This window comes from Amblyraja radiata, chromosome 16, assembly GCF_010909765.2.
Source record: "Amblyraja radiata isolate CabotCenter1 chromosome 16, sAmbRad1.1.pri, whole genome shotgun sequence".
Classification (NCBI taxonomy): domain Eukaryota; kingdom Metazoa; phylum Chordata; class Chondrichthyes; order Rajiformes; family Rajidae; genus Amblyraja; species Amblyraja radiata.
In genome coordinates, this window is record NC_045971.1 from 35,478,052 (window position 1) to 35,550,140 (window position 72,089).

The 72,089-nt window shown below is 46.1% G+C and overlaps 1 long non-coding RNA gene and 1 pseudogene across 1 annotated transcript; both read right to left on the minus strand.

Annotated features, from left to right (window-relative positions):
• Positions 1–14,704: 14,704 nt before the first annotated feature.
• On the minus strand, positions 14,705–17,484 carry LOC116982340 (annotated as a pseudogene).
• Positions 17,485–33,538: 16,054 nt separating this feature from the next.
• Positions 33,539–38,546, minus strand: LOC116982341. Its single transcript, XR_004414432.1, has 3 exons — positions 38,501–38,546; positions 35,006–35,061; positions 33,539–33,622 (listed from the first exon to the last, which is right to left on the minus strand). It is a non-coding gene; the product is annotated as an uncharacterized LOC116982341 (long non-coding RNA).
• Positions 38,547–72,089: the final 33,543 nt, after the last annotated feature.

Genomic DNA, 72,089 nt, shown 5'->3' on the forward strand with positions numbered 1-72,089 from the left:
TTAGTATCAGCCGCTAGTCATTAAGACTAATTGGCAACATATAGCTGTGATTCAGCTGTGCAAGTGGGAGAATTGACATAATGCTAAATGGCAAACTCTAAAGTGCCATGTAAGTCATTGTTAATATACTGACGCTATTACTACAGCTGCTGCTGATAAATTAATTTCACTTGCACTTATGTGCAATGTGAGGAATAAAACTGTATTATATTATATTTTATTGTATTGTACTAGCTGAAGCTACCAAAGTCACTATGATGTACAAACAGTATAACCATATAACAATTACAGCACGGAAACAGGCCATCTCGACCCCTCTAGTCCGTGCCGAACACATAATCTCCCCTAGTCCCATATACCTGCGCTCAGACCATAACCCTCCATTCCTTTCCCATCCATATAACTATCCAATTTATTTTTAAATGATAAAAACGAACCTGCCTCCACCACCTTCCCTGGAAGCTCATTCCACACAGCTACCACTCTCTGAGTAAAGAAGTTCCCCCTCATGTTACCCCTAAACTTCAGTCCCTTTGTATGCAGCATTGTGCCAGCAGTTGGTCAGAAAATATTACAGTAATGTTGCAAAAATAAGGCTAATGGCCTAACGTAGGATATTGCGAATGTCATCTCCAGTTTGGATGTGGAGGTGATTTTCATGATTCTGTTATTGGTATAACTATTTATAGACCCTACATGCATTCGATGCATTAAAGAGTGACTGAGCGAATATGCTTATTCTGCATGCTCAATTTCAGGTTGAAACACTATGATGGTGGCATATGTTGGTCACATGGGTGCAATCAAGTAAAAGTAAAATATCCTGTAGTGGTTTACCTAATTTCGTTTCCCACAGGTGTATCATCAAGTACAGATCATGGCAACACAGAATGGGTGTTGGACCACACAGTATTTATGATTTGGGTTCAATGGAACACCGTATACTGATATGTTGCTGTCATGCTTATTTTCCAGGTTGCAAAAATATGTGGAACAACAGTGGCGAAAGATACATTCTTGCTACAAGGAGAAGGAATGGTTAATATTTTCCTCCATTTTGCCTCGTCAGTCGGGTCTTCAAATAAAGTCATCAAGATGCCGCTTTAGGTTTCCTACTGTCTGATTGGTCTATGCAGCTTAAATTCCCGATTTGGCGGGAATAATAAGACAACCTTATAAGAGGGTATGACTCGGGAAATCAGCCGTTACATGGTAAAATCAATTTATGCTCTGCAGTATCTGAATAGACTGCCCTACGGCTGGAGTTGGCAGACTTACCCTTGTATGGGTTCACTCCAGAGTGCTGATATAGCACCAAAAAAGGGAAATCAGTATATTTCTTTGCAGGAAATGGGAAGTGTTGTTTAATGCTAATGTTCCATTTAAAATGGTACAGACTACTGACGTCTTGGAGTTCATTTTTAATTGGTCTTTTGATAATAATTTAAGTGATGGGGCCATTAACTGTGTCCACGTGTTTTACCATCATATTTATTGCAGCAAACGGGACTCACTCTGTCGGTTCACCCCGGATATCAAGTTTGTAAGGATATCTTTAACACAATTTCTCCCACGACAACTACAAGACAGTAAGGGATACTGACACTGTGTTAACACTGTTTCACAAGGGGGCTCCAGTTACATCCTTGAGTCTGGCCGGCTCTCATAAGGTAGTCATCCTACTAGCGCAGGGTTAACGCAATAGGTTCAGTCACTACATATTGCGAATGGACAGAATGATTACATCTGTAAATAAAATGTAATATTTTAAGTTTATAAATACTTAAGCACAGCAGAAGGGGTGTCAGGTCTGAAAATAGTCCAAGGCATACCCAGGGACCTTTGGCTATGTGAGGGCACACATATACAACTATATGTTAAGGTCATCAAGATGGTGTCATAGTTAAGGGCCACAAGGTAGTGATCCCCTCATCATTACGCGATGAATACTTCAAAGAGGCACACAGCGGACAGCCAGGAGCTGATGCCACGCTGGCACGCACTCAGTGTCTGTTCTACTGGCCTGGGATGGCCAAGTCCATACGGGACTGTACAGCCTCCTGCCCCACCTGCAACAGCCGCACCCCTCATCAGCAGAGACAGCCCCTTCTGCAACACCCTCCACCAGCCCTGGCCGGGACGTCGGTGGCGGCAGACATTTTCGAATGGTGCGGAAAGCACTACCTCGTTCTACTTCACTCCTTTTCAAACTGGTTTGAACTCGACCAGCTGACCTCACTCACATCTGAGATGGTCATCCGGAAACTAAAGAGACACTTCTCTACTTTCGGCTCACCCGTTCGACTGCAAACCGACAACGGTAGACAGTTCACCAGCCACGTGTTCAAGCTTTTCGCAGACCGATGGAACATCCAACACATCACGAGCAGCCCCGAGTATCCACAGAGTAATGGACTCGCTGAGCGCGCCGTCAGAAGCGCCAAACAAATGGTAGAACTAGCGCGCCTTTCAAACTCAGACGTGTATCTCGATCTCTTGAATCTCAGAAACGGAACACTGGGGTCGCCAACCCAGCGACTTATGTCCAGATCGACAAGACCCCCAGTCCCGATCGCACAACAACAGCTGGTCCCTCGGGTGCTGAAGCCTGCAATTGTCCAGAAACGTATCCAGGAGGCCCTCCAGGAGACGGAGGAGAGTGTTTGGTCCGCATGCGTTCGGGCCATGTTAGTAGACCACCAGATAGATATGTCGAGTATGCTTAACTTCATGGCATGGGTGCCCTTTTACACTTAGTCTTTAGGGGGAAGGATGTAGATTGGTTATGCATGTCAACCAATCATATATAAGTTAGTATCAGTAACCCCACCCCACTGTAACGTTTATACTAACACTTGTTTCCGGCACTGCTCAGTTCGAGCAGCAGTTAGGACCTGACAAATAACCATCCTCTATGCGGTTAAAGTCTCTATGCTGATTAAAGATGACTTTGGATCACATAGTGTGTATGACTCCTGTTTGCACTCCTGTTTACAAGACGAAAATTCAGCACGCGAAAAGTGACGAAAATTCAAGACGCGAAAAGCGACGATAATTCTGGACGCAAAAATCAATGAAATTGAAGGACGCGAAAGCCGACAAAAATTCTTGATGCGAAAAGCGTCGAAGATTCAAAACGCGAAATGCGACAAAAATTCAGACGCAAATAGGAACATAAAATTCAGGAGGCGATAAGTGATGAAAATTCAGGACGCGAAAAGTGACGACAATTCATGACGGGAAAAGCAACAAAAATTCAAGGCACAAAAAGACGAAAATTCAGGACGCGAAAAGGTACGAAAAGTCAGGATGCAAAAAATGACGAAAATTCAGGACGCGAAAAGTGACGCAAATTCAGGACGCGAAAAGGGACTAAAATTCAGGACGCGAAAAGTGATGAAAATTCAGGATGAGAAAAGCGACAAAATTTCAGGACGCGAAAAGCAACGAAAATTCAAGACGCGAAAAGACGAAAATACAGACGCAAAAACGGACAGAAAATTCAGGACGCGAAAAACAACAACAATTCAAGACGCGAAAAGCGACAACATTTCATGACATGAAAAGTGGCAAAAATTCAGGACGCGAAAAGCGAGGAAAATTCAAGACGCAATTAGCGATGAGAATTCAAGATGCGAAAAGTGACAAAAATTCAGCGCTTGAAGAGTGACAAAAATTTAGAATGCGAACAGCGACAAAATTTCAGGACGCGAAATGCAACGAAAATTCAAGACGCAAAAAGACGAAAATTCAGGACGCGAAAAGGGACAAAAAATTCTGGACGCGATAAGTGACGAAAATTCGGGATACGATAAAGCGACGACAATTCAAGATGCAAAAAGCAACTAAATTTCAGCACGCGAAAAGCAACGAAAATCCAGGACGTGAAAAGCGACGGAAATTCAGGATGCGAAAAGCAACAACAATTCAGGACACAAAAGCCGACGAATATTCAGGATGCGAAATGCTACGAAAATTCAAGACAAGAAAAGCGATTAAATTTCAGGATGCCAAAAGTGACGAAAGTTCAGGACAAGAAATGTGACGAATATTCAAGAAGCGAAAAGCAATGAAAATTTAGGATGCGAAAAGTGACGAAAATTCAGGACGTGAAAAGTGCGCAAATTCAGGTCATGAAAATGGACGGAAATTCAAGACGCAAAAATCAACGAAAATTCAGCATGCGAAAAGCGACGAAAATTCAGGAGGGGAAAAGTGGTAAATTCAGGACGTGATAAGTGACGAAAATTCAGGACGCAAAAAGCGATGGAAATTCATGACATGAAAACTGACGAAAGTTCTGCACGCGTAAACGATGACAATGCAAGACGTGAAAAGCCATAAAATTTCAGGACGCAAAAAGCAACGAAAATTCAAGATGCGAACAGACGAAACATCAGGACGCAAAAATGGACAGAAAATTCAGGATGCAAAAAGGTACAGAAAATTCATGATGCATGAAGGACGGAAATTGAGGACATGAAAAGCGACAACAATTCATGATGCAAAAAGCAACAAAACTTCAGGATGCTTCAGAAAGCGACGAAAATGCAGGATGTGAAAAGCGACGGAAATTCAGGATGCAAAAAGCGACGAAAATTCAGGACGGGAAATGCCACGCAAAATCAGGACACGTTAAGGAACAAATTTTAAGGGTGTGAAACGCGACGGAAATTCAAGAAATGAAAAGCGACGAAAATTCTGGATGCAGAAATTGACGAAATTTCAGGACGCAGAAACCGACAAAAATTCTGGATGCGAAAAGCGACAACATTTCAGTTCGGGAAAAGCAAAGAAAATTCAAGGCTCGATAAGACGAACATTTAGGACGCGAAAAGGGACATAAAATTCAGGACGCGATAAGTGACGAAAATTCAGGACACTAAAATAGACGACAATTCAAGACGCAAAAGGCAACAAAATTTCAGGATGTGAAAAGAGACCAAAATACAGCACATGAAAAGCGAATGAAATTCAGGACGCGAAAAGCAACAAAAATTCAGGATGCGAAAGGCAACGAAAATTCAGGACGAGAAAAGCGACGACAAATCAAGACGTGTAAAGCGACGATAATTCCGGACTCGAAAAGACGAAAATTCAGGACGTGAAAAGCAATGAAATTTTAGGACGCGAAAAATGACGAACATTCAGGATGCGAAAAGCGACTAAAATTCACGATGCGAAAAGCAATGAAAATTCAGGACGCGAAAAGGGTCAAAATTGAGGACGCGAAAAGTGACGCAAATTCAGGACGCGAAAATGGACTAAAATTCAGGATGCGAAAAGCGATGAAAATTCAGGACGCGAAAGGCGATGAAGATTCAAGACGTGAAACACAACGAATATTCAGACTTAAAAAGGGACATAAAATTCAGGAAACGATAAGTGATAAAAAATTCGGGACACGAAAAGCGACGACAATTCAAGACGCGAAAAGCAACGAAATTTCAGGACACGAAAAGACAAATATTCAGGACGCGAAAAGCGACGAAAATTCAGGATGCGAAAAGCCACGAAAAGTCAGGACGCATAAAGTGACGCAAATTCCGGACGTGAAAATGGACTAAAATTCAGGATGCGAAAAGACACGAAAATTCAAGACTCAAAAAGTGACGCAAATTCAGGACGTGAAAAGCGACAACCATTCTGGACGCAAAAATTGACGAAATTTCAGGACACGAAAACTGGCGAATATTCAGGACATGAAAATCGATGAAATTTCAGGACGCAAAAACGACGAACATTCGGGACATGAAAAGCGACGACAATTCCTGACGCAAAAATCAACGAAATTTCAGGACTCGGAAACACGAAAATTCAGGACGTGAAAAGCAATTAAATTTCAGGACGCAAAAATGACGAACATTCAAGACGCGAAAAGCGACGAAATTTCAGGACACAAAAATGGACGAAAATTGAGGATGTGAAAAGCGACAACAATTCAGGATGCAAAAAGCCACGAAAATTCTGGATGCGAATAGTGACGCAAATTCAAGATGTGAAAATGGACTAAAATTCAGGACGCGAAAAGCGATGAAAATTCAGATGCAAAAAGGGATGGAAAATTCAGGAAGCGATGTGACGAAAATTCAGGACGCGAAAAACGATGACAATTCAAGATGCGAAAAGCGACAACATTTCAGAACACGAAAAGGGACGAAAATTGAGGACGCGAAAAGCAACGAAAATGCAGGACACGAAAAGCGACGAAATTTCAGGACACGAAAACGACAAACATTCAGGACGCGAAAAGCGATGAAAATTCAGGACGCGAAAGGCGATGAAGATTCAAGACGTGAAACACAACGAAAATTCAGACTTAAAAAGGGACATAAAATTCAGGAAGCGATAAGTGATAAAAAATTCTGGATACTAAAAGCGACGACAATTCAAGATGCGAAAAGTGATGAAATTTCAGGACACGAAAAGCGACACAATTTTATGACGCGAAAAGCGACGAATATTCAGGACATGAAAAGCGACGAAAATTCAAGACACAAAACGCGATTAAAATTCAGACGCAAATAAGGACAGAAAATTCAGGAAGCGATAAGGGACAAAAATAGAGGACGCGAAAAGCAACGAAAATTCAGTACGCGAAAAGTGCCGAATTTTCAGGACGTGAAAAGTGACGTAAATTCAAGACGTGAAAAGGGACGAAAGTTCAGGACGCAAAAATCGACGAAATTTCAGATGCGAAAATCGATGAAAATTCTGGACTCAAAAGGCGATGTAGATTCAAGCGGCAAAAAAGCGGCAAAAAATCAAATGCAGAAAGGGAGATAATTCAGCAAGCGATGTGATGAAAATTCAGGACTTGAAAAGCGACGACAATTCCGGACACAAAAAATGACGGTATCAGGACGTAAAAACCGACGAAAATTCTGCAATCGAAAAGCGATGAAAATTCAAGACGCAGAAAGCGACGAAAATTCAGGATGCGAAAAGCGACAACCTATCAGGACGCGTAAACAACGTAACATTCAAGACTCGAAAAGATGAAATTCAGTACGCGAAAAGGGATCAGAAAATTCAGGACGCGATAAGTAATGAAAATTCAGGACATGAAAAGCGATGACAATTCAAGACGCAAAAAGCAACAAATTTTCAGGACGCAAAAAGCAACAAAATTTCAGGACGCAAAAAGCAACGAAAATCCAGGACATGAAAAGCGACAGAAATTCAGGACGCGAAAAGCGATGGAAATTCAGGATGCAAAAAGCGACGAAAATTCAGAATGTAAAAGGCGACAAAAATTCAGGATGTGAAAAGTGATGATATTTCAGGACGCAAAAAGCAAATAAATTTCAGGACGCGAAAACGATGAACATTCAGAACGCGAAAAGCGACGAAAATGCAAGACACGTAAGGCGACGATAATTCCGTAAGCAAAAATCGACGAAATTTCAGGACGCGAAACCCTACAAAACTTTTGGATGCGAAAAGTGACGAAGTTTCATGAAGTGAAACGCGATGAAAATTCAGACGCAAAAAGGGACAAAAAATTGAGGAAGCGATAAATGACGAAAATTCAGGACACGTAAAGCAAAGAAAATTCAAGAATCGAAAAGACGAAAATTCAGTACGCGAAAAGGGACAGAAAATTCAGGACACGATAATTGTCGAAAATTCAGGACACGAAAAGCGACGCTAATTCAAGACGAGAAAAGCGACGTAATTTCAGGATGCAAAAAGCATCGAAAATCCAGGACATGAAAAGCGACGGAAATTCAGGACGCGAAAAGTGATGGAAATTCAGGATGCAAAAAGCGACGAAAATTCAGAACACGAAAGGCGACAAAAATTCAGGATGTGAAAAGTGATCATATTTCAGGACGCAAAAAGCAAAGAAATTTCAGGACGCCGAACATTCAGAATGCGAAAAGTGACGACAATTCAAGACGCGTAAGGCCGGACGCAAAAATCGACGAAATTTTAGGACGCGAAAGCCGACAAAAATTCTGGACGCGAAAAGTGACGGAGAATCAGGACATGAAAAGCGACGACAATTCCGGATGAAAAATCGACAACATTTCAGGATGGGTAAAGTGACTCAAATTTAGGACATGAAAATCGACGAAAATTGAGACGCGAAAAGTGACGCAAATTCAGGACGCGAAAAGCGACAACATTTCATTACGTGAAAAGCAACGGAAATTCAAGATGCGAAAAGACGAAAATTTAGAACGCGAAAAGCAACGACTATTCAAGGCGCGAAAAGTGACGTAATTTAAGAATGCGAAAAGGGACGAAAATAGAGGATGCGAAAAGCGACAAATATTCAAGACGCGAAAAGCGACAAATATTCAAGACGCGAAAAGCGACGACAATGCAGGACGCGAAAAGCAACGAAAATTTAGGGCATGAAAAGCGACGAAAATTAAGACGCGGAAAGTGACGAAAATTCAGCACGCGGAAAGCGACGAAAATTCTGGATGCTAAAGGCAACAAAAAATCTGGATGTGAAAAGCAACGAAGATTCAAGATGCGAAACGCGATCAAGGTACAGAAAATTCGATAAGTGACGAAATTTCAGGACGCGAAAAGGGACGAACATTCAAGGCGAAAAGCGACAAAAATTCAAGACGGGAAAAGTGACAAAATTTCAGGACGCTAAAGGCGGCGAAAATTCTGGACGCGAAAAGCGACAAAAGTTCAGTGCGTGAAAGTCAACTAAATTTCAGGATTCAAAATTGACGAACATTCAGGACGTGAAAAGCGACAAAAAAAACAGATGCGAAAAGTGATTAAAATTTAGGACGCGAAAAGCGACGATATTTGCAGATGCAAAAATTGACATAATTTCAGGACACGAAAAGTGAAGAAAATTCGGGTTAGCTATAAGTGACGAAAATTCAGGACAGGTAATGCGACTCAAATTTAGGACATGAAAAGCGACGAAAATTAAGACGCGAAAAGTGATGAAAATTTAGGACGTGAAAAGCGACGCCAATCCAAGACGCAAAACGTGATAAAAATTCAGACACAAAAAGGGACAGAAAATTCAGGAAGCGATAAGTGACGAAAATTCAGGACATGAAAAGCGACGACAATCAGCACGCAAAAATCGACGAAATTTCAGGACGCGAAAATGATGAACATTCAGGACGCGAAAACCGACGAAAATTCAAGACGGGTGATGCGACTCAAATTTAGGACATGAAAAGCGACGAAAATTAAGACACGAAAAGTGATGAAAATTCAGGACGCAAAAAGCAATGGAAATTCAAGACGCGAAAAGACGAAAATTTGCGACGTGAAAAGCAACGAAAATTCAGGACGCGATAAGTGACAACAACAAAAGTGACACCATTTTTGGACGCGAAAAAGGGCGAAAATTCAGGATGCTAAACACAACGAAAATTCTGGATGCGAAATGCGACGAAGTTTCAAGATGCGAATCGCGAAAAAGATTCAGACGCAAAAAGGGACAGAAACTTCAGGAAGCGATAAGTGATGAAAATTCTGATCTCCAAAAGCGACGAAAACATAGGATGTGAAAAGCGACGATAATTGCGGATGCAAAAATCGACGAAATTTCAGGATGCGAAAACTGACGAAAATTCAGGAAGCGATATGTCACGAAAATTCTGGATGTCAAAAGCGACGACAATTCAAGACGCAAAAAGTGAAGAAATTTCAGGACGCGAAAAGGGACGAAAATAGAGGACGCCAAAAGGGACGAAAATAGAGGACGCAAAAAGCGATGAACATTCAGGACGCGAAAAACGACAACAATCCAGGACGCGAAAAGCAACGAAAAATCCAGGATACAAAAAACGACAAAATTTCAGGACGGGTAATGCGACTCAAATTTAGGATATGAAACGCGACGGAAATTAAGACGTGAAAAGTAGGATGTGAAATGCGACGATAATTGCGGACACAAAATTGACAATTCAAAATGTGAAAAGCAACAAAAATTCAGGACGCGAAAAGTGAAGAAAATTCAGGACGCCATTAACGATGAAAATTCAGGACATGAAAGGCGATGATATTCCAAGACACAAAAAGTGACGAAAATCCAGGACGCGTATAGCGGCGAAATTTCAGGATGCGTGAATGACCAAAATTCAAGACGCGAAAAGATGAAAATCCGGACACAAAAAGGGACAGAAAATTTAGGACGCGATATGTGACGAAAATTCAGGATGCGAAAAGCGATGACTGGATAGATGGGTAGCTATCTGGATGGCTATTTACTGGATAGCTAGACTGAGCTGCATGCAGGACAGCTGGGTATCTAGCCAGAGCTACATACTGGATAGCTAGATAGCTAGCTAGATGGCTATATATTACCGTATAACCATATAACAATCACAGCAGGGTTGCATCGCTCGATTGTCAGTTAGACTGATCTACTTACTGGATAGCTAGATAGCTAGCTAGATGGCTACATACTGGATAGCTACACGGCTAGCTAGACTGAGCTACATACCTGGATGGCTAGCTCTTTGGCTGCATACTGGAGAGGTACGTAGCTAACTCGACTGAGCTACGTAGCTAGTTAGATGGCGACATACTGGATAGCTAGGAAGATAGCGAGATGGGTACACCAGATAGCTAGCTAGCTAGCTAGATTGAGCTACATATCTGGATAGCTAGGTAGCTAGCTAGACTGAGCTAAATGCTGGACAGATCGGTAGCTAGCTAGACTGAGCGACCTACTGGATAGCTAGATTGGCTGCTAGATGGCGACATACTGAATAACTACGTAGCTATCTTGACTGACTTTCATACTGGATATCTAGATAGCTAGCTAGACTGAACTATGTACTTGATAGCTATGTAGCTAGTTCGACTGAGCTACATACTGCAAAGCTAAAATCTAGGTAGATAGCTACATACTGGGTAGCTAGCTCGTATGAACTACATACTGGATAGCTAGGTACATAGCTAGATGGCTACATACTGGATAGCTGGATAGCTAGCTAGACTGAGGTACATACTGGATAGTGATAGTTAGCTAGATGGCTATATACTGGCTAGCTGGATCACTAGATAGACTGAGCTACATACTGGATAGCTAGATGGCTACATAAATGGCTAGATAGCTAGATAGCTAGCTGGATGCCCATATACTGGACAGCTAGGTAGCTAGCTGGACAGCTACATATTGGATGGCTCGATAGCTAGCTAGACTGAGCTACATACTGGATAGCTAGATAGATGGCTACTGGATAGCTGGGTCGCTATCTATGAGCTAGATGCCAGATAGCTACATAGTCAGCTAGATGGCTACATACTTGATAGCTATGTAGCTAGCTAGATCGTTACATCCTGGATAGCTAGGTAGCTAGCAAGATGTCTACATACTGGATAGCTTGATAGCTAGCTAGATTGTGCTACATACCGAGATAGAAACATAGAAAATAGATGCAGGAGGGGCCATTCGGCCCTTCGAGCAAGCACCGCCATTCATTGTGATCATGGCTGATCGTCCCCAATCAATAACCCGTGCCTGCCTTCTCCCTATATCTCTTGGCGTCTTCACTACTTCATACGCCCTAGTCCTTTCAGGTGAGGCAGAGGTTCACTTGCACCTCCTCCAACCCCAGCGGTATGAGTTTTGATCTATCTAACCACGTAACCCTTGCTTTCCCTCTCTTTCCATCTCTCTCCCACCCCAGTTTTCCGACTAGTGTCACTGTGCTGATTAATTTTACTGATTGTATGCTTCTTTGTTAATTTCGCCCAGCCTACAGTGAACTATTCCACATTTCCTTGATCATCATCGGCATTGATCTGTCGTTTTCAGAATGTCATAAGTTATAGGAGCAGAATTAGGCCATTCGACCCATCAAGTCTACTCAAACCATTCAATCGTGGCAGATCTATCTCTCCTTCCTAACCCCATTCTCCTACCTTCTTCCCATAATCACAAACACCCGAACTAATCAAGAATCTCTCTATCTCTGCCTTAAAAATATCCACTGGCTTGGGCTCCACAGCCTTCTGTGGCAAAGAATTCCACAGATTCACCATCTTTTGACTAAAGAAATTTCTCTCGTCTCCTTCTTTAAAAAGCATCCTTTAATTCTGAGGCTAAGAGTCCAAGATTCTCCCACTAGTGGAAACATCCTCTCTGAATCTACTCTAGCCCAAGCCTTTCATTATTCTATATGTTTCAATGAGGTCCCCCCTCATTCTTCTAAACTCCAGCAAGTACAGGCCCAGTGCCAACAAACGCTCATCATGGATTAACCCACTCATTCCTTGGATAATTCTTGTAAACCTCCTCTGGACCCTCTCCAGAGCCAGCACATCCTTCCTCTGAGATGGTGCCCAAATTCGTTCACAATATTCCAAATGCAGCCAGGCCAGCGCCTGAAAGAGCCTCCGCATTACATTTCCTGTTTTTGTATACAAGCCCTCTTAAAATATATACTAAAAATAATTTTTCACACCTTATCCTTCCATATCTCCAGCTTCCCTCTCCGCTGACTCTCAGCCTGAAGGTATTGACCCGAAACGTCTCCCATTCCTTCTCTCCAGAGATGCTGCCTGTCTCGCTGAGTTACTCCAACATTGTGTGTCTTTCTTTGATGTAAGCCAGCATATGCAGTTCATTCCTACACATTAGAGGACGCGATGCTGGTGTTGTGAAGTGATCAGCTCCATGTCTATTATCGTGTCTGAGAGGCTTCAGATGTTCCCTGTGCCATGTAACTAGCCTCCAAAGTACAATATTCGACCATGGCCATAGAATGAAGTTGTTAAACAAGCCACCGCCTGTAAGATTGTTTCCAGTACACCTAGTGCAGATGTTGCTTAGGAGTAGCTAGACTAAGCTACATACTGGATCGCTAGCTAGATGGCTAGAAATAGGGGGGATTAGGGCAGATTTAGGGGAGGGCACCTATAAATGGTGAATTAGGGGAGTACACCTTTAAATGGTGAATTAGGGGAGGGCACCTTTCAAGGGTGAATTAGGGGAGGGCACCTTTAAATGGTGAATTAGGGGAGGGCACCTTTAAATGGTGAATTAGGGGAGGGCACCTTTAAATGGTGAATTAGGGGAGGGCACCTTTAAATGGTGAATTAAAGGAGGGCACCTTTAAATGGTGAATTAAGGGAGGGCATCTTTAAATGGTGAATTAGGAGAGAGCAGCTTTAAATGGTGCAGTAGGGAAGGTAGGTAAATGTAGATTTAGGGGAGAGCACGTTAAAGAGCAATACAATATGAGCAACAACAGCAATAACAACTGGTGTGTTGGTACACCAGTCCACATAAATATCTCATATAATTCTTTACCCCATTAATTTGATCTCACGGGTACTGAGGTGCAGTGAAAAGCTTTAGTTGCGTGCTAACCAGTTAGCAGAAAGACAAAACATGATCACAATTGAGCCAGCTAGATGGCTGCATACTGTATAACTAGGTAGCTAGCTAGATGGCTACATATTGGATAGCTAGGTAGATAGCAAGTCTGAGCTACATACTGGATACCTACGTAGCTAGCTAGAGTGATCTACATACTGGACAGCTAGGTAGCTAGCTAGACAGCTACCAACTGGATATCTAGGTACATACTGTTGTTTTATAGTTACAAACAACTGAATTGGAAGAACAGTACCTCATATTTCGCTTGGGCAGCTTACCCAGCAGTATGAACATTGACTTCAATAACCTCAAGTAACCCTTGCTTTCCCTTTCTCTGTTCCTCCCCCATTTTGATGTTCTGATAGTTTCCCTGTTTGTATCTCTTCCATGACCAGCAATAGATCATTATGGGCTCCACCTTTCCTGGTCCCATCGTTTCCGGCTCTGATTTGTTCTGTACATTCCCATACCTTGTTTCCCTTTCCCCTGACCCTCAGTCCAAAGAAGTGTCTAGACCCAAAACGTCACCTATTCCTTTTCTCCAGACATGCTACCTGCCCTGCTGAGTCCATCTTTTGTGTCTATCTTCAGTGTAAACCAGCCTCTGTCGTATCTTCCTTGGTGCGGATTCGGTGGGCGGGAGGGCCTATCTCCGCACTATATCGCAAAACTAAACCTAACCAATCAACATTGATGTCCAGCTCATTTATTTACATTATTTACATTCATTGGCTTGGCATAACAGTTTAAATAGTCTCTCTTGTGTGTTCATCGCCGGTAACTCGAAATGAGTATGACTGTTCTCTCCATAGGGTCGTCCACTTGTGGGTCTGCAGATGTCTTCTCTCTCTCCTTACGGTGTTGTCGCTTTGTCTCTGCGACACGGTGTAGTCCCCCCCCCCTCATTCTTCTATAGACAATAGGTGCAGGAGTAGGCCATTTAGCCCTATGAGCCAGCACCGCCATTCAATGCGATCATGGCTGATCATCCCCCAATCAGTACCCGACTCCTGCCTTTTCCCCATTACCCTGAATCCAATATCTTTAAGAGCGCTATCTAGCTCTCTCTTGAAAGTTTCCAGAGAACCGGCCTCTACCGCACTTTGAGGCAGAGCATTCCAGACTCACAACTCTCTGGGAGAAAAAGTTTTTCTTCATCTCGGTTCTAAATGGCTTACCCCTTATTCTTAAACTGTGGCCCCTGGTTCTGGTCTGGACTTCCCCAACATCGGGAACATGTTTCCTGCCTCTATCGTGTTCAAACCCTTAATAAACTACAGCCCCGTCAAACGCTCATCATATATTAACCCGCTCATTCCTGGGACCATTTTTGTAAACCTCCTCTGGACCCTCTCCAGTGCCATCACATCCTTCCTCAGATATGGGGCCCAAAATTGCTAACATTATTTCCTTGCAAACATCCGACATCTGAAAACCTCTTCAGTCGACCCGTTGGCTGGGTGATCTGTGGGGATGGAAAGTTCCTAACGCCACAGCGTGCAGTTGAACTGTGCGGCGAATGTTTCAAGGAAGGGTTCCATGGCCTCGGAGATGGTCACTTCTCTGCCCAGTACTTGAGTCAGGGACGTCACCCCTTTGCCTTTGAGGCCACAGGGCGTGATGTGGGAGAACCAGTGCAGATCAGTGTTGCAGTTCAGCGCTAACCCGTGAGAGGTGATGTATCTGCCGCAGTGGATTCCTGTTGAGACACAGACAGACAGACACAATAAGGGAAGGAATGGCAGTGGTGGGCAATGTAGCAATTGAAACAGCTGGAATAATGTTTACTGAAGGTATAAGAGCCTGAACACTGTAACATCCAGGTTGAGGAGCAGCTTAAATGTGTAGGAAAGAACAACAGATTCTGGTTTAAATGGAAAATAGACACAAAATGCTGAAATACCTCAGTGGGACAGGCAGCATCTCTGGGGAGAAGGAATGGGTAACGTTAGAGCAACTGTCCATATGGTGCCAGCGCAATAACCTGGCCCTCAACACCAGCAAAACCAAGGAACTGATTGTGGACTTTGGAAGGAGGAGGATGGGGACCCACATCCCCATTTATATCAACGATGGTTGAAAGGTTCAAGAGCTTCAAATTCCTGGGCGTTCACATCTCTGAAGATCTTTCCTGGTCCGAGAACACTAATGCAATTATCAAGAAAGCTCATCAGCGCCTCTACTTCCTGAGGTGATTACGGAGAGTCGGTTTGTCAAGGAGGACTCTCTAACTCCTACAGGTGCACAGTAGAGAGCATGCTGACCGGTTGCATCGTGGCTTGGTTCGGCAACTTGAGCGCTCTGGAGAGGAAAAGACTACAAAAAGTAGTTAACACTGCCCAGTCCATCATCGGCTCAAACCTTCCTTCCATCGAGGGGATTTACCGCAGTCGCTGCCTCAAAAAGGCTGGCAGTATCATCAAAGACCCACACCATCCTGTCCACACACTCATCTCCCTGCTACCTTCAGGTAGACGGTACAGGAGCATGAAGACTGCAACAACCAGGTTCTGGAATAGCTACTTCCCCACAGCCATCAGGCTATTAAACCTGGCTCAGACAAAACTGATTATTAATAGCCCATTATCTGTTATTTGCACTTTATCTGTGTGTTTATTATAGAATTTGCGATTACATATATGTCGCACTGCAGCAAGTAATGCCCCTGTCCCACTTAGGAAACCTGAACGGAAACCTCTGGTGACCTTGCGCCCCACCCAAGGTTTCCGTGAGTCGCCAGAGGTTTTGGTCACTCGCCTGGAACGCCTCGACCGAAGCGTGAGCTGCATCTACTGACCAAAGATCCTACAGGATCTTTGCTGCCGACCGCACACACACACACACACACACACACAACCACATCGCGAAGGTGGGGGCCAGGGACAGCGGATGAAGAGGAAGGTAAACGGCTGCCACAGAGCACGGTAAGTCCTTTAGAGAGCGCGGGGGAGGAAGAGAAGGGGAAAGAAGGGGAGAGAAGAACAGAGGAGAGAGAAGGGGAGAGGGAAGGGGAGAGGAAAGAGGAGAGAAAAGGGGAGAGAGAAGAGGGAGAGAGAAGCGGGAGAGAGAATGGGGAGAGAGAAAGGGGGAGAAGGAGGGCGAGAAGGAGGGGAGAAGGAGTAGAGACAGTTTTAAGAAGTTTAATAAAGTTAGCAGGTATTTTATCTTTCTGCGGATCTTCTAGCTCCTGAAAACCAAATATCCTATAGGATCCTTGCTGAAAACTCCAATGAGCCAATCAAAATGGCCGGTCAGCGAAGGAGATCGCCTTCGACTGCCTGTAAGTAAATAACAACCCCATTCCACGGGCTTCGACCAAACGGCAACCTATTTTTAGTAAAGACCGGTTTTGATTTTGTTGAAATAATCGCAGGAACATAGAAGCCTTGACTATGCGAAAACCACTTTCAACCATTAGGGAGAGTGACCAAAACCTCCGGGAACCTCATGGAAACCTTGGGTGGGGCGGAAGGTCACCAGAGGTTTCCGTTCACGTTTTCTAAGTGAGCCAGGGGCATAAGAATTTAATTGTTCCATTTCAGGACATGGTTCTGAACTCCCCCAACATCGGGAACATTTTTCCTGCCTCTAGCATGTCCCGCTGAGTTACTCCAGCATTTTGTGTCTATCTTAAAGTGTTTCACTATGCCTCGGTACACGTGACAATAAATTAAACGAGACTGAACTTGTGGCACTCATCGATGGCACAGATTTTGTTGCTTGCCACCCCGACGCCGGTGTCTGGCCTGGTGTCTGCTTGAATCCCGAACGTGCGGCAGGGCCGGACGGTGGTGGCCTCCAGCTCGGCCACGTACCAGCGCACGCTCATCCTGAAGTGGGCCAGCTTGTGGATGGGGTAGCACACTAGCTGCATGGGGCTGTGGAAGGTGATAAGCCCTCCTCGGTCTGCCCGGTGGAACTCGGCCCCCAGCCCCTTCAGCCTCTCCTCTTCCTCCACCCGGTACTGCGCCGTCCTTATGCCGACAGTGTAGACAGGGGGATGCTCACAGGAGCAGCGCGTTTACCGCCGGTTCAGCGGCTGGCGGCTGCGACAGGGAGTCGATGTGGCACCAGATGTACCTCCACTGAGCTTGCAGTGTGTTCCCGTAAGAAATCCTCCCCAGGTTCACCACTTCAACCACCGGCTTCAAAGGGATCATGGTACCAGCTTCAACACACCAACATGCTCCCTTGTCATGTCGTATCTGATGATACTGCTGTGAGCAACCTGGATGTTCTTATGCATTATAAATTCATAAGAAGTGTTGTACTTCCGGTGGCGCTGGTGCCAGCAGCCTCCACCTACAGCCCGGTATCTTTTTGTTTTTTTGTTTATTTAGTTATGTAAAAGTGTTTTGTTTTTTTGTGTGTTTTTTTGGTGTTTTTATGTGGGGGAAGAGGGTACGGTGCGGGGGATACCGTCCTTCAGCCGCTTCCTGGTGAAGACGCGAATATTATTCGAGTCGCGTCCTCGCCCTCCCCCCCCCCCCCCCCCCCCCCCCCCCCAGCGGCCTACCCAGTGGATTGGCACGACCATTCCTGCCGGGATCGACCAGAGCATCAGCAGCGGCGGGACAGCGCTGATACATCGCGGGGCTGGCGATGCCTTACCGGGGATCGCCTTCTGGAGCCCGGAGTGCTGGACCTGCTGCACCGACATCCTGGAGCTGCGGTTTGCGTAGCTCCCAACGCGGGCGGCGCTGATGGACAGCGCGGGGTCCTGCGACTCTGCCCGGCTCGGCCTGCGGACTCGGGAGCTGCGGACTCCGGCTGCGGACTCGGGAGCTGCGGACTCGGGAGCTGCGGACTCCGGCTGCGGGAGGCGGCTGATCTGGAGGTCTGGGCCGCTGAGGAGGAGGATGTTCACCGTCGGGGATCGGCTTCGGCGGTCCACCAGCCCGGCGTGAGGGCCTGAACATCGGGCCGCCCGGGGCGGCGACTGCGGGTGCTAGGAAGGCCTCGACCACGAGTGAACATCTGGGAAGAACGGAGGGGAGGCTGGCTGGACTATGGTGCCTTACTCACCTTGGTGCCACTGTGTTATGTTGTGTCGTGGACTTTCAGTGTTTGTGCTTTTTTTTAAATTCTATTTTATTTTTAATATGTTTTATTATTTATTATTATTTATTTATTTTTATTTTTATGATACTGCCTGTAAGGGAAATTCATTTCGTTGTCTCTAACTGAGACAATGACAATACATTTGAATACAATACAATACAATACAATTCAGGCTCCACGTCTCAACGTTCAGAAGTATTTGTCAGGATTTCCTAAGTACTTTACAACCAGCCTGGCATTGATGGAATGAAAAATAAGAACATACATTTAAAGAAATGTAGTTAATTTAGTTTATTGTCACATGCAACGAGATACACTGATACACTTTTTTTGTCGTTCAAACCCAGGCCTTTGCCTCACAGCACCAAAGGCCTGGTTTGATCCTGACCTCTCCGCACAGACAACAGCTGAGGTCAGGATCAAACCCAGGCCACTAGCGCTGTGCGGCGGCAGCGCTATCTGCTGCACCACTGTCCTGGTCTTTTCTGGATCCCAGATTTGTAATCTTAGTTTAGTTTATTAGTAAATGTAGTTTAGTTTATTATCACGTGTCATGAGGGATGTGTGTGTGTGTGTGTGTGTGTGTGTGTGTGTGTGTGTGTGTGTGTGTGTGTGTGTGTGTGTGTATATGTGTGTGTGTGTGTGTGTGCGTGCGTGTGTGTGCGCGCGCGCGCTTGCTAGCACGGGAGTGCAGCGTGGGTTTACAAAGTAAATTCCCGGGATGGCGGGACTATCATTTGTTGAGAGAATAGGGCAGCTGGGCTTGTACACTCAGGAGTTTAGAAGGATGAGAGGGGTTCTTATTGAAACATATAAGATTATTAAGGGTTTGGACACGCTAGAGGCAAGAAACATGTTCCCGATGTTGTGGGAGTCCAGAACCAGGGGCCACAGTTTAAGAATAGACAATAGACAATAGGTGCAGGAGTAGGCCAATTGGCCCGTCGAGCCAACACCGCCATTCAATGTGATCATGGCTGATCATCCCCAATCAGTACCCCGTTCCTGCCTTCTCCCCATATCGCCTGACTCCGCTATTTTTAAGAGCCCTATCTAGCTCTCTCTTGAAAGCATCCAGAGAACCTGCCTTCATCGCCCTATGAGGCAGAGAATTCCACAGACTCACCACTCTCTGAGAAAAAGTGTTTCCTCGTCTCTGTTCTAAATGGCTTACTCCTTATTCTTAAACTGTGGCCCCTGGTTCTTGACTCGCCCAACATCGGGAACATGTTTCCTGCCTCTAGCATGTCCAAGCCCTTAACAATCTTATATTTTTCAATGAGACCCCCCTCATCCTTCTAAACGCCTGAGTGTACAACCCCAGCTGCTCCATTATCGCAGCATATGACAGTCCCGCCATCCCGGGAATTAACCTTGTAAACCTACACTGCACTCCCTCAATAGCAAGAATGTTCTTCCTCAAATTAGGGGACCTAAACTGCACACAAAATTCCAGGTGTGGTCTCACCAGGGCACTGTACAACTGCAGAAGGACCTCTTTGCTCCTATATTCGATTCCTCCTGTTATAAAGGGCACCATGCCATTTGCTTTCTTCACTGCCTGCTGTACCTGCATGCTTACTTTCATAGACAGATGTACAAGGACCCCCAGAGCCCGTTGTACTTCCCCTTTTCCCAACTTGACGCCAATTTAGATAGTAATCTGCCTTCCTGTTTTTGCTACCAAAGTGGATAACCTCACATTTATCCGCATTAAACTTCATCTGCCATGCATTTGCCCACTCCAACCTATCCAAGTTACCCTGCATTCTCATAGCTTCCTCCTCACAGTTCACACTGCCACACAGCTTTGTGTCATCTGCAAATTTGCTAATGTTACTTTGAATCCCTTCATCCAAATCATTGATGTATATTGTAAATAGCTGCGGTCCCAGCACCGAGCCTTGCGGTACCCCACTAGTCACTACCTGCCATTCTGAAAGGGACCCGTTAATCCCTACTCTTTGTTTCCTGTCTGCCAGCCATTTCTCTATTCATGTCAGCACTATCATGTGCCCTAATTTTGCCCACTAATCTCCTATGTGGGACCTTATCAAATGCTTTCTGAAAGTCCAGTTCCACTACATCCACTGGCTCTCCCTTATCCATTTTCCTAGTTACATCTTCAAAAAATTCCAGAAGCTTAGTCAAACATGATTTCCCCTTCGTAAATCCATGCTTACTCGGACCGATCCTGTTACTGCTATCCAAATGTGCGGCTATCTCATCTTTTATAATTGACTCCAGCATCTTCCCCAGGCTAACTGGTCTATAATTCCCCGTTTTTTTCTCTCCCGCCTTTCTTAAAAAGTGGAATAAGAGGGAAGCCATTTAGAATGGAGGCGAGGAAACACTTTTTCACATAGAGAGTTGTGAGTCTGTGGGATTCTCTGCCTCAGAGGGCGGTGGAGGCCGGTTCTCTGGATACTTTCAAGAGTGAGCTAGATAGGGCTCTTAAAGACAGCAGAGTCAGGGGATATAGGGAGAAGGCAGGAACGGGGTACTGATTGAGGATGATCAGCCTTGATCACATTGAATGGCGGTGCTGGCTCGAAGGGCCGAATGGCCTACTCCTGCACCTATTGTCTACATATACATACATATATATTATCCACCGGGTGTTGCCGTGCAATAGCAGCCTCAACAAAAGTCTATCTTGTCCTTTTCTTTCTTTGTTGTTCATAGTCTGTTGTTAATTGTATGTTTTAACGTATCTTTAGTTTTGCATTATGTGGGTGGGGGGGGGGGGGTGTTGGGGGCAACTTTTTAATGTCTTTCCTCGAAGGAGATGCAATTTTTCTGTATTCCGTCTGTGCTGCAGCCTAACAAGGAGTTGGTCGTCCCTTTGCTGTGGATCGACTTCGGGAGCTCCAACCGTGCGCGGGAGCTGGCGGACTTCACATTGTGGAGGATGTTGCCAGGGCTAGAGGGTCTGAGCTATATGGAGAAGTAGTTAAGTACTCCTTGGAGCACACGGTGATCTTATAGAGGTGTATATAATCATGAGAGGAATAGATCGGGTGGATGCACAGAGTCTCTTGCCCAGAGTAGGTGAATTGAGGACCAGAGGACAAAGGTTTAAGGTGAAGGGAAAAAGATATAATATGAATCTGTGGGGTAACTTTTTCCACTCCAAGGGTCTATAGAGCAAGCTGCCAAAGGAGGTAGTTGAGGTAAGGATTATCCCAACATTTAAACAGTTCCACAGGTACATCGATAGGACCGGTTTGGAGGGATATGGACAGGTGGGACGAGTGTAGCTGGGACGTGTTTGAAGCAACTGCAGATGCTGGTTTAAACCAAAGATAGACACATAATGCTGGAGTAACTCAGCGGGACTGCCAACAACTCTGGAGAGAAGGAATGGGTGACGTTTCGGGTCAAGACACATCTTCAGACTGATGTCAGGGAAGAGGGAGATACATAGATACTTCGGTGGCGCGGTTTCCGGTAAGAGAGCAGCCGCTCCAGACATTCCAAGCGGCTGAGGAGTGTTCACCCTACCCCGGCGTTTCAAGTTCCCAGCAAGAGAGCCTGAAAACATCGGACTGGCTGCGGAGGCCACAAATAGGCCACAACCTTGGGTGATCACAGAGAAAGAGGACTTAACTTTCTGGTGCCTTTCCTCACAGTGGAAATTTTTGATTCTGCTGTGGGGGGACGTTCATGTTAAATTCTATAATGTGTTGTGTCATTTTTTTTATTTTTGTATTTCTCTATCGATGTACGGAAACTTAATTATTTCTTCTATATAAAGCACTGGTTTCGACAAGTTGATTTAAACGTGTTATATAAATAAAATGTACATACTCACTTACATACTTATAGATAAGGTGGTGTAAGGTGTGAAAATAGGATAAAGGGAATCGAGATCAAGGAACATTTAGAATAGATCATTGTTGGCTGGGAGAAGGTAATCAGAGATAAAATGTAGACGAAGACAGTAAGACTGGTTGGAGAACTGGGAAGCAGGAAGGATAGGGAGAGCGGGAAAGCAACGGTCACTTGAAGTTAGAGAAGTCAATGCTAATATCGCTGGGGTGTAAGCCCGCCAAGCAAAATATGATCCTATTATTTGAATGGCGGCCGATTAGGAAAAGGGGAGATGCAACGAGACCTGGGTGTCATGGTACACCAGTCATTGAAAGTAAGCATGCAGGTTCAGCAGACAGTGAAGAAAGCGAATAGTATGTTAGCATTCGTAGCAAAAGGATTTCAGTATAAGAGCAGGGAAGTTCTACTGCAGTTGTACAGGGTCTTGGTGAGATCACACCTGGAGTATTGCGTACAGTTTTGGTCTCCTAATCTGAGGAAAGACATTCTTGCCATAGAGGGAGTACAGAGAAGGTTCACCAGACTGATTCCTGGATGTCAGGACTTTCATATGAAGAAAGACTGGATAGATTTGGCTTGTACTCGCTAGAATTTAGAAGATTGAGAGGGGATCTTATAGAAACTTACAAAATTCTTAAGGAGTTGGACAGGCTAGATGCAGGAAGATTGTTCCCGATGTTGGGGAAGTCCAGAACAAGGGGTCACAGTTTAAAGATAAGGGGGAAATCATTTAGGCCCGAGATGAGAAAAACATTTTTCACACAGAGTGGTGAATCTCTGGAATTCTCTGCCACATAAAGTAGTTGACACCAGTTAATTGTCTATATTTAAGAGGGAGTTAGATGTGACCCTTGTGGCTAAAGGGATCAGGGGGTATGGAGAGAAGGCAGGTACAGGATACTGAGTTGGATGATCAGCCATGATCATATTGAATGGCGGTGCAGGCCCGAAGGGCCGAATGGCCTACTCCTGCACCTATTTCTATGTTTCTATGTATGCCTTGATGTATAATAGCAGGAATGCATTATCCAGTTTGGGCACAACAAGATGCGACAAGCAGCAATGTGATAAAAATCAGGTAATTTCATTTAAGTAATGTTGAACAAAGGATCAATGGTGGCTGAATAGACCAGGTTAACTCCCCGTCTCCAAATTTTGCTGGGCCTCACTCTGACAATGAAGGAGGTCCAGGACAGAAAGGTCAATGTGGGAATGGGAAGGGGAGTTAAAGTGTTCAGCAACCGGGAGATCAGGTAGATTTAGATGGATTTAGCAGAGGTGTTTAGCTGGGACATGTTGGCCTGTGTGGGCAAGTTGTGCCGAAGGGCCTGTTTCCACACCGTATGACTCTGTGACTACGAGTAGCTGATAACTGTTCTGAGGGAAACATCATCCTTGCATCTTCCAATGAGATCATCTCTCATCTTCAAAGCTCAAAAGTGCCGGCCCATTCTGCTTAACATTTACTAATGGGACTAGCAATCATCTTACCTCCTCAGGAGATTAAGTAAGTTTGTCATAACAAATTTCACAGATGCACCATCAAAAGCATCCTATCGAGTTGCGTCATAGTTTAGTCAGGTAATATTTCTGCGCAAGACTATGGAGAGAAAATGGAGAGAGCAGTGGACATAGCCCAGTCCATCAGGCATACCAGCTTCCCCACGAATGACTCCACCTACATTTTTTCATGCTGCCTTGGGAAAGCTGCCAAAATGATATAGACAATAGACAATCGGTGCAGGAGTAGGCCATTCGGCCCTTCAATGTGGTCATGGCTGGTCATACCCAATCAGTACCCCGTTCCTGCCTCCTCCCCATATCCCCTGACTCCGTTTTCTTTAAGAGCCCTATCTAGCTCACTCTTGAAAGTATCCAGAGAACCAGCCCTCTGAGGCAGAGAATTCCAGATTCACAACTGTGTGAAAAAGTGTTTCCTCGTCTCCGTTCGAAATGGCTTTCCCCTTATTCATTAACTGCGGCCCCTGGTTCTGGACTCCCCCAACATCGGGAACATTTTTCCTGCCTCTATCGTGTCCGAACGCTTAATAATCTTATATGTTTCAATAAGATACCCTCTCATCCTTCTAAACTCCAGAGTGTATAAGCCCAGCCGCTCCATTCTCTCAGCATAGGATAGTCCCTCCATATCGGTAAATAACCCTGTAAACCTACAACCATAGCAGTGGTGCAGCAGGTGGAGCTGCTGCCTCACAGCGCCAGAGATCCCGGTTTGAACCTGCCCTCAAGTGTTGTCTGTGCGAAGTTTGCACGTTCCTCCGGTTTCTTCCCACATCACAAGGACGTGCAGGTTGGTAGATTAATCGGCCTCTGTAAAACATGCCCATGGTGTGTGGGGAATGATGAGATAGTGGAATAACATAGAACTCGTGTAAATCAGTGATTGATGGTAGGCATGGACGGTGGGTTGAAGGGCCTGTTTCCACGATGTTTCGCTAAACTAAATCTAAACGGGAATATGGAAATACACAGAGTTCCTTCCTACACAATTCTCAGAGCAGCGTGGCTGGATTGGGTGGGATATATAAGGCCAGGGACAGTGGTGAACAAATGAGAATTTTATAACCATCCATTGTGTAGGCACAATGTCACAAGTGATAGGAGTAGTAGGCCATTCTGCCCATTTAGGCTACTCCGCCATTCAATCATGGTTGATCTAACTCTCCCTCTCAACCCCATTCTCCTGGCTTCTCACCATAACCTCTGACACCCATGCTATTCAAGAATCTATCTATCGCTGCCTTAAAAATATCAACAGACGGCCTCCACAGCCTTGTGTGGCAAAGAATTCCACAGATTCACTACCTTCTGACTAAATACATTTCTCCTCATCTCCTTCCTAAAAAAATATCCTTTAATTCCGAGGCTGTGACCGTCAGTCCTAGACTCTCCCACTAGAGGAAACATCCTCTCCACATCCACTCAATCCAAGCATGGTCATGGCTGATCATCCCGAATCAGTACCCCGTTCCTGCCTTTTCCCCATATCCCCTGACTATGCTATCTTTAAGAGCCCTATCTAGCTCTCTCTTGAAAGTATCGAGAACTGGCCTCCACAAATCAGCACGGGAGCACCTCACTGCGTGCTCACTCCCCTGCTGTACTCACTCTATACTCATGACTACGTAGCCAGTCACAGTACGAACTCCATCATCAAGTTCGCTGACGACACCACTGTTGTGGGATGTATCACTGATGGGGATGAGTCAGAGTATAGAAGAGAGATCGAGTAACTGTCCATATGGTGCCATCATCTGGCCCTCAACACCAGCAAAACCAAGGAACTGATTGTGGACTTTGGAATGAGTAGGATGGGGACCCACAGTCCTGTTTATATCAACGGGTCGACGGTTGAAAGGGTCAAGAGCTTCAAATTCCTGGGCATGCACATCTCTGAAGATCTTTCCTGGTCCGAGAACACTAATGCAATTATCAATGTTATTGTCATTTTGAACAAAAACACAGGAGTAAAATTACCCCTCCAGCGGGCTTAAATGAGATTCTTGCTTTGGGTCAGACTGAAACTCTGACTCCTCTCCTCAGAGCAGGAGACATTTTCTAGATCTCTATCCAGGGAAGCACCCAGTGGAACCTGGATGATTGCAGAAGTATTTATTTTCTTTTGTGCTTATTATTTATTTTATGTAAAGCTCTGATGCAAGTTGATTTAAACAGTGCTATATAATAAACATTACTTACTTACTTCCTCTCTTCTGCTTGTCCCTGGGAAGGTCCCCCCCCCCCGGCCTGCTTTTGTACTCCGATTCAGAGTGGTTTCTTCCATATGTACTTCCCCCTCCAATGGGGAAGACATTGGGTTGCCCCATTATAACCATATAACAATTACAGCACGGAAACAGGCCATCTCGACCCTTCTAGTCCGTGCCGAACACGTATTCTCCCCTAGTCCCATATACCTGCGCTCAGACTATAACCCTCCATTCCTTTCCGGTCCATATAACTATCCAATTTATTTTTAAATGATAAAAACGAACCTGCCTCCACCACCTTCACTGGAAGCTCATTCCACACAGCCACCACTCTCTGAGTAAAGAAGTTCCCCCTCATGTTACCCCTAAACTTCTGTCCCTTAATTCTCAAGTCATGTCCCCTTGTTTGAATCTTCCCTACTCTCAGTTGGAAAAGCTTATCCACGTCAACTCTGTCTATCCCTCTCATCATTTTAAAGACCTCTATCAAGTCCCCCCTTAACCTTCTGCGCTCCAAATAATAAAGCCCTAACTTGTTCAACCTTTCTCTGTAACTTAGTTGCTGAAACCCAGGCAACATTCTAGTAAATCTCCTCTGTCCTCTCTCTATTTTGTTGACATCCTTCCTATAATTAGGCGACCAAAATTGTACCACATATTCCAGAATTGGCCTCACCAATGCCTTGTACAATTTTAACATTACATCCCAACTTCTATACTCAATGCTCTGATTTATAAAGGACAGCACACCAAAAGCTTTATTTACCACCCTATCTACATGAGATTCCACTTTCAGGGAACTGTGCAGTTATTCCCAGATCCCTCTGTTCACCTGCGTTCTTCAATTCCCTACCATTTACCATGTACGTCCTATTTTGATTTGTCCTGCCAAGATGTAGCACCTCACACTTATCAGCATTAAACTCCATCTGCCACATTTCAGTTCACTCTTCCAACTGACATAAATCTCTCTGTAGACTTTGAAAATCTACTTCATTATCCACAACCCCACCTATCTTAGTATCATCTGCATACTTACTAATCCAATTTACCACACCATCATCCAGATCATTGACAAACAACCATCATGTTCGTACATGACAAACAACAGTGGACCCAACACAGATCCCTGTGGCACCCACTAGTCACTGGCCTCCAACCTGACAAACAAACATCCACCATTACTCTCTGGTATCTCTCATTCAGCCACTGTTGAATCCATCTTGCTACTCCACCATTAATACCCAACCATTGAACCTTCTTAACCAACCTTCCATCAAGAAGATTAGTCAAACATGACCTTCCAGGCACAAATCCATGTTGACTGTTCCTAATCAGACCCTGTTTATCCAGATGCTTATATATATTATCTCTAAGTATCCTTTCCATTAATTTGCCCACCACTGACGTCAAACTAACAGGTCTATAATTGCTAGGTTTACTCTTAGACCCCTTTTTAAACAATGGAACAACATGCACAGTACGCCAATCCTCCGGCACTATTCCCGTTTCTAATGACATTTGAAATATTTCTGTCATAGCCCCTGCTATTTCTACGCTAACTTCCCTCAATGTCCTAGGGAATATCCTGTCCGGACCTGGAGACTTATCCACTTTTATATTTCTCAAAAGTGTCAGTACTTCCTCTTCTTTGAATCTCATAGTTTCCATAGCTACTCTACTTGTTTCCCTTACCTCACATAATTCAATATCCTTCTCCTTGGTGAATACCGAAGAAAATAAATTGTTCAATATCTCCCCCATCTCTTTTGGCTCTGCAGATAGCTGTCCACTCTGACTCTCTAATGGACCAATTTTATCCCTCGTTATCCTTTTGCTATTAATATAGCTGTAGAAACCCTTTGGATTTACTTTCACCTTACTTGCCAAAGCAACCTCATATCTTCTTTTAGCTTTTCTAATTTCTTTCTTAAGATTCTTTTTACATTCTTTATACTCCTCAAGCACCTCATTTACTCCATGCTGCCTATAATTATTGTAGATCTCCCTCTTTTTACGAACCGTGTCCAATTTCCCTTGAAAACCATGGCTCTTTCCAATTTTTACTATTTCCTTTCAACCGAGCAGGGACATAAAGATTCTGTACTCTTAAAATGTCACCTTTAAATATACTCCATTTCTCTTCCACATCTTTCCCATAAAACAAAATGTCCCAATTTACTCCTTTTAAATCCTTTCGCATCTCCTCAAAGTTAGCCTTTCTCCAATCAAAAATCTCAACCCTAGGTCCAGTTCTGACCCTCTCCATAATTATATTGAAACTAATGGTATTGTGATCACTGGTCCCGAACTGTTCCCCAACGCATACCTCTGCCACCTGACCCGTCTCATTTCCTAACAGGAGGTCCAGCACCGCCCCTTCTCTAGTGGGTACTTCTATGTATTGCTGCAAAAAACTATCCTGCACACATTTTACAAACTCCAACCCATCCAGGCCATTTACATAATGTGTTTCCCTGTCTATGTGTGGAAAATTGAAATCTCCCACAATCACTATCACTATTATGCGAGGCTCCCGGTACTGCCTGCTGCTGTAGGTCCGGGCTGACACAGCTCTCTCCTTAAAGCAGGTCATTGTTGGAGCAACCTCTCCAAAAAGTTGCTCCTATGTGGGAGAGTCGTCCTCAGACGCTCTCCGTTGAGGGAGGGTATCCCTTTCCCTCCCCGGACTCTTCTGAGTCAAAGGGTTGTTTGACTTGCGGGTGGATTTTCCCGTACTGCAGGACCACCAACGGAGCTCTCCTCCTGCACCAAGGCTCCTGCCGGTTCAGCTGCCGGCGCTAAATGTCGGGAAACACCGTTGCCCGCTACTGGGAAATGCTGCGGTCTTCGGCAGCCGACTTCCCCACGGACCGTCTCCTCGACATCTGGGCCCTGAAACTACAAAAAGTTTCAAGCCCGAACGAACGCAGGTATGTGATTCAACTTTCCTTACCTGCCCATCCTAACGGCCTGGGAGGATATAGTGCCTCTGCCAGTCCGTCGCGCGTTTGCGTTCAGACGTAATGACGCGCACGCAAACGGACGGCCCTTCTTCACGTAGTCACTCACGTGACTCCGAAGTAAAATTTCCTGTTTTCTCTCCCTAAAAAGTAGGATAACATTAGCTACCCTCCAATCCACAGGAGCTGATCCTGAATCTATAGAACATTGGAAAATGATCACCAATGTATCCACGATTTCTATAGCCACTTCCTTAAGTACCCTGGGACGCAGACCATCAGGCTCTGGGGATTTATCAGCCTTCAGTCCCATCAGTCAATCCAAGACCATTTCCTGCCTAATGTGGATTTCCTTAATTTCTTCCGTCGCCCCAGATCCTCTGGCCACTACTATATCAGAAAGATTGTTTGTGTCCTCCTTAGTGAAGACGGATCCAACGTACCTGTTCAACTCATCTGCCATTTCCTTGTTCCCCATAATAAATTCACCTTTTTCGATCTTCAATGGTCCAACTTTGGTCTTAACTAATTTTTTCATCTTCACATACCTAAAGAAGCTTTTACTATCCTCCTTTATATTGTTGGCTAGCTTACTTTCATACCTCATCTTTTCCCCCGTATTGTCTTTTTAGTTATCTTCTGTTGCCCTTTAAACAACAGTCAATCCACTTGCTTCCCGCTCATCTTTGCTACGTTGTACTTCTTCCCTTTTATTTTTATACTGTCCTTGACGTCCCTTGTCAGCCACGGTCGCCCCTTACTCCCCTTGGAATCTTTCTTCCTCTTAGGAATGAAGTGATCCTGCACCTTCTGTATTATTCCTAGAAACACCTGCCATTGTTGTTCCACTGTCATCCCTGCTAGGGTATCTTTCCAGTCAACATTGGCCAGCTCCTCCCTCATGGCCCCATAGTCCCCTTTATTCAACTGTAACACTGACACCTCCGATCTACCCGTCTCCCTCTCCAATTTTAGATTAAACCTGACCACATTGTGGTCACTACCTCCTAATGGCTCATTAACCTCAAGTTCCTTTATCAAATCCGGCTAATCACATAACACTAAATCCAGAATTGCCTTCTCACTGGTAGGCTCCAATACAAGCTGCTCTAAGAATCCATCACAAAGGCACTCTACAAAGTCCCTTTCTTGGAGTCCAGTACCAAACTGATTTCCCCAGTCTACCTGCATGTTGAAATCTCTCATAACAACCACAGCATTACCTTTGCTACATGCCAATTTTAACTCCTGATTCAACTTGCACCCTATGTCGAGGCTACTGTTTGGGGGCCTGTAGATTAGTCCCATTAGGGTCTTTTTACCCTTACAATTACCTAGTTCTATCCATACTGACTCCACATCTCCTGTTTCAATGTCACCCCTTGGAAGGGACTGAATTTTATTCCTCACCAACAGTTACCCCACCCCCTCTGCCCACCTGTCTGTCTTTTCGATAGGAGGTATATCCTTGAATATTCAGTTCCCAGCCCTGGCTCGCTTGCAGCCATGTCTCTGTTATTCCCACAACATGATACTTGCCAATTAGTAACTGAGCCTCAAGCTCATCCACTTTATTTCTTATACTTCGCGCATTCATATAAAACACTTTGACCTCCGTATTCATGTCCCCCCTCGCACCGCTCGCAATTGGCCCTGACCTTACTCTTTTATCCCTTCTCGAACTTTCCTTCCCATTAATTCAAGAAACGTTTGTAATTTTTCCTGTACTCACTTCCCCTCCAACTCCATCTTTATACTCCCAATTTGTCAATCCCTCCCCCCCACTATTTAGTTTAAACCCACACGTGTAGCCCTAGCAAACCTGCCTGCCAGAATGTCAGTCCCCCTCCAGTTAAGGTGTAACCCGTCCTTTTTGTACAGGTCACCCCTACCCCAGAAGAGATCCCAGGGGTCGATAAATCTAAATCCTTGCTCCCTGCACCAGCCCCTCAGCCACATATTCAGATCCCCTATCTCCCTGTTCCTGTCCTGACTAGCACAAGGTACTGGAAGCAATCCAGTGATAACCACCCTCGAAGTCCTACTTTGCAGACTTCTTCCTAATGCCCCTGTCCCACTTAGGAAACCTGACCGGAAACCTCTGGAGACTTTGCGCCCCACCCAAGGTTTCCATGCGGTTCCCGGAGGTTCCTGGAGGTTTTTGTCAGTCTCCCTACCTGCTTCCACTACCTGCAACCTCCGGCAACCACCTGCAAACTCCGGGAACCGAACGGAAACTTTGGGTGGGGCGCAAAGTCTCCAGAGGTTTCCGTTCAGGTCTCCTAAGTGGGCCAGGGGCATTACTCTCTGAACTCATGTTGGACAACCTCCTTCCTCTTCTTCCCGATGTTGTTTGTGCCGACGTGCACAACACACCAGTCTGCGTACAGAGCTGGAATTGTTCATTACAATGCAAGAGATTCCAGTTTCAAGACAACAAAACTTCTTCCCGACTACGGGTGGTGTCTGTATGGAGTTTGTACATTCTCCCCGTGGGTTTTCCATGGGTGCTTTGGTTTCCTCCCACACTCCAAAGACTATCCAACGTACAGGTTTGTACATTACACAAAATGCTGGAGCAACTCAGCGGGTGAGGCAGCATCTATGGAGAGAAGGAATGGGCGAGGTTGACCCTTCAGAACCTTCTTTAGACCCTTCGAGACCCTCCTTCCTCTGAAGAAGGCTTTCGACCACTGGGATACACGCAGACATAGACATGGGTGATATACAGACAGATAGGGCTGTCGTCACACTACACAATCTGTTCTTACCTTCCAATCGATCTTCTCTCACCACCTTGTGACACTGGAATAAAATAATGCTGATTTAGTACAGTCACTCATTCACTTTCATTTCCTCTCCCCGACACCCTCTCACAGACAGCAGCTGCTGCACCATTGGCGATGATGCAGGTCATTTATTTCTTTGGAGACAGAAAGAACTACTGGTTTACAACAAAAAAAGGCAAAGTGCTGGAGTAACTCAGTGGGTCAGGCAGCATCTTTGGAGAACATGGATAGGTGATGTTTCACATAGTGCTGCAGTAACTCAGCGGGTCAGGCAGCATCTGTGGAGAACATGGATAGGTGACGTTTCACAGAGTGCTGGAGTAACTCAGCGGGTCAGGCAGCATCTGTGGAGAACATGGATAGGTGATGTTTCACAGAGTGCTGGAGTAACTCAACGGATCAGGCATCTCTGGAGACCATGGATAGGTGGCGATTCACAGAGTGCTGGAGTAACTCAGTGGGTCAGGTAGCATCTGTGGAGAACATGGATAGGTGACGTTTCACATAATGCTCTTGTAACTCAGAGGGTCAGGCAGCATCTGTGGAGAACATGGATAGGTGATGTTTTACAGAGTGCTGGAGTAACTCAGCGGGTCCGGCAGTATCTCCAGAGGATATGTCGAGGTGATGTTTTGAGACGGGACCCTTTTTCAGACTAATTGCGATTGTGGAGAATGGGGTGGGGGAGCGGAAAGAGAGGAGGGCACAGGATAGAGCCCAACATGTGATAGGTGGATACAGGTGAGAGACAATAGACAATAGATGCAGGAGTTGGCCATTCGGCCTTTCGAGCCAGTACAGAGGATACACATTCCTCCTCCAAACCACTCCACCTCTTCTCCCTCCTCTGACTTCACAATTCACACCTCTTCTATCATAACTTCAATACTTGATCAAATGGGAGACATAGTACAACTTGACTGGATAAACATTGACAAACAAGGTTTTCTCCCACACTATCACAGCACATGTGATAAGAATGAACACGAAGAGGGACCTAATTGAAACTTACCAAATAATGAAAGGCCTGGATAGAGTGGATGTGGAGAGGATGTTTCCGCTAGTGGGAGAGTCTGGGGCCAGAGGCCATAGTCTCAGAATAAAATGACGTACCTTTAGAAAGATGAGGGGGAATTTCATTAGTCATTGAGTGGTGAATCTGCGGAATTTATTGCGCAGACGGCTGTGGAGGCCAAGTCAATGGATATTTTTAAGGCGGAGATTGCCAGATTCTTAATTAGTATGGGTGTCAGGGGTTATGGGGAGAAGGCAGGAGAATGGGATTGAAAGGGAGAGATAGATCAGCCATGATTGAATTGTGGAATAGACTTGATGGGCCGAATGGTTAGTTCAGTTTATTGTCACGTGTACCGAGGTACAGTGAAAATCTTTTGTTGCGTGCTATCCAGTCAGCAGAAAGACATGATTACAATCGAGCCATTTACAGAGTAAAGTGTACATTTACAGTGTAAAGTGTTCCAGTGATAAGGGAATAAAGTTTAGTGCAAGGAAAAGCGAGCAAAGTCCGATCAAGGATAGTCCGAGGGTCACCAAAGTAGATAGTAGTTCAGCACTGCTCTCTGGATGTGGTGGGATGGTTCAGTTGCCTGATAACAGCTGGGAAGAAACTGTCCCTGAATCTGGAGGTGTGCGTTGTCACACTTCTGTACCTCTTGCCCGATGAGAGAGGGGAGAAGAGGGAGTGACCAGGGTGCAACTTGTACTTGATTATGCTGCTGGCCTTGCCGAGGCAGCGCGAGGCATAATTGGAGTCGGCTAATTATGCTCCTAGAACTTATGAATAAACCAATACACACCGAGTTTCCATCTTTTTCCGCCTTCCCAGAGACGAGATAGGTCACATGGAGCTGTGCCCCAGAATTTTCTTTCCTCTTTCGCTCCACATAGTGATAGAGCAACCTGGCAGAGATATACAAGAGGGAACGGCTCAGTTAGTGAAGTAGAGTCAGAGTCACACAACACGGGAACACGACTATCGGCCCAAATCGTCCACACCGACATAGATGTCCCGTCTATACTAATTTAGTTTAGTTTAGTTTAGAGATATAGCGTGGAAAAAGGCCCTTCAGCCTTTCGATTCCGCACTGACCAGCGATCCCCGCACATTAACACTAGTCTGGGGTCAAGGAAAGAGCAGTTACATCGCGGCCCTGTTTCCACTAATCCTTCCACCACCACATACAAGAAGCACAAGCCAGACACCATTGTGTGAATATGCCGAGAAGTGTGTTTAGCTCTGGCTGACCAACTTCTAATCTTGTGTGTGGACTCGATAAGAAAAAGAACACTATCCTACACACACTAGGGACAATTTTACATTCATACCAATTAACCTACAAATCTGTACGTCTTTGGAGTGTGGGGGGAAACCGAAGATATCGGAGAAAACCCAGGCGGCCACACGGAGAACGTCCGAACTCCATGCTGACAGCACCCTTAGTCGGGATCGAACCAGGGTCTCTGGCGCTACAAGCGCTTAAATGCAGAACTACCGCTGCACCACCGTGCCGCTCAGTCCCACCAGCCCACATCTCTAAACTTTCCTGTCCACGTACTTGTCCAAATTTCTTTAAATATTGTTACAGGTCCGAAAATAAGACAATTCTCTCCATGAGAGATGCGTAACATCACGAGCAACTGCTGGGCCCTTCACAATTAGCCTAATAGGTCCCAGCAAAATAGAACTGCAGATGCTGGAATGCAGACTTCAGTCTCCATACTCAAAACAAAAAATTAACTGAGTAGAACACAATGTGCTGGAGGAACTCATTGGGTCAGGCAGCATCTGTGGAGGACATAGATACATAATGTTTTGGTTCGGGCCCCTTCTTCGGACTGCTAGAAAGGTCTTGACGTGAAACCTCGCCTGTCCATAAACTTCACAAATGTTAGACACAAAATGCTGGAGTAATTCAGCAGGACAGGCAGCATCTTTGGAGAGAAGGAATGGGTGACATTTCTAGTTGAGACCCTTCTTTAGACGGAAGACTTCTCTAGTCTGAAAAAGACTCTTGACCCGAAACGTCACCCATTCCCTCTCTCCAGAGATGCTGTCAGTCCCCCTGAGTTCCTCCAGAACCTATAATGTTCTACGCAAAATTCTAGCATTTACAGATCCTTGTGTCCAACAACTGAGTACATGCTGTGTGAGCGACTCTCGTTTGACAACGGTTGTCTCCTCACTCTCGGGTATTCTAGACAAATGACCGCCCGGTAGCTGGCATCAATTTAAAATGGGGAATGACGTAACAAGGTAGTGCAGATTGCAGCTCGGGCACTTACTGTTTCGCCTGGTTGATGTGAATGCTAAAGGAATGGCTCAGCATCTTGTAGGTGACCTGCAGAACAAAACCCAAATATCTCAGGGTACTGATTCTGTCAAAAATGGAGAAGGAAGAGAGGGAATTTACAGCAATGGGAAGAGAGCAAATTTTTAATTCCCATCCCCTTCACGTGTTTTCAACCAATCCTCATCAGTTTGGAGGTACAACGTGTAAACAGGTCCTTCAGCCCACCGTGTCTTTGCTGACCAGCGAGCCCCGAACACTAACACTATCCTCCACACACTAGGGACAATTCACCTTTTTACCAAGCCAATTAACCTACAAACCTGCACGTTTTCAGAGTGTGAGAGGAAACCGGAGATTGCGGAAAAAACCCGTGCAGGAGAACAAACAAATTCCATACAGACAGCACCAATAGTCAGAAACATAGAAAATAGGGGCAGGAGGGGGGCATTCAGCCCTTCGAGCCAGCATCGCAATTCATTGCGATCATGGCTGATCGTCCCCAATCAATAACCCATGCCTGCCTTCTCCCCATATCCCTTGATTCCACTAGCCCTTAGAGCTCTATCTAACTCTCTCTTAAATGCATCTAGTGATTTGGCTTCCACTGCCCTCTGTGGCAGGGAATTCCACAAATTCACATCTCTCTGGGTGAAAATGTTTTTTCTCACCTCAGTCTTAAATGGCCTTCCCTTTATTCTAAGCCTGTGGCCCCTGGTTCTGGACTCGCCCAACATTGGGAACATTTTTCCTGCATCAAGCTTGTCCAGTCCTTTTATAATTTTATATGTTTTTATAAGATCCCCCTCATCCTTCTAAACTCCACTGAATACAAGCCTCGTCTTTTCAATCTTTCCTCATATGACGGTCCCGCCATCCCAGGGATCAATCTCGTGAACTGCACTGCCTCAATCAAAAGGATGTCCTCCCCCAAATTAGGAGACCAAAACTGTACGCAATACTCCAGATATGGTCTTACCACAGCCCTATACAACTGCAGAAGAACCTATCTACTCCTATACTGAAATCCTCTTGTTATGACGGCCAACATTCCATTAGCTTTCTTCACTGCCTGCTGTACATGCACGCCAACTTTCAGTGACCGGTGTACAAGGACACCCAGGTCTCGTTGTACCTCCTCCTTACCTAACCTAACCCCATTGAGATAATAATCTGCCTCCTTGTTTTTGCCGCCAAAGTGGATAACCTCAAATTTATCTATATTATACTGCATCTGCCACGCATCTGCCCACTCACTCAACCTGTCCAGGTCACCCTGCAACCTCCTAACATCCTCTTCACAGTTCACACTGCCACCCAGCTTTGTGTCCTCCGCATACTTGCTAGTGTTGCTCCTAATTCCCTCTTCCAAATCATTAATATATATGGTAAACAGTTGCGGCCCCAACACCGAGCCTTGCAGCACTCCACTCGCCACTGCCTGCCATTCTGAAGAGGACCCGTTCACTCCTACTCTTTGCTCCCTGTCTGCCAACCAATTTTCTATCCACGTCAACACCCTACCCCCATTACCATTGGCCCATTACCATTTTAGTCAGCAGTCTCCCTTGCGGGACCTTATCAAAGGCTTTCTGCAAGTCTTGATACACAGGCTCCCCTTCATCCATTTTACTTGTCACATCCTCAAAAAATTGCAGAAGATTAGTTAAGCATGATTTTCCTTTCATAAATCCATGCTGACTTGGGCTAATCCTTTTCCTGCTATCCAAATGACCCATTATTACCTCTTTAATAATTTACTCCATCATCTTTCCCACCATCGAAGTCAGGCTAACTGGTCTGTAATTCCCCGTTTTCTCTCTCGCTCCTTTCTTGAAAAGTGGGATAACATCCTCCAATCCACAGGAACTGATCCTGAATCTATTGAACATTGGAAAATGATCACTAATGCGTCCACTATTTCTAGAGCCACCTCCCTGAGGACCCGGGGATGCAGACCATCAGACCTCGGAAATTTATAATCCTTCAGTCTCATTAGCCTACCCAATACTATTTATCGCCTAATGAAATTTTTTTCAGTTCCTCGACCTCCTTAGATCCTCTGTCCTCAAGTACTTCTGGGACATTGTTTGTGTCTTCCTTAGTGAAGACAGATCCAAAGTATCTGTTCAACTCTTCTGCCATTTCCTTGTTCCCCACAATAATTTCACCCGTATCTGCCAACATTTGACTTTGCTACTCTTTTGCCCTTAACAAATCTAAAGAACCTTTTACTGTCCTTCTTTATATTCCTGGCCAGCTTCCCTTCGTACTTCATCTTTTCGTCAGGATCGAACCCGGGTCTCTGGCACTGTGAGGCAGTATCTCTACCTGCTGCTGCCCCAGATCTATCACCCTCCCCCCTAGCCCAGACCTGTCCCATCCCCCAAATTGACCCCATCGCTCCCAAATCTACCCCCTCTCCCCCAGATTCCTCCTCTCCCCAAGATGTACCCTCCAAACCCACTCGCACCCTCTTTACTCCAGAGTTAATTCCTTCTACCCGAAATTAATCTCTGCCCCCTCCTCTGGATCCATCTGTCCCCTCTCCTCTCTGTCCCACTCTCCTTCACCCCTCTTACCACTCCCTGCATTGTCCCCTTTCCCCGCCCACAATGCAGTTCTCGCACGTCACCAGCTCCTCTCCCCTTTGTCCCCACTTCCCTCCCCTTTGTCCCCACTTCTTTCCCCTACTACTCCCTCCCTCATCACCCCTCCACTCACTCTGTCCCCTCTCTCTCCCATGTTGTCCCCGCTCATAATGTGGTTCTCATCCATCACCCAGCTTCTCTCCCCATTGTCCCCTCTACATACACCACCCTTCCCTTCCCTCTCCTCCCTCCCCCTCTCCGAATGTAGTTATCCCCATTGTCACCTCTCCTACTCTCCCCCACACCTCCTCTTACCCCTCACCTCACCCCGCTCCTCCATCCCCTCTCCACTATCTCCCCACACTGCCCCCCCACTCATAATGAGATTGTCATCCTCCACCAACTGCTCCACATTCTCCACCAGCTTCTCCAGCTCCCCCCTCTCCCCCCCCTCCCCCTCGCTCACAATGTTCTCGTCCACCATCAGTTCCTCCAATCATGTCTCCTGTCCCCTGTCCCTCTCCCCCTGTCCCCTCTGTCCATCTCCTTCTCCCCCCATACTCTTGCCTCACTCCATCTACTCCTCACTCATTCCCCGTCTCCCTCACTCCCCTCCTCACTTCCCTCCACCCTCATTCCCTCTCCTCCCCCTCTCTCATTCCCTCTACTCCTCCCCCTCTTCCTTCTCCCTCACTCCCTCTCCTCACTCACTCCCTGCCATCCTCACTCCCCCTCCTCCCTCACTCCCCCCTCGTCTCGTCCTCCCTCACCCTCGACTCCTCCCTCTCCTCCTCCCTCATTCCTTCCCTTCCTCCCTCCATCACTCACTCCTCCTCCTCCCCCACTCTCCTCACTCACTCCCGCTCCTCACACCTCCACTCCCTCCTCCCCCCGCTCACAATGCGGTTCTCGTCCTCCACCAGCTCCTCCACCAGCAGCTCCAGCTCCTCCATGGCAGCCATGGCGCCAACCCGGGGGCACAGGTCACGGAGCTGCCCAAAGATCCTATACGCTATAAGAACTTTGGAGCTGCCCGTTACCCCGGCAACGCGGCCTAGCCGGGCCCGCTCCCCATCCGCCCGCATTCCTCGCCGACATCCACCCCAACTTTACTGTCACGCCCAACGGTGGAAATGTTAAAAAATAATAACTCTCTGTCTCTTTCTCCCACCCCCCTCCCTCCCTCCCTCCCTCTCTCTCTCACTCATTCCTCTGTCTCTCTTCTCCCTCTCCTCTCATTTCTCTCCTCTCACTCCTCTCCCTGTGACTCTTTTTCCCTCATTTCTCTCCTCTCTCATTCATTTCTCTCTCTCCCACTCCCCCCCCCCTCTCTCATTAAATATATATATATATATATATATATATATACTGTTATATATATATATACTGTTATATATATATTTAATGAGAGAGGGGGGGAGTGGGAGAGAGAGAAAGGAATGAGAGAGGGAAAAAGAGTCACAGGGACAGGAGTGAGAGGAGAGAAATGAGAGGATATATATATATATATTTAATGAGAGAGGGGGGGTATCAGTATTGGGAGGTTTCATGGCAGTCGGGTCACGACCCATGACCCGTACTGTTGCTAGGCTACTCCAAATGGATTACACGCGATGTACTGCAGGTAGGCACTTACCATTGTTTCCAACGTAGCGGGCCTGTTAAAACCCGGTGAAATTGTCAATTTTTGCGCAGTAAATAATTATGGAAATCCGGATAAGCGTGTGAGACATTTAGCCTACTTCAGAATTCCAAAAGTGAGGAGAAATGACGGTAGATAGAAACAAGAGCTGAAGGGACAACAACAGCCAGTGCTTGGCGAGCATTGGCCGTTTGCTCGCTGCATTTCATCAACTAAGGCATTATTTGTGTTTTTTCTTGATTCCTTTGGCATCTAAAAAGTTTCAGAAGTGATCAATCTGGCTGTAATTTTTTTTAATCGCCCATGGTTCTCGTGGGTTTTTACATACAAAATGAAAACGCATCTGAAGACAGATTTATCACACAGCCAGATTTATCACTTCTGAGAATTTTTAGATACCAAAGGAATCAAGAAAAAACACAAATAATGCCTTACTTGATGAAATGCAGTGAGCAAACGCGATAATTCCCAATATTTTCAATGTTTACCATGTACTTTAGCTGCTGTAGTCCCTTCAGTTCTCACTTCTCTATACCTTCATTTCGCTTCACGTTTGGAATTCTACAGTTGGGTACATGTCTCTCACACTTACCCCGACTCCCACAATTTTTTTCAGCGCAAAAATTCAACATTCTGGCGGTTTTTAACAGGTAGGAAAGTACGCATTTCTAGCATTAATAACATATACCGGAAGTGACGGATGTCTTCCAGTTGGATTTAGCGGCTCCGTGCGTCGAGCCCTATGACCCAGTGACCTTTCGTGCAACCACCCTATATATATATCAAGATGTCTATGTGTGTACAATAGAGTCTATATATACCAGTATATGTATCTATATTGTACACGCACAGACATGCTGATATATATATGTATTATAAATATACACGCACATATATACTGATACCTATACGGATATTTCTCCAGATATATATATACTGACGTCATGGCTAGAGGTTGCTGGGGCAGCTGTGATGTGTGTGCGTGTGAGTGTGTGTGAGTATGCGTGTGTGTCAGTCACTGTCACTGTCTGATTCATTGTATTCACTCTGCAGATGATATCTTCCCTGCTGGAGTTCCTGACTGAGCCCTGCCGCTGGTCCTCACCATTTGTCTTCTCATTGCCGCCCATGGTACTGTGTTTTATTGGAACGTGAAACAAAGACACATTAAAGGTACGTTAAACAACAGCGTAAGATGCAGGTTAGGAAATCCAGGCGGGATTCTGCCACATTCCCACTGTAAATTCAGTGGAAAACCAAAGCACTCTCTGCGGGGCTTCCACCTTCCAGCGGCCCCTGGAGTAACATTGTACATGTCTGAACGGGCGATCGATGGTCGGCGTGGACTCGGTGGGCCGGAGGGCCTGTTTCCATGCTGTATCTCTGACCTAAACAAAAGTAAATATTACCAAAGTTGGGTAAATCTTCTCAATGCTCAGTTGTCAGGGTTCCAGTGAATGGCCATCACAGCTGTGTTTCACTTTGCTTTGAAATCGATCCTCAGACTCTGAAGATGAAACAAAAAGCTTTAGCTGGGGTTGACTGCAGACAGGGCGAGGGCAGCTTCCAGACACTGATAGTAACTCCAGCCGGGAACAACAGCGAGGTGAAGCTGCATCCTCCACTCTGCAACCGTGCTCTCTGCCAGCTTCCAACCTCAGCCACTGGTCCCCCTCCCCAGGGAACACACACACATAAATATACACACGCATTCTGAAGAAAGGTTTCAACCCGAAACATCACCCATTCCTTCTCTCCTGAGAATGCTGCTTGACCCGCTAAGTTACTCCAGCATTTTGTGTCTACTTAACATAAATATATGCACACACACACACAAACACACACACACATATATATGCACACACACATATACACACACGCATATATCTGCACACACATGTATGCACACACACAAACATGCACACACATATGCGCACACACACACACAGACATATATGCACACACACACACACACATATATATATATGCACACACACATATATATATACACACACACATATATATGCACTCACAAACATATACACACACACACACATATATATGCACACACACAAACACACACATATATATGCACACACACAAACACACATATTTGCACAAACACACACATACAGTGGCTTGCAAAAGTATTCATACCCCTTGAACTTTTCACATTTTGTCACGTACAACCACAAACGTAAATGTATTTTATTGGGATTTTATGTGATAGACCAACACAAAGTGGCGCATAATTGTGAAGTGGAAGGAAAATGATACATGGTTTTCAAATTTTTTTACAAATAAAAAACTGAAAAGTGTGGCGTGCAAATGTATTCAGCCCCCTTTACTCTGATACCACTAAATAAAATCTAGTGCAACCAATTGCCTTCAGAAGTCACCTAAATAGTAAATAGAGTCCACTTGTGTGTAATCTAATCTCAGTATAAATACAGCTGTTCTGTGAAGGCCTCAGAGGTTTGTTAGAGAACATTAGTGAACAAACAGCATCATGAAGCCCAAGGAACACACCAGACAGGTCAGGCATAAAGTTGTGGAGAAGTTTAAAGCAGGGTTAGGTTATAAAAAAATATCCCAAGCTTTGAACATCTCACGGAGCACTGTTCAATCCATCATCCGAAAATGTAAAGAGTATGGCACAACTGCAAACCTACCAAGACATGGCCGTCCACCTAAACTGACAGGCCGGGCAAGGAGAGCATTGATCAGAGAAGCAGCCAAGAGGCCCATGGTAACTCTGGAGGAGCTGCAGAGATCCACAGCTCAGGTGGGAGAATCTGTCCACAGGACAACTATTAGTCGTGCACTCCACAAATCGGGCCTTTGTGGAAGAGTGGCAAGAAGAAAGCCATTGTTGAAAAAAAGCCATAAGAAGCCCAGTTTGCAGTTTACCGCAAGCCATGTGGGGGACACAGCAAACATGTGGAGGAAGGTGCTCTGGTCAGATGAGACCAAAAAGTTTTTGGCCTAAATGCAAAACGCCATGTGTGGCGGAAAACTAACACTGCACATCACCCTGAACATACCATCCCCACTGTGAAACATGGTGGTGGCAGCATCATGCTGTGGGGATGCTTTTCTTTAGCAGGGACAGGGAAGCTGGTCACAGTTGATGGGAATATGGATGGAGCCAAATACAGGGCAATCTTGGAAGAAAACCCGTTAGAGTCTGCAAAAGACTTGAGACTGGGGCGGAGGTTCACCTTCCAGCAGGACAACGACCCTAAACATACAGCCAGTGCTACAATGGAATGGTTTAGATCAAAGCATATTCATGTGTTAGAATGGCCCAGTCAAAGTCCAGACCTAAATCCAATTGAGAATCTCTGGCAAGACTTGAAAGTTGCTGTTCACAGACGCTCTCCATCCAATCTGACTGAGCTTGAGATATTTTGCAAAGAAGAATGGGCAAAAATTTCAGTCTCTAGATGTGCAATGCTGGTAGAGACATACCCCAAAAGACTTGCAGCTGAAATTGCAGCGAAAGGTGGTTCTACAAAGTATCGACTCAGGGGGGCTGAATACTTTTGCACGCCACACTTTTCAGTTTTTTATTTGTAAAAAAAATTGAAAACCATGTATCATTTTCCTTCCACTTCACAATTATGCACCACTTTGTGTTGGTCTATCACATAAAATCCCAATAAAATACATTTACGTTTGTGGTTGTAACGTGACAAAATGTGGAAAAGTTCAAGGGGTATGAAAACTTTTGCAAGCCACTGTATATATGCACACACACAAACACATGTATGCACACACAAACACATATATATATATGCACACACAAACATACACATACACATATATATGCACACACACAAACACACAAATATATATAAAAAACATACCCACACACTTACCTACATACAGTCACATGCACATATCCACACACATACATACAAATATATATACACATATACTTATATACACATGTGTACCCACAAATATATGCACAAACATATATATGTAGACACAGGTATATACACACCACACACACATGCATATTTACATGCACATACACACATATATACATACACCCATGTGTGTACATATGTGTGTGTGTTTATGTGGTTGTGTGTGTGAATCCTTCAGATCCCAGCATACACGGCCAATCTATAAACCTCTTTCCGGTGTCAGGGAGACTCCTCAGGGTCCCGGTCAGTCTCACCCTCTTCCTCAGACACCTCAAGCCATGGACCCATGGACCTTCTGTTTCCACGTCCAGGGTGACGGAGACTGGGGGAGAAGCAGAGAAACAGAGTCGTCGGGGGGGAGATTCGGGCAGCGCGGTCCAAGGACTGAGAGAGGTCCGAAGGGGATGGATGGAGTGAGTAAGGGGCAGGGGGAGGGGGATGGAGCGAGGGGGGCGTGACGCCTCAGTGGGGGAGGGGGGGGATGGGTTGCCTCAGGAGGGGGGGGGACATTGAGGAAACCTCAGGTAGTCAAAAATGCTGGAGAAACTCAGCGGGTGAGGCAGCATCTATAGAGTCTGTGAGAGGAACCCTGAACTGTCTGTTAATCCCCTCACACCTTGGGAGCCCAAACCGGGCACTGCAAGAAGAGGTAGAAGTCGGGCTACCAACATCAGTGTACTTGCTGCGGAATGACATAGGCCTTGTACAGCGTTAACAAACTGAGGACTGCCATTAAAGATAAAGTCACACTTTGGGAGGCCAAACGGGGCACTGCAAGAAGAGGTGGAAGTGGAGCCACCTACATCAGTGTACTGCAGAACGAAACATGCGTTGACAGCATTAACAAACTGAGGACTGCCCTGCTGGATAAACTGGTCTGAGGTACTATATTCGTTGAATCAGAGATGGCATATAGGCTAAGGCCAACAAATGCCTTTGCATTAGTAGAAGTAGTGGTAAATGGCAATATACATTCAGTAGCACCTGAATGATTTTGCAGCATTATGCCAGCATGCTGAGTGCTGAGTGACAGTGAACTAAGAACTAATTCCAGTCATGCTAGTCAGCGTGGCTCAACAATAGTTGAGAATTCTTTAAAATTCTACTTACAATGCTACTCACCTTTATGTGACATTTACCAGCAGCATCATGCCAGCATGTTTGATTGTTTGGTAAACTATACTCAGAAACGGAGTCGTTCCTCGACAAGTCCTACAGTAAGATTGTTACACCTAAGGTACTGGAAGAGAGAAGGTGGGTGACGGTGAGAAAGGGAGGAAAGCATGGAATGCAAACATCCCCGGGTGCTGTACCTCTTGTAAAAATGTTCACCCACTTAGAAGCTGTCGGGACAGAAGACATTATTACACTGAGCGGCGAACTGGCTTGCGAAGCAAATAGGGCTATTGAACCAAAACCAAGTAGGCCAACGTCAGGCAACGCCATTGTAGTGGGAGACTCCATTGTGAGAGGTATGTACAGGGGTTTCTGCGGGTGCCAAGATCCAGGATGTCACGGACAGAGTGCAGAAAATCCTCAAGGGCGAATGTGAACAACCGGAAGTGGTAGTGCATGTCGGCACAAACGATGTCGCAAAGAAGGGGATGAATATTCTGCAGCGTGACTTTAGAGAGCTCGGAAAAAATGCTGAAAAGCAGGAACTCCATGGTTGTTATCTCCGGTTTGCTTCCAGTTCCTCGTGCTGGCGAGAGCAGGAACAGGGAGATATGGGGACCTGAAGATGTGGCTGAGGAACTGGTGCACGGGGCAGGGATTTAAATTCTTAGATCACTGGGATCTGTTTTGGAGTAAGGGGGAACTGTACAAAAGGGACGGATTGCATCTTAACAGGTGGGGGACCAGCATTCCAGCAGGCAGGTTTGCCACTGCTAAACGGGTGGTTTTAAACTGAATAAGGGGGGTGGGGTGTCAAATGGGATAATCGAGGATGGAGTTAAAGGGAAAGGGTTTCTTAAATGTGTGAGCAGAGAGACAGAGGGGTGGAAAATTAGGGTAGGAGCAATAGGTAGCAAGGTGAAAAGTAAATGTGGCAGGCAGACAAATCCAGGGCAAAAATCAAAAAGGGCCACTGTAGATTGATGATGCATGTGAACCAATCACACATATCCAGCATCACTAATTCCATCCCACTATAACACTTATACTAACACTCGTTCCCAGCACTGCAGTTCAATGCACTGACAACCTGTCGTCCTCAACGCTGCTAAGTTTCAAGTGCTCATTAAAGATGTGTTTAAATCACACACTGTCTCTGGCTCTTGTTTACATGGTGTCAGATGTGGGGTGGTGTGGGTGCTTAATGGCAGTGTTCAGGTTTTTCGGGTTAATGCACAGATGGATTTCGTTCTTTCCCTTCTTGAATGTGGCAATCATGGTCGAGACCCAGGCGGTGGGGTCGCTGACTGCTTCAATTACGCCTATGGAGGCCATGTCCTTCAGCATAGATTGAACCCTGTCAGTCATAATCTCAGGCTCATCTTGGAGCGCGCCCGCAAGATCAACCTCAAGCTCAATCCTGACAAGTGTAAGTTCCGGGTTCCAGCGGTCTCCTACGTCGGCCACATCTTTACTCCTGATGGCCTTAAACCCGCTCCGAAGAAAGCTGCTGCCATCACAGAGATGCCTGCCCCCACAGACGTGAAAGGCCTGCAACGTTATCTGGGCATAGTAAACTATCTCGGAAAGTTCATACCGAACCTCAGCGAACTATGCTCCACACTGCGGCAGATGACAAAAAAGGACACTGCATGGTCATGGTTCCTGCAACATCAGGCCGCTAATGATGTCTTAAAATCCAAACTGACCAATGCACCGACCCTGACGATCACCTGCAATGCCTCGAAATTTGGGCTCGGCACAGCCTGCTTGCAACCATCTGCTGATGGCACACTACTACCTGTTGCGTATGCCTTCGGCACCATGACCGACACGGAGCAGCACTACGCGCAAATCGATAAGGAACTGCTGGCTGTCGTTTTTGCCTGCACCAAATTCCACAACTTCGTCCTTGGCAACACGTTCATGGTCGAGACGGACCACCAACCACTGGTGACAATCCTGAACAAGCCCATCCATGCTGCGCCAGCTCGCTTGCAGCGCATGATGCTGCAGCTGCAGAGGTACGACTTCACCATTACATACAAAAAGGGTAAGGACATGCATGTTGCTGACACTCTGTCTCGTGCACCTCGGGCATATTGCAAACAACACCCCCATGAACAGGAGGATTTCATGGTCCTCGGTGTCGATCTCGTCCCCAGTAAGCAACTGCGTACCCTGCCGCGCACACGGACGATACGCTTCAAACCCGCTCCTTCATCATCAAAACAGGCTGACCAGACAGACGATCCGACATGCCCACAGAGGTACAGCCGCACTTCCTGGTATGTGATGAACTGGTGGTGCAGGACGGCGTTGTGGTTAAGGGTCACAAGGTGGTGATACCCTCGTCGCTGCGAGATGAATACTTCAAAGAGGCACAGAGCAGTTACCCAGGAGCCGACTCCACACTGGCACGCGCTCGTGGTCTGTTCTACTGGCCGGGGATGGCAAGTACATCCGGGACCGCATAGCCTCATGCCCCACGCAACAACCTTGCGCCTCATCAGCAGCAGCAGCCCCTTCTGCAACAACCGCCACCACTACTGCCCTGGACGTCGTTGGCGACAGACATTTTCGAATGATGCGGAAAGCACTGCCAGGTCGATTCCTTTTCTAACTGGTTTGAACTTGACGAACTGACCTCCCTCACGTCTGATATGGTCATCAAGAAGCTGAAGAGACACTTCTCCACCTATGGCGTTCCTGTTTGCCTGAGAACCGACAATGGCTGGCAGTTCACCAGCCACATGTTCCAGCTTTTCGCAGACCGATGGAATTTCCAGCACGTCATGAGCAGTCCCGAGTATCCACAGAGTAATGGACTTGCTGAACGCGCAGTTAGAAGTGCCAAGCACTTGCTGGAGGGAGCACGCATCTCAAAGTCGGACGTCTACCTCGATCTCCTGAATCTCAGAAACATTGCCAGGGATGGTACCCTGAGATCGCCGGCACAGCGCCTGATGTCAAGATTGACGAGGTCTCCGGTCCCCACCGCTCAACAGCAGCTGGTTCCTTGCGCGTTGGAGTCTGCCCCTATCCAGAGACGTCTCCAAGAGAGGCAGAACATCCAGAAACGAGCATACGACAGTTCTAGCAGACCACTCGAGCCTCTACAGCCGGGCCAGGTCGTCCGTCTATGAACTTCGACTGGACATTCCCGTCTGGGCACAGTTGTCAGCCCGACCGACGAGCCACGATTCTACATGGTGGACTGTGAGGGAGCGGTTTACTGGAGAAGTCGACAACACCTGCTTGCTGTGAGGGAGCCCCGCCCACCGCCTGCTGGTCCCTATGCTCCGCCGCTCCTGTTCCAGCTGCCTTCTGCGATGTCTCCCACCCGTCCCCCCATGCTTTACACCCCTCCTCGTCCCTCGGTCTCCACCAACCACGGGGTCTCACCCACCGCATGTTTCCCCTTTCGGTCCCCGCAAGCCTCTCCCACGTCATTTTCGCCTCCTGGATCTCTGTCGCATCTTTCAGGAAAGGGAGGGGAGGGTTGGGTCTGCACGCGCTCGGGACGTGTTAGCAGACCACCAGACAGATATGGCGAGTATGTTTAACTCCATGGCATGGGTGCACATTCCACACTTAATCCCAAGGGGGAAGGATGTAAATTGATAGTGCATGTGAGCCAATCACACACAGGCCAGCACCACTAACTCCACCCCTCCATAACACTTATACTTAACGCCCCATATCCGGCACTTCAGTTCGAGCAGCTAAGATGTATTGATAACCTGTTGTCCTAAGTGCTGCTAAGTGCTCATTAAAGATGTGTTTAAATCACACAATGACTTTGGCTCGTGTTTATATAATGTAAACAAATAAATTGGGGGAATAAATGATTATATAAAGTTTTATTTTAGTGTCGATCGTTTCACTGTTTATTTGGTCAAATTATTTAAACAATGAGTGAATTACTTATGATAATGGCGTGCTAGTGAATGATAGTGCAACAGTCCACCCACCCATCCACACATACATACACACATCCACACACACATCCATCTGTACGCACATCCGCACACACACACCCATCCATCCGAACGCAGACATACATGTACACATCCATGCACACACATACATCCACACACATACATCCACACATACATCCACACATACATCCACACATCCACGTTTGACAGGTATACACACACAAACTACAGATACTCAAACAATGCAACACCTTTAGGGTTATTTTAGGTTAATGGTAATAGCCCTCATTTGCAAAGGCACCAAAGTCTTTATCATATATATATAGGCTCATTGTAGCTTAAAATGAATACTCATCAAGTAAACATCAGAGCATTTGATTCTTGGTCAGGATGTGACATTTACATCAGAAATAAGACAGGTCTCTTAGAGGTCAGCCACCCAGCCTGGCACTGCCACAGTCCCACTATGGCTGTTACCCCCATTCTCCCCACTATGGCAGTCAGTGGGGTTCAGTAAACATGGGAACACAGAGGATCTGCCCTGACCCTTTAATTAGGCAGGTTCATGAGCCCTTAAAACCTGGGACCTCTGCTGCAGTCTCATTACATTTCCTATTAAAGCGACTGGAAGATAGGACTGCAGGACTGTCCCCCAGCCTGGAAATGCCCCAGTCCCACTATGGCCGTGACCCCCACGCTGCACACTGGAAGTCAGTGGGGTTCAGTAAAGGGAGGAACCCACAAAAACTGCCCTCACTCATTAATTAGGCTGGTTCAGGAGCAGGACCTCTGCGACAGTGTCATAAAAAACACACAATTATATTCATCTTATTATTTTTATATAATACAATTATACTTAATTAAATATGATTACATTCATATTTACAAGTCATATATATATATTTATAATAATATATAGTTTAAATGGACTGCAACACAGAAATAGGCTCCCCATTGTGTAATATGGGTATTAGCCACTAGATGGCGTTTACTTTCCCGATCTCATTTTCTAATTAGTTTAATTATTGAATGTGTAACTTTTGTAATGACGAGTTATGACTTCCTTCTCAATTCTATCTATCTATCTATCTATCTATCTATCTATCTATCTATCTATCTATCTATCTATCTATCTATCTATCTATCTATCTATCTATCTATCTATCTATCTATCTATCTATCTGTCTGTCTGTCTGTCTGTCTGTCTGTCTGTCTGTCTGTCTGTCTGTCTGTCTGTCTGTCTGTCTGTCTGTCTCTCTCTCTCTCTGTCTGTCTGTCTCTCTCTGTCTGTCTGTCTGTCTGTCTGTCTGTCTGTCTGTCTGTCTGTCTGTCTGTCTGTCTGTCTGTCTGTCTGTCTGTCTGTCTGTCTGTCTGCCTGCCTGCCTGCCTGTCTGTCTGTCTGTCTGTCTGTCTATCTATCTATCTATCTATCTATCTATCTATCTATCTATCTATCTATCTATCTATCTATCTATCTATCTATCTATCTATCTATCTATCTATCTATCTATCTATCTATTCATCTTCCGGCTGGCTGACGGCCGCCTTTCTTCCTTTGATTCCTTGCAACGCCGAAACCAGAGGCAGAATTCCCGAGATCTTTGCCATTTCGGTAGAGATTTCACTTTTCTTTCAAAGTATCCACTCCGGATTACATTTCGTCGTCTTTATGTACACATTTTTAATCAAATCCTTCTCTCACCCCCCCCCCCCCCCCCCAATATTTCAAAAATAAACGGGCTTCTCACCCATAGAAGCAGCCCCAGCCCCTGGTGAACGTTCCATCGTGTGATGTCACAATGCCCGATGCTCACAGATGTCCAATCGGAATGGATCCTTTTACATATGCCTTTGCAGGAGCCCCAGCCCCTGGTGAACGTTCCATCGTGTGATGTCACAATGCCCAATGCTCAAATACATTCTTGCCATAGAGGGAGTACAGAGAAGGTTCACCAGATTGATTCCTGGGATGTCAGGACTTTCATATGAATAAAGACTGGATAGAATGATTACATTTCGTCGTGTTTATGTACACATTTTTAATCAAATCCTTCTTCCCCCCCCCCCCTCCCCCCAATATTAAAAAAAAATCTGGCTTCTCACCTATAGAAGCAGCCCCAGCCCCTGCTGAACGTTCCACGTGTGATGTCACAATGCCCGATGCTCACAGATGTCCAATCGGAATGGATCCATTTACATATGCCTTTGCAGGAGCCCCAGCCCATGGTGAACGTTCCATTGTGTGATGTCACAATGCCCAATGTTCACATATGTCCAATCGGAATGGATCTATTTACATATGCCTTTGCAGGAGCCCCAGCCCCTGGTGAACGTTCCAGCGTGTGATGTCACAATGCCCAATGCTCAAAGACATTCTTGCCTTAGAGGGAGTACAGAGAAGGTTCAGAAGACTGATTCCTGGGATGTCAGGACTTTCATATGAAGAAAGACTGGATAGACTCGGCTTGTACTAGCTAGATTTTAGAAGATTGAGGTGGGATCTTATAGAAACTTACAAAATTCTTAAGGGGTTGGACAGGCTAAATGCAGGAAGATTGTTCCAGATGTTGGGTAAGTCCAGAACAAGGGGTCACGTTTTAAGGATAGGGGGGAAATCCTTTAGGACCGAGATGAGAAAAACATTTTTCACACAGAGAGTGGTGAATCTCTGGAAATCTCTGCCACAGAAGGTAGTTGTACCAATTCATTGGCTATATTTAAGAGGGAGTTAGATGTGGCCCTTGTGGCTAAAGGGATCAGGGGGTATGGAGAGAAGGCAGGTACAGGATACTGAGTTGGATGATCAGCCATGATCATATTGAATGGTGGTGCAGGCTATGTTTCTATGTTTCCCTCTCCTCACCCCCCTCCCTCTCCCACCATCCCTCTGTCCCCCATCCCCATTCCATCTCTACCCCACCCCCTTCCCTCTCTCTCCCCCAGCCCACTTCCCCCTACCCCTCTGTCCCTCTTCCACCACTCCCCCTCCCCACTCTACCACTTCTCTCCTCCCTTCCCCCTCCACTCTCCCTCCCCACTCGTTCTCCTCTCTCCCCCCACCCCTCTCCCCCTCCCTCCCTCCTCCCCTCCCTCCCCAACCCCCCCTCCCCCACATATCTCTCCCCATCCCCCTCTCTCACCCCCTACCCCGCTCTCCTTTCCCTCCCAAATCTGTCCCGTTTCCTCCTCCTCTCCCCTCCCTCCCCTCTTCTCACCCCCCCCCCCCTCTCCCACCTGTGTGTTTGGGGCCTGGTTAATGTGAGTGTGATGCCGCAGACTCCCCCCCCTACCCCCTCCCGCAAACGCCGTTGGGGAAACAGACCCAACGGGTCTGCACTTGGTCTAGTTTCATCTAAATCTGTGCAATATTTCATGTAGTTCTGTGATGTGGGTCACGAAAACCGATTTCTAGACACATTTTTGATACTCGGCCCACAGCCTATACTGTTAAAATGCTTACACTGAAATTTTCACCTCACAGGAGGGGGAGGGCGAATTGCTATTGCAACACGCAGGGGAAGTGCAAATGGAATTGTTTAAGGTCCACTGCTGAGGGAGGCAGGGAAGTGCTGGAATCTTACATTTGGGAACGGCTTGAGTTGGAGGACCACGCCGCCCGTGGGGACTACGGGTATATTACTAAAAGTCTGTTCTTGACCGGTTTTGGCCATCTGTGATGCGATTTCCGAGAGAACGCCGCCACCTACGACCGTCATTTTTGGCCACCTTGCTCAGAGCCCCCCTCCGCCGTTTGTGTGCCGAGGATTTTTCCCGTCGATGAAAAATGACAGAGATATTAATGTTTTTACAAAATTCCCCATTCTCTCTGCTGCTCCTGCTGGTGGGAGGGGGAGGGACTATAAAACCAGGAAGTGGTGTGCCCCAATCAGTCTCTACAAGATGGAGGTCTGAGCTCTGAATGACTGAACAAATGTCTACACAGCTGTGAGTAAGTACCCTTAATTTGTTTTGAAAGTGAAAATATGTTTATGGTTATTTGAAGGAAAAAAGCACTGCCTGCAAATGGTTGTTTGGGTTGAAGTAAAAAGGCACTCTCTCTCTCTCTGTCCTCTCTCTCTCTCTCTCTCTCTCTCTCTCTCCCTCCCTCCTCTCTCTCCCCTCCCGTCTCTCTCCCTTTCTCTCCCTCCCACCCCCCTCTCCTCTCCCCCTCCTCTCTCCCCCTCTCCCCTCTCTCCCCCCTCATCTCTCCCCCCCTCTCCTCTCTCCCCCCCTCTCCTCTCTCCCCCCCCACTCTCCTCTACCCTCTCCTCTCTCCCCCCCTCCACTCCCCCTCTCTCCTCTCCCCCTCTCTCCTCCCCCCCCCCCCTCTCCTCTCCCCTCTCCTCTCCCCTCTCCTCTCCCCCTTCTCCTCACCCCCCTCTCCTCTCTCCCCCATCTCTCCTCTCCCCCATCTCTCCTCCCCCCTCTCCTCTCCCCCCTCTCCTCCCTCCCCCTCCTCTCTCCCCTCTCCTCTCTCCCCATCCCCCTCTCCTCCGCCCCTCTCCCTCTCCTCTTCTCACCCCTCTCCCCTCCCCTCCCCCCTTCCCCCTCCCTTCTCCCCTCCACCCCCTCTCCCCTCCCCCCTCTCCCCTCCCCCATCTCCTCTTCCCCCTCTCCTCTTCACCCCCCTCTCCTCTTCCCCCTCTCCTCTTCCCCCCTCACCTCTTTCCCCGCTCTCGTCTTCCCCCGCTCTCATCTTCCCCATCTCCTCACCCCTCTCCTCGTCTCACCCCTCTCCTCTCCTCCCCCCTATCCTCTCCCCCGCCATCTCCTCTCCGACTCTCTCTTCCCTACTCTCCTCACCCCTCCTCTCTCCCCTCTTTTTCTCTCCCCCCTCCTCCCCTCCATCCCCTCCCCCACCGTCCCTCCCCTAAACCCACTCCCCTCCACACACCCCTACCCCCTCCCTCCACCCTCCCTCCCCTCCCTGCTCCCCACCTCTCCCCCTCCCCTCTCAGCACACCCTCTCCCCCTCCCCCTCTCCCCCTCTCTCTCTCTCCCCTCCTCCCCTCCATCCCCTCCCGCCTCCCTCCCCTCCACACCTCCTACCCTCTTCCCTCCGCCCTCCCCCTCCCTGCTCCCCACCTCTCCCCCTCACCCCCCTCTCAGCACCCCCTCTATCTCCCCCTCACTCACCCTCTCTCTCTCCTCCCCTCTCTCTCGGTCTCTGCCCCTTCTCTCTCTGCCCTCACTCTCTACCCCGCCCCCCCCCCCCTCTAGATGTGACTGCAAGTTAGGGGCTATGCGTCAGTAGATATGGTGGTTATGGGGTAAAAGGAGCAAATTAATAATATTAATATAATATCAAGGGGGATAATTAGCGTGAGTGCGGGGGGAGGATAGTTAGTGTGTGTGACGCTGCATGCCGCCGCCCCCCCCCCCCCCCCCCCCCACAACCGCACGTTGGGGGAACAGACCCAACGGGTCTGCACTTGGTCTAGTTATATACTAAAACTGTGATCTCATACGTGTGTATCTGTGTGTATGTATGTGTGTGTGCATATATGTGTGTATATGTGTGTGTGTATATATATGTGTGTGTGTGTGTGTATATATGTGTGTGTATATGTGTGTGTTTATGTGTGTGTGTATATATGTGTGTGTATGTGTGTATATATATGTGTGTGTGTGTATATATATATGTGTGTATATGTGTGTGTGTATATGTGTATATATGTATATATATATATGTGTATATGTGTATATATATGACTGTGTGTGTGTGTGTGTGTGAATGAATGAATGATTGAATGAATGAATGAATGAATGAATGAATGAATGAATGAATGAATGAATGAATGAATGAATGAATGATGAATGAATGAATGAATGAATGAATGAATGAATGAATGAATGAATGAATGAATGAATGAATGAATGAATACGTTTATTGCATCTCCTCCGGTTAAAAAATACAAACACGACAACCATTGACACATATGTACACTTATTAGTTAAAATAATAAATAAATATTTAAAAATAATTTTAAAAGAATGTTGCATTTCGTGGAATTACATTTTGCTTCCCCAGTGTTCTCTGTTGGAATTAAGCTCTTAATCGCACATGGGTAGAAACTATTTTTTAGTCTACTGGTGCGAGCCTTCAGAGACCTGAAACGCCACCCAGAGGGTAGCAGAGTGAAAAGGTGGTTGGCAGGGTGGGATGTGTCCTGCTTGATGTTTGTGGCCCGGCGCAAGCATCGGGCCCTATATATATCATCCATATGCTCTCTCTTCATACTGTGTTTTTGATTTTCTGTTTTTGGATTGAATTCTGTTTTTAATTTGTGTCTCTGTGATGTCTTTATTATTTGTTATATTCCGATTATATGTTATTCCGATTACATGTCTATTATTGTTATGTCTGTATTCTTTCTTTATGTGCTGCACGGAGAGGACGCTGGCGCTGTTTGTTCGCCGCTTCTCCGTTTGCTATTGTCTGTTACTATTGTAAAGCGACTTTGAGTCTTAGAAAAGCGCTATAAAAATAAAATTTATTATTATTATTATTATCCAAGAAGGGCAGTTGAGCGTTTGTAATGCTCTGTGCAGTTTTTATAACTCTCTGCAGCGCCCTCCTCTCAGCCACAGTGCAGCTAGCAAACCACACCAGGATGCCATAGGAGAGGATACTTTCCACGGCGCATCGGTAGAAGGACAGCAGCAGCAGCTGTGAGACGTTTGCTCTCCGCAGAGACCTCAGGAAATACAGCCGCTGCTGTGACTTCTTCACGAGAGTGACGGTGTTCATTTGCCATTTGAGGTCCTGGGAGATGTTTATTCCCAGGAACTTAAAGCCAGTGACTCTCTCCACCATGTCTACTTTGATGTATAAAGGAGCAGGTTCCTCTCTCCTCTTCCTCCTGAAGTTAACGACCAGTTCTTTTGTCTTTGATGAGTTGAGTACCAGGTTGTTTTTGGTACACCAGACAGTCAGTTTTTGGACTTCACCTCTGTAGGCAGACTCGTCGTTGTTGTTTATCAGTCCCATCACAGTCGTGTCGTCTGCAAACTTGATGATCCTGTTTGTACTGTGTGTTGGTGTACAGTCATAAGTGTATATTGTATACAAGATGGGACTCAGCACACAACCTTGTGGCGCTCCTGTGCTGAGCGTCAGGACTGGGGAGTAATTGGACCCCGTCCTGACAGTCTGTGGGCGGTCTGTTAAAAAGTCCTTAATCCATCCGCCTGTGTTTGCATTAACACCCAGATCAGACAGTTTGTCCACCATTCTGCTGGGGATGATGGCATTAAATGCAGAACTAAAATCTACAAATAACATCCTCACATATGAGCCAGGGCGCTCCAGATGTGTCAGTGCAGAATGTAGAGCTATGTTGATGGCATCCTCCGTTGACCTATTAGCTCTATATGCAAACTGATGCTGATCCAGGGTGGATGGGAGTGAGGACTTAATGTGAGCCAGGACCAGCCGTTCAAAACACTTCATCGCCGTTGAAGTGAGAGCAACAGGTCTATAGTCATTCAAGCTGGTAATAGATGTTTTTTTGGGTACAGGCACGATGGTAGCAGTTTTGAAGCATTTAGGGACAGTGCACGTTGACAGAGAGAGGTTAAAGATGTCGCTAAAAACCTCCGCTAACTGGTCTGCACAGTCCCGCAATACTCTCCCTGGGATGCCATCTGGGCCAGCAGCCTTCCTGGGGTTGACCCTGCGGAGTGCTCTTCTGACGTCCTCCGTACTCACAGTGAGTGCCAGGTCGTCAGTGCTGGGTGCGGCTACAGGTGCAGGCTCCGCCTCATTCAGGTCAAAACGGGCGAAAAAGTGGTTGAGCTCCTCAGCTAGCGAGTTGTTACTGCTGCTGATGGTCGCCCCCCCCCCCCCCCCTTGCCCTTGTAGTTGGTAAGTTGCTGAATGCCCTGCCAGACACGCCGAGGGTCCCTCTCGTTAAAATACCCCTCTAACCTTCTTCCATAGGCTGTCTTTGCCTCTCTTTAGTTTAGATCTGGCAGTGCTGTACAGTTCATCACTGCCAGATCTAAAGGTTGAGTTGCGTTCCCTCAGCAGCTTCCTGACATCCCTGGTCATCAATGATTTGTTGTTTGGATAGCACCTGACCTCCCTGTCGACAGTGACGTTGTTGATACAGTTCTGTATATAGAACATGACTGTGGATGTGTATTCTTGTATGTCCTGGTTTGCAAAAAGGTCCCACTGGGTGCGCTCAAAACAGTCCTGAAGTTGGGCGGCAGCGCCCTCGGGCCAAGTCTTTATGTTTCTCACACTGGGCTTGGTTCTCATAATGAGAGGCATGTATGCCGGGGTGAGAAAGAGTGATAGATGGTCAGACTGGTCGAGGTGAGGGAGAGAGGAGGCTTTGTATCCATCCTTAATGTTGCTGTATACGTGATCCAGTGTATTTTGACCTCTCGTCGGACACGTGACATGCTGGTGGAATTTAGGGAGGACAGTTTTTAGATTAGCCTGATTGAAGTCTCCAGCCACGATGAAAATCCCATCAGGGTGCGCAGTCTGTAGTTTGTTGATTGATGCTAGCAGAGTGTTCAGTGCTAGCTTGACGTTAGCGCTTGGTGGAATATAAACAGTCCGAATAACGACATCTGTGAACTCCCGCGGCAGATAGAAGGGTCGACATTTCAATGTAATAAACTCCATGTCTGGTGAACAATGTCTCTCGACAATGTTTACATTTGTGCACCATTTGTCATAGGAGTAAATACATGGCCCCCCTCCTCTGCTCTTACCGGAGTCACTGCTCCTGTCGGCCCGGTGTGCTGTGCGACCTACCAGACTGATGGCCTCGTCCGGGATCCCAGCGTGAAGCCAGGTCTGAGTTACCACCATAATCGAGCAGGTTTGCACAGTTGTATTTTCTTCATTGATCAGCTCCAGCTCGCCCATCTTGTTGCTGAGCGATCGGGCGTTCATCAAAAAAATGCTGGGTAGCGCCGGTCTGTAAGGAGCTTCCTTTAGCCTTGCGTGAATGCCGGCTCGACAACCGCGCTTCTGCCGCCTCTGTCTGCGCCGCTCCGTTTGTTCGGTATGGTGATCCACTCGGACTCCGCTGGGCGGGTGATTTCTGGCGGGATATAGTCGTTGTGGGAGCGTCTTACGAACTCTAGTTAGCTACACAACGTCCCAATCCTTAAAAGGTCCTGCCGGTTGTATGTCGAGTCGCAGGTCCACAGACAGACGGACAAAACAGACAAAAACAACAACATCCACACGGGGGAGAGCAAAGCCGCTGCATTCAGGTGCGCCGCCATTTGTGCATTGTGTTTGTATATGTGTGTTTGTATATGTGTGTGTGTGTGTGCGCGCGCGCGCGCGTGTGTGTGTGTGTGTGTGTGTGTGTGTATGTGTGTGTGTGTGCATATGTGTGTGGGTGTGTGTGTGCGTTTGTGTGTGTGTGCGTATGTGTGTGTGTGTCTGTGTGTGTGTGTGTGTGTGTGTGTGTGTTGTCTTTACATCTTCGCAAAACACTATGCAGAAATGTCAACATTTTTACATATTCTGATTGACATATCTCCCCTCTAGGTCGAGAACACCTTCACTGAACATTTTATGCTTTATTTCTCGACTTATTACTGATTAAAAGTAGGTAAAAAAGTTTAATAACATCAAAAGATTGAATTTAAAACGATCATCTTTCACTGATGACGTCACAATTACTCGGCTCGGAGCTGTCTCACACACAGATTCTTCCACGTGCTTTGAGTGACATCGCATACAACAGATAATCCTCCGACATTTTCGCCACCTCCAACGGGATCCCACCACCGGCCACATCTTCCCATCTCCTCCCCTTTCAGCTTTCCGCAGAAACCGCTCCCTCCGTAACTCCCTTGTCAATTCGTCCCTTCCCACCTAAACCAGCCCTTCCACTGGTACTTTCCCTTACAACTGCAGGAAGTGCTACACTTTACCTCCCCACTTGACTCCATTCAAGGACCCAAGCAGTCTTTCCAGATGAGTCAGTGGTTCACCTGCACCTCCTCCCATGTCATCTATTGCATCCGCTGTTCTAGATGTCAGCTGCTCTACATCCGTAAGACCAAGCATAGGCTCAGCGATCGCTTCGCCCAACACCTCCGCTCGGTTCGCAATAACCAACCCGATCTCCCGGAGACCTCGCTCTCCAACTCCCCCTCCCATTCCGAATCCGACCTTTCTGTCCGGAGCCTCCTCCATGGCCAGAGTGAGTCCCACTGCAAATTGGAGGAGCAGCACCTCATATTTCGCTTGGGTAGTTTACGCCCCAGCGGTATGAACATTGACCTCCAATTTCAGGTAGTCCTTGTTTTCTCCCTCCTTCCCCTCCACTTCCCAGCTCTCCCACAGCCCACTGTCTCCGCCTCTTCCTTTCTTCTTCCCACTCCCCTCCACCTCCACATAAGTCTGAAGAAGGGTCTCGATCCGAAACATCACTTATTCCATCACTCCATAGATGCTGCCGCACCCGCTGAGTTTCTCCAGCATTTTTGTCTACCTCAGCAGATTCCTATTAAATCGTTTCCCTTTCACATTGAACCCGTGTCCTCTGGTCCTCGATTCCCCTACTCTGGGGAAAAATTCAGTGCATCTAACTAAATTGTGTTCTTTGCAAGATTCCAGCATCTGCAGTTTCTTGTGTCTCCCTCACCTATATCCACCTATTACTTCTGAGGAAGGGTCTCAACCTGAAACGTCACCCATTCCTTCTCTCTAGAGATGCTGCTGAGTTACTCCAGCATTTTGTGCCCACCTGTCACTTACCAGGCTTTGTCCAGCCCTCATCGCTTTTTCCAGCTTCCTCCCCCCACGTCTCCATTCAGTCTGAAGAAAGGTCCTCTCCTCCCACGTGTGCCCATTCCCACTAAAACGATGGAGAACTCAGTGGATCAGGCCGTATCTGGAGAGGGAAGGGAATCTAAGGGGACCACTCCCACCTCTGCTTTCCAACTTTCTCCGCCCACCCCACACCAATCAGCTGATGAAGGGTACTCACCTAGAATCAGTGATTCCACGCCTCAAAACAAAATCCTCAAATAGAATTGCAAATTTCCTGGAATTTGATGGTATTTCCTGAAATTTTCAAAAATGCTTCCTGCGTGTTATTTGTTGTGGTTTTTTTTGCGGGCACACTTAACAACACAAAGAAGAACAAGGCAAAACAGATCCTTGTAACAATACCGTATCTGCCTGCTTCTGTTACTCACTTGTACAGTGTTATGTAGCGTGGTTACAAAACCTACCATCAGCGGTGCTTCACATCTGCCCGCTATCTGTGCGTGTGATTCTGGAGGCTGGCGGGGGATTAAAATGCAGCTTTGTGATGGTTGCCGGAGAGGTATTTGCACAGTTAGTGCGCAGGCACAGCTATAGTGGGAGGGGGAGGGGTAGAAATTGAGTGGGGGGGGGGGGGGGGGGGGGCACGCGGCGTCACAGAAGAGGGCTCGTCCCCGAACGCAATATTCCACAACTCACCCATAGGTCCCAATACTCACCACTGCCTAGAGAGGGAGGGGGTAGAGAGGGAGGGGGCAGAGAGGGAGAGGGGGTAGAGAGGGGGAGGGTAGAGAGGGGGAGGGAAGGAGAGAGGGAGCAAAGATCTTAGAGCGGAGGGACGGGGTAGTGAGGGGGAGGGAGTGTAGAGAGAGAGGGAGGGAGGTAGAGAAGGAGGGGGACAGGGAAGGGGGTAGAGAGGGGGAGGGAAGAAGAGAGGGAGGGGCGTGCGTGGGTGTGTAGACGTTTGAACAACCCTCCCTGCTCAACTTCCCAGGATGTTTGGCCTCTCCTCCACTCCCCCAATCCCTCCCTCACCTTTTCGAGCGGAGCCGATGGAGCTGGTCTTAGCGGGGCCAGGTGAGCGTGTCCGATCGTGCGGGGCCGAACGGGTCCGAGCAGTCTAATTTAAGTGTAAAAATGCAAAGGAATAATTAAAATACAACTGGTATTAAATCCAAGTGTTTTTAAATAAATGTGATTCAATGCAATAGCAAAGTATTTTAAAAATTCAACTCTTGTAAAATAAAACTTAGTCAATGTAATTGTGAAGTCTTTTCAAAATCACAACTGTTATTAAATAAATGTTATTCAATGCAATAGCGAAGTATTTTGGATCGATGGGGTCATCAATTGTAGCAAGACCAAGCGGTTAGAACAAATAGTTTTATTAACAAAACGCATTTGAATTACACGTGCACTTAGTCGAGAGAAACGGTTTGAAGCTGTTGTCATTGCAAAGAGCACTAGCTAACTGAAAACACCTCCTAACTCGAAACCCCGCGAAAAAAACCCTGTCACTTGACAGTCCCGAGGGTTCTGCATAACATAGCTTAACCACTGGGTGCCGCTACAGACGACTCAATCAGTAATGGGACTGGTGTGGCCATACTCACCATTTCACAAGTGGGAAGAACAGTCTTTGGAAAACAAGATTGCAAGGGATTAGAGGGAAGCTTGAGATGAATAGGAAATAACAGGAGAACAAAATGTTTATTGTAATTCAGAGAACAATTAAACATGTGCATGGCCAAAGGCCACTGAATATGTGGGAAACAGTTCTTAAGGAATTAACTGAAGGATGACGGTTACTCTTTGGGAGAGAGGCTACTGGAGCTCAAACCACAGGGATAATACATGGCCCACTACACCAGAGAATCCAATAATAGTCATATTCTGGGTAGGCTATACTTTGCAAAGAGAAGGCACTGATGTGAGGAACTGGTACGCAACTGAAACCAGTTTGGAGCAACTTCTGATCAAGACAAAGAGAAAAGGATACAGTATGATGTTGCTGCAAGTATAGTGGTTGAAAAATCAGTGAAATGTTATTAAGCAGCACAGTCCAAACAAGGGTGTGATCCATGCCACCAAGTAAAAATCTCAGATGAAAAAGAAACGATTTCCATTTTACCCGAATGGAGCGAGAGGTAAGTAAACCCTCAGCTCCTCCTAAATCAAGAGCCGGTCGCCAACAATAGTGATCAATGGAGACGGTCATGTTAGCATTTGGAAACTTAGGTTTTCCCACAATAAACTCCCTTATTTCTTCTCAATTGCCAATTCATTAATTTGAGTGAGAAAACTGCTCACCAGGAGATAGTAAATTCACCAGGCAAGAGGGGGCTCAGGCTTCGAACTAATAATTGGAATTTCACATTTCCAGTGTCCACTTTAGAGGATTGAACCTTTTCTGACTATTATTACATCCCAGCTCTTGTTAATGTCCCTTTAGAGATAAGACAATTAAATGTTTTGGAATCAATGAAGAAAAATAGGAAATAATTTGGAATTCATCATACTTTACAAAAGTGCAAATGAGGTGGCACCAACCTGGATGAGGGAGAATGGACAGACCATCCAAAGTCACCTATCTTCAGCTCCCCATGAAGGCCGCTCATCAGATTCTCTGGTTTAATGTCCCGATGAATGACCTTCTTTGCTAGAAAATATAGCAATGCATCTGCCAGCTCCAAAATGTACTGGAATAAAAGAAACAATGAGCATCGCTTCATTCACTGCTCTCTTAAGGTAATTAATAAAAAACAACATTTTTGAAAATAATAAACACATTACGAAACAGCACACAGACCAGGTATAGGCATCAATCAAATATTCAGTCATATGGGGAATAATCAATGCAAGTTTGGAGATCAAAGGAATGGGTTCTGCACAAATATCAGAAGCGACGCACAAATTGCCCAAGTGTGTACATTGTGGCCGTGGATAATGACAATGCACGTATCCAGTGAAACGAGTTCCTTACTCCAAATTTCTTCCAGATGTCACAAACATAACTGATTCATCTGCTCGCTAGAATTTCTGCACATTAAATTGAACTTACTTATGGTCTAAATTCCAGCATTCCCATGTTCCACAATATGAATTGATAATTCACCTAAATATTAACAGCCTGAGAAACGGGATTACTGGAATGATTTTAACGAGGCTGCTTTGGTCCCCTTCTCAACTCTGTGGAAGTTTTCGACCTTTGATTGCAGAAGGCATTTGGAAGGATGTTGCCAGGCCTTGAGGTTCTGAGCTACAGGGAAAAGTTCTCAGGAGAACGTAGTCCTTGACCCGGACCAGCGGATCACGGCTTCGGAGGGGGGGGGGGGGGGCGGCCCATGGCCGTTGAACCAGGCAGTGCCCAGCAAAGATTGGTGCCCAGCAAAGATTATAGAGCAGAGCATAATCTTTGGTCTGAATGGTAGAGGCTGTGGATCTTGTGCTGCGCCTGGAACTCCGGTGAGGTGACGGCTCTGGCCGCTGGTGGCCGCTGGAGAGGCGAGGAAGGGTCTGTGGAGTCACCGGTGGAGGGAGGCCCGTGGGGAGTTGGAGTAGAGATACGGGCAGCAGCATCGGTGGCTTTCTGAAGACAGTGAAGGTCGGCTAAAGTGGCTGCAGTGGCTTCGCCCGGTGAGATGGTGAGTTTCAGTGGCCCGGGCCTGGGTGTGTGTTTGTGGGTGTGTGTGTGTGTGTGTGTGTGTGTGTGTGTGTGTGTGTGTGTGTGTGTGTGTGTGTGTGTGTGTGTGTGTGTGTGTGTGTGTGTGTGTGTGTGTGTGTGTGTGTGTCAGTGGGTGTGGGTGTGTTAGTGAGTGGGTGTGAGTGAGTGAGTGGGTGTGCGTGAGTGGGTGATTTGGTGTGGTGTGAGTGAGTGGGTGTGTGGGAGTGGGTGAGTGGGTGTGGGTGGGTGAGTGGGTGTGAGTTAGTGGGTGTGTGTGAGTGAGTGTGGGTGGGTGTATGTGAGTGTGTGTCTGAGTGTGTGTCTGAGTGTGTGTCTGAGTGTGTGCGTTAGTGGGAGGGTGAATTTTGTAAATGCACAGTTAAAACATTAGATTGAATTGAATTGAATCCTTTATTTGTCATTCAGACCTTTCGGTCTGAACGAAATGCTGTTGCCTGCAGCCATACATGTAATAATAACAAAACACAATAAACACAAATTAACATCCACCACAGTGAGTTCACCAAACACCTCCTCACTGTGATGGAGGCAAAAGTCTTAGGGGGCCTTTTCACGGGGCGAGTTGACGCAAGATGTCACCAGAGTGAAGAGGTCGTGGTCCAGCACGAGTCTCGCACGATATAACGGGGGTAGATAAAGAGTTCCCACGGTACTCGGCATTTCTGTTATTTGTGCGAGTGACTTGTCCGTTTCCCGAGCTTTCCCGTTAAATCTTGAATGAACATCGTGAACTACACGTGACACAAATGATGTAACTTTTTTTCACACACTATATATATCCTCCCTTGGTTGAATTGGCTCATTTGGAGACATATTTTACTGTGTATGTGGGAGACACAGATGGACTGAGCACAGTACCTCGGTCTTACTGTGTGTGGGAGAGGGGGAGAAAGAGACGTACACTCACAGAGGCAGAGTCTCTCAGCCTGTGTAAGAGGGAGGGAGAGAGAGAGAGAGAGGCACACACAAGGTGGATGTGAAATCTCACCTGCCTGTTTCAGTGACAGACACCCGCCGCCAGTAAATGAAGACACCCCCATCTGTCTCCCCCTCCTCTCCCTCGACTCCCCCACCTTTCCCTCCCAACTCCAGTCCCGTCCCGACCCCCTGGGAAACTGAATAGAGCAACAATATAGATATAGAAACTGAAACAATATAGAAACTGAATAGCGCAACATGGCAAAAACATCTCTGACACGCTTTACCCCCTTTCTTTGAGATTTTCTGGGAGCCATCTCTGCAAGTGTTCCTGTTAAAAAGATTATCCAACAATGACAATTAGGTGGGACGTCCTCGAAGGACACATGTTCCCTTGTCGATATTGAGACCACCTGTTTTACTCACCTTCTGTCCCCTCTGTCCAGCTTCTGGGTTTACCGTTCGCGGGAGTTCCCACGCGCTATATCTCTAAAATCTGAAGTTAGGTAATGTCTAAAGGAACTGCAGACGCTGGTTAATGCTGGTTAATACGGACAGAAGGACACAAAATGTTGGTGTAACTCAGCAGGTAAGTCAGATCTGGGAAGAAAAACATAAAAAGCTGGAGTAAGTCAGCGGGTCAGGCAGCATCTCTGGAGAAAAAGAATAGGTGACGATTCGAATCGGAACCCTTCTTCAGACAGCCTAATCGGAATTGAGTCTGAAGATGTGTCTCGTCCCGAAACATCAGCTTTTTTTCTCCAGAGATGCTGCTTGACTCGCTGGGTTACTCCAGCTTTTTGTGTCTGTCTTCGGTTTAAATCAGCATGTGCAGTTCACTCCTTACACGGGTCTCTGTACAACATTGATTGGTAGCGTTCCGGACCGCTGGACCCGAGGACTCCGACCTGTATCTCTCAAAGAAGTACATGTGAAAAATTTCTCACGGACCATAAAAATGCGTAACCTTTCAGTAAAGTCCCTTTTAAAGATTATAGTTATTTTCTTGAATCTCATTAACATAACTCATGAATAAGTTGATGTCCATATGCGGATGCAAATCTTTATTTTTATTTATTTTTTAAATTCAATCCCACATAAGATAATTTTTACTCACCTTCTGTTCCCTCTGTCCAGCTTCCGGGTTCACCGTTCGCAGGAGTTCCCACGGTACCCGCAAGAGTTATTACGGATATCGCACTGGCCACTACGTTTATATAATGTTGCAATACTCAACCACAAGTGTACAAGTCAATCTTGGAGAAATTCAAACTTTCTTGAATTTTCTCCCGAGTGACCAAGTTACACGATGACCTGCCGTTAGCGCTACGGTGGTCCACGGTGGTCCACGAATGCCGCACTGTTATCGCACGAGGTTCCCACGATGTTAAACTCCGGTTAACTCTTGCGTCAAGTCGCCCCGTGAAAAGGCCGCTTTACTGTCTCTTCCCTCCTCTTCTCCCTCTGCGCCGAGGCGATACCCCACCGGGCGATGGTAAGTCAGTCCCGCGGTTCAAGCTCCGCGGCCCGGGGGTGGTCGAAGCTGCCCGCAGCTGTTGCAACGGGTGCTCCGGAAAACAGGCACCAGCCTGTGACCTGCGAGCTCCCGACATTGTCCTCCACTGGCCCGCGGCCGAGCCCCGGATCCAGGTTGCCGCCGCCAGAACGCCGCCTCAGCCGCCGTAGCACCGTCTCCGCCCCGCACCGGGCCGCCCACAAGGCAGCGTCTCAGCCCCGCACCGGGCTGCCCCCACGGGAGCACCTTCCAGCCGGGAGCCGGTCCGCCCACACGGCAGCGTCTCAGCCCCGCGCCAGGCCGCTCACACGGGAGCGCCTTCCAGCCAGTAGCCGTGCCGCTCACACAGGAGTGTCTCAGCCCCGCGCCGTCCGCCCTCACCGGAGCGCCGAGTCGTGCCGCTACTCGGACGTCGCCACAGCTCGAAGACGGCCAGCCTCGCGTTGGTGAGTCCTGGCTGGCTCTACCTCCGGACCCTCGAGGTCGGTCGCAGGTTGGAGGCCGCCAGCTCCGCCATTAGGCCTCAGCGCAGACGGGGGAAGAGAAGGGGGATACGACAAAAAGTCGCATTCCCCCGAAGGGAGAGACAGAAAGCTCTGTTTCACCCTCCCCCCACACAGATAACACCACCTAATAACCAAAAAAATTACTAAACTAGACCAAAAAAACAACACAAAAAGTAAAAACAGACAGACTGCAGGCGAGCCGCAGCTGTATCACAGCGCCGCCACTTCCGGAATCAACACGTTCTGTTGAACTTGTTGAGTATAGACTTTGTGACCTGTTTCCAAATGTTTGTGTTAGCTTAAGAATACTATTAACAATTCCAGCCACAGTAGCTTCTGCAGAGAGGTCATTTAGCAAACTCAAACTGAGTAAGAATTATTTAATGTCTACAATGTCCCAGGAATGTGTTGTGGATTTAGCCAGGCTAAGTATTGAATCAATCATTGCCAGAACAATACATTTTTATGCTGTGATTCGAAATGTTTCCCAAAAAAAGGCCAGGAAAGCTCTTTAATTAAAGTAAATAATTATGTCTATTGATGATCTGATCTGCTTTAAAATACAAAAGGATGTTTTGTGTGAATTCTTCCTCCTTATCTGTATTGTAGCATAAAAAATATGTTCAAAACAAATCCAATCCAACTTTATTTGTTAAGCACTTTAAGACAACCAAAGTTGACCAAAGTGCTGTACAGAAGAATAAACAAGACATCATAAACAGACAACATAACAGAACATAACATAACAGCTCACATAAGGCGCAAAAATTACATATGAAATACAACAATAAATTAAAAGACATAAAACATGAGTAAAAATAATAGCCACGCAATAAAGCAATCAAAATAAGAAATTAAATCAAGTAAATAAAGTCGACATCTTACTGGGTATCAAAGGCCACGGAGAAGAGATGGGTTTTAAGAAGTGATTTAAAAACAGACAGAGAAGAGGCCTGTTTAATGTGGAGAGGCAGATCGTTCCATAATTTGGGTGCCGACACAGCAAAGGCACGGTCCCCTCTGAGCTTCCACTTAGTTTTAGGCCCACTCAAGAGCAGCTGATTATCTGACCTGAGAGAGCGGGCGGGTGTATAAGGGTGTAGAAGCTCAGATAGGTAGGGCGGGGCAAGACCATTTAGGGATTTAAAAGCAAATAAAATAATTTTAAAATGGATCCTAAACTGAATAGGCAACCAGTGGAGTGAGGCTAAAATGTGCGAAATGTGCTCATGTTTACGTGTGCCAGTTAAAAGACGTACAGCTGCATTATGTACCATCTGGAGACGGGCGATGGAGGACCCACTAACCCCCACATACAATGCATTGCAGTAATCCAGCCGAGTGGTAACAAAGGCGTGGATTTCTGTCTCAAAGTGCTGCCTTGACAGAATTGGCTTTATTTTGGCCAGCTGTCTCAAATGGAAAAAGCATGATTTAACAACAGCCTTGATCTGACTGTCAAATTTAAGCTCAGGGTCCACTTTAACCCCTAGGTTTGTGATGCTTGGTTTGATATACTGGGCCAGGGAGCCCAGATCTACAGGGGGGGGGGGGCCCAGTGGTGCCACCAAAAACCATTACTTCTGTCTTTTTATCATTACATTTAAAAAAGTTCAGAGCCATCCAGGCCTTTATGTCGTTGAGACACTCAAGTAACAGTCCGACAGAGTGTTCATCCTTCTTTTTAAGAGGCACATAAATCTGACTGTCATCTGCATAAATGTGGAATTAAATTTCATGTTTCCTAAGTATGGAACCAAATAGAGAGAAAAGAGGAGAGGGCCAAGAACTGAGCCCTGTGGGACCCCACACGAGAGAGGAGCAGAGGAGGATACAGAGTCCCCAAGGCTGACACAGAAAGTTCGATCAGCCAGGTACGACCTGAACCACTCCAGTGCTATGCCCCTGATACCCACCCACTGCTTCAAACGTGAGATCAATATTTCATGATCCACTGTGTCAAAAGCAGCAGTCAAATCTAAAAAAATATCATTAAACACTCTTAAAATGTGCTTTCTTCTTTCTGATCAGTTTATTTTATTTATATTTATTTATATTTATCATGGAGGGAGTATAGGAGGGAGTATAGGAGCATGAGGCCTCAAATGCAGAAAATCAACAGAGCGCTCCATTCCATCCCTCTCTCATTTTTCATACCTCTTTTTGCCTTACAGGCTACCGCACATGGCATAACCCGCCAGTGGATAAAAACAGGATGACTATTGGAGAAGGGACAGGGCCCGAAAGAAACTTTGTACCCACTGATAAAATTCCTCTCAGAGGCCCCGTGTACAAGCACACCCAGGTCTCGTTGCACCTCCCTTTTTCCTAATCTGATACTATTCAGGTAATTATCTGCCATTCTGTTCATACCACCAAAAAGGATAACCTCACATTTATCCATATTATACTGCATCTGCCATGCATCTGCCCACTCACCCAACCAATCCAAGTCACCTTGCAGCCTCATAGCATCCTCATCGCAGCTCATGCTGCCACCCAGTTTTGTGTCATCCGCAAACTTGGAGATGTCACATTTAATTATCTTGTCTAAATCATTTATATTGTAAATAACTTGGGTCCCAGCATCGAGTTTTAGTCACTGTGTGCCATCCTGTAAAGGACCCGGTAATTCCTACGCTTTGCATTCTGTCTGCCAACCAGTTCTCTATCCATGTCAATACCCTACTCCCATTAGCATGTGTTCTTATTTTGCATACTAATCTATTGTGAAAGACCCTGTGAAAGACTTTTTGAAAGCCCAAATGCACCACCCACTGGCTCTCCCTTATCCATTCTACTTGTTACATTCTCAAAAAAATCCAGAAGATAAGTCAAGGAAGATTTCCCCTTCATAAATCCATGCTGGCTTTGACCGATCCTGTTACTGCTTTCCAGATGCACTGCTATAACATCTTTAACAATCGACTCAAGCATCTTCCCCATTACCGGTCTATAATTCCCTGTTTTTAGGCTGTGGGCCGAAGTGCTTTTTTGTTTAAGTTTGTGACCCAAATCACGTAACTACCTGAATTTTTAACATATTGTGTAAAAATATTATAGAAATCATACCTGAAACTCGCATTTAAAAAATATGAGAAAAACCTCCAGTTTACCGAGTAGTAATTGTCCAATCAAAGCACCTTTGACATTGAGATTGGACGCCAATTGACCATTCACTCGCTTTGTTTCATGGTCGCTAGGTAGCAAGCACTCTGGGATCATGGCTGCCTCCGAATTACATCAAAATAATAGCAAGGAATAAAGGTAATGCTAACCTTGCTGATAATTTTGTTTTATAATTGATTTATCTTTATAAAGTTATGATGTGAACTGTTAAATAAAAATGATAAATAACAAATGTAGAGCTGGGGTTAGTATTAGGATTAGGGTCAGTCAGTCAGTAGGACTGTTACAAAATGTTGAGATTTTAAAAATCAAGCCTGTAATTTATCTCATCGGATAAAGCACAAAAAAACGAATTTGAGACCTAATTCACTTTCATTTCTTCAGTATTAAAAAAGTAATTTTCGTACTCAGAAATTAGCATCTTGTTCCCTATTGCTTTTCCATTAATTTGACACAAAAGCTGTGATCGAGGACAGTCAATTGACATAAAAGCCCATAACATAAAATTAAGAAAACTGAATAAATGTTTCAGTTATTGTAGATTGAAGCTTTCTGAAACAAATATGATGCATCTTACTTGGATGGGCTGAAATTAAAGTATATAATTAGTTAATTACCTAATTAAGTAACTAATTACTAAATTAACCGTTGTGACGGAAATAGTAATAAACACCCAGACTGCCTTAAAAATAATTTAATCTGATATTCTCAAGATCAGAACTTTAATATTAATCACAGCAATGAAGGAGGAAACTATATCCTGGCCTGTGTCTCACAGGGAGCAAATGAAGAGAGGGAGAAAAATACTGGGGTGAGGTTTAATACTTGCAGGGAGAATACTTACTGATGAGCCTGGGCTAGTGCATGCCTGATAGGCCAAATAACCATATAACCATATAACCAAATGAGCTCTTTAAAAAAAATCTGAGCAGATTCTCAGTGAAAGGCAAATTTTCTGGACTTTTTCTGGCCTGGCACGGGCCTTTTGGGCCAAAATGCTCCTCCTGGGCTAATACGAGCATTTTGGGCTAAAGGGACTAGTTTCTCGGCTAATAGGAACCTTGTGGGCCAAAATTAGTGGTTTCAGGCAGGCAAAATAACTCATTTCATTTCATTTCCAATTGCATTGCAGATTCAAGCTCAGGGTATGCTGAATAGCTCATTGCATTTTCATTTCACTTCCATTGCCATTGTAGTTTCAAGCACAGGGCAGGCCCAAGCCAAACAGCTCATTGCATTTTCACTTCATTTCCATTGCCATTGCACTTTCAAGCACAGGGCAGGCTCAAACCAAACAGCTCATTGCATTTTCACTTCGTTTCCATTGCCATTGCAGTGTCAAGCACAGGACGGGCCAAACAACTCATTTCATTTTTCATTAAGGGCTAACAAATAATTTATTCAAGTACATTGCAGACTCACAGTGTTCTGTAGTTTCCCAGCTCAGACAGAGAGTTGTGACATCTCCCTCACCATCTTGCAGACAGACTGAGCCACGCCCACACTTCCGGGTTTTATAGTCCGTCCCCCTTCCGGAAGGAGCGTGGCCTTCATGTGATTGACAGGAGAGATAATCAAAAAGTTGTAAACACTGCCCAGGCCATCACCGGCTCTGACCTCCACACCATCGAAGGGATCTATCGAAGTCGCTGCCACAAAAAGGCAGCCAACATCATCAAAGACCCACACCATCCTGGCCACACACTCATTTCACAATTGCCATCGGGAAGAAGGTACAGGAGCCTGAAAACTAACGTCCAGGTTCAGGAACAGCTTCTTCCCTACAGCCGGCAGGCTATTAAACACGACAACAAATAAGCTCTGAACTGCAACAAACTATTACTATTATTGCACTATATTTGCTATTTATTGAGTATGTGTGCATGTGTATACACACACTGAACTTTTTTTTCTTCTCCAGTGATGTACTATGTTTACATATTCAGTTGTGCTGCAGCAAGTAAGAATTGCATTGTCCTATCTGGGACTTATGACAATAAAACACTCTTGACTCTTGATATAAGTGTGAAGAAGGGTCTCGAGCTAAAACGTCATCAATTCCTTCCCTTCAGAAATGCTGTCTATCCCGCTGAGACAATAGACAATAACTGCAGGAGTAGGCCATTCGGCCCTTCGAGCCAGCACTGCCATTCAATGTGATCAAGGCTGTTCAACCCCAATCAGTCCCCGTTCCTGCCTTCTCCCCATATCACCTGACTGCTATCTTTAAGAGCCCTCTAGCATGTCCAAACCTTTAATAATCTTATATGTTTCAATAAGATCCCCTCATCCTCTCTCTTGAATTTATCCAGAAAACCATCTCCATTGTCCTCTGAGGCAGAGAATTCCACAGACTCACAACTCTCTGTGAGAAAATGTGTTTCCTTGTCTCCGTTCTAAATGGCTTACTTCTTATTCTTAAACTGTGGCCACTGGTTCTGGGCTTCCCCAACATCGGGAACATGTTTCCTGCCTCTAGCATGTCCAAACCTTTAATAGTCTTATATGTTTCAATAAGATCCCCTCATCCTTCTAAACTACAGAGTATACAATCCCAGCCACTCCATTCTCTCAGCATATGACAATCCCGCCATCCCGGGAATTAACCTTGTAAATCTATGCTGCAGTCCCTCAGTAGCAAGAATTTCCTTCCTCAAATTAGTGGATCATAGTATCCTCACAGTTCACACTGACACCCAGCATTGTGTCATAGATTTACAAGGTTAATTCTCGGGATGGCAAGACTGTCATATGCTGAGTGAATGGAGTGGCTGGGCCTGTATACTCTGGAGTTTAGAAGGATGAGAGGGTATCTTATTGGAACATATAAGATTATTAAAGTTTGGAGACGCTGGAGCCAGGAAAAATGTTCCCTATGTTGGGGGAGTCCAGAACCAGGGGCCACAGTTTAAGAATAAGGGTAAGCCATTTAGAACACAGACGAGGAAACATTTTTTCTCACAGAGAGTTGTGAGTCTGTGGAATTCTCTGCCTCAGAGGACGATGGAGCATCTCCTATGTGGGATCTCTCTTTTTATTTATTTGTTTATTTATTTATTTATTTATTTTTCAATTCCAAGACTTTATTCGACACAACAAATGATACAACAGATCAAGTCATAAACAAAAAAGAAATTACATTATATCGTGTCATTATAACACAACATTACAATCATTGTTCACAATACTCTCAACCCCACGCGGTGACCAGCGCCCACGGAAAACCTCCAAAGTCCCCGTGGACACCTCGTGTTCCCTCTCCAGGGACACACGTGCACGGACGTAGGCCCCAAAAAGGGGCAGGCAGCCGACTCTAGCCTGACCATCAACCGCCTGCTGCCTGGACC